The sequence below is a fragment of the Ammospiza caudacuta genome, chromosome 14 (assembly GCF_027887145.1).
Source record: "Ammospiza caudacuta isolate bAmmCau1 chromosome 14, bAmmCau1.pri, whole genome shotgun sequence".
In the NCBI taxonomy this organism is placed as follows: domain Eukaryota; kingdom Metazoa; phylum Chordata; class Aves; order Passeriformes; family Passerellidae; genus Ammospiza; species Ammospiza caudacuta.
The window spans coordinates 11,523,526-11,585,700 of record NC_080606.1 but is presented as its reverse complement, the minus strand read 5'-3'; the positions used below and the strand labels follow the sequence as shown (position 1 = coordinate 11,585,700).

General features: G+C 42.6%; 1 protein-coding gene and 1 long non-coding RNA gene across 2 annotated transcripts; one reads left to right on the top strand and one right to left on the bottom strand.

The window, feature by feature from the left end:
• Nucleotides 1-1,671: 1,671 nt before the first annotated feature.
• LOC131564064 (uncharacterized) lies at nt 1,672-35,287 on the bottom strand. Its single transcript, XR_009275349.1, has 5 exons — nt 35,237-35,287; nt 3,052-3,503; nt 2,626-2,733; nt 2,413-2,524; nt 1,672-2,015 (listed from the first exon to the last, which is right to left on the bottom strand). It is a non-coding gene; the product is annotated as an uncharacterized LOC131564064 (long non-coding RNA).
• Nucleotides 35,288-53,525: 18,238 nt separating this feature from the next.
• Nucleotides 53,526-60,942, top strand: ESX1 (ESX homeobox 1). The gene is made up of 5 exons (XM_058814360.1): nt 53,526-53,724; nt 53,831-54,044; nt 54,123-54,168; nt 58,660-58,946; nt 59,835-60,942. The coding sequence occupies exons 1-5, from the start codon at nt 53,625-53,627 to the stop codon at nt 60,058-60,060; spliced, it is 873 nt and encodes a 290-aa protein (XP_058670343.1). The 5' UTR covers nt 53,526-53,624; the 3' UTR covers nt 60,061-60,942.
• The last annotated feature ends 1,233 nt before the right edge of the window (nt 60,943-62,175 follow it).

Here is a 62,175-nt window from a genome sequence, read left to right as displayed (position 1 = left end):
AATAATGTCACTGCGCTTGACTGAAGTTGCACACATAGAGTATAAAGCAGCAGTAAATGCCAAGATTTCAAAATTCATTTTGCATCTGACATTCTCCTGGGATATTTCAAGTGAAAGATAAATGCAGTATCTTCCAAGGAGTAATCTTATTTGATACCAACAACATACACAAGTAGTTCAGTTTGGAATAGGGTAACTTTCTCACTTTTATGTTTGAAAGCTGAAGATAAAATTATTAAGCATTTTGCGTGTAGAGAGTGTAAGAAGAGTAACTGTTCTGCATAGGTATATGGATAGGAAAATAAGAATTTCCTTCCCCAAAGAAAAACACGACAGCTTTACAGCACAGGTAACTTCTTCCTGCAGTAGTCATTATATTTCTGTAGAACAGCAAAAGGAGATAACATATTGACTATTTACCCGTTTCTCTTGAGTGGTCAACAGCAGAAAGGGAATCCCTGTTTGGGATTAATTAAAATCAGACACAAATCCTAATTTTGCCTTAATCCAGCAAACAGCTTGCTAGGGAAACTGCTCAAATAAGGAGCCTTTTTTCATGTGCAGAATAGTTTGTGGAGCAGAGATGTAAAATCCACTGATAGATAGTGGAACTAATCTTCTATTTGCCGTTGGGAATTTCTCAGGCACAACTAAGACAAATGCTGCCTTTGCCTGTTTATTTCACATTTTGGTGGGAGAACCAATAACCAACTAAAATAAACATGGGGAGGAGTAAAAGCACACACAAACTCTTGTACTGGTGATTTCTGTCCTCTGCATGGGATGCAGCTATACAATGAATTCAGCAGCTCTGAGAATTCTGGTGAGCACCAACAACATCCTAAAGCACATCAGCACCCAGTAATATAAAAGTCCTCCATCAGCTCCTTGCTTCTCCTCCCTTCATCCCCTTTTCATGGTGCTGATCTGCCAGCACAACTGTGGTTGGCAGTGGCAGAGCTACAGAGACACAATGCAAGTTGTGCTTCTCCTAACCTCTTGTGGGATTGAGCGAAACTAATCGATGTTGCATTCAGTGATATTCCAGGCATCATTTTTGTTTGTATCTAATCATAATTGCAGAAATCCCACTGCAATACAGAGTTTGGCCAACACATCTTGGAACAGCGCATTTGGTGCAAACTTAGAATATCTTTTAACTTCAGTTATGAGAAATTACTGAGACAATGACAAGCATGGTTGATTTTACATGCCACAAACTGAGGAAAAAGAGATAAGTTACCTAAAATGATCTCATCGCATTTTGTTCTCATAAAATGCAAATTTCTGCATGTGAATGGATTGAAAATCCTAGTTTAAAAACCAAAAGAAAATAAAACCTAGAAATCGACAAATACTGATGTTGATTTACGTTTTTCTGTTACAGAATTCTTTTCCCCTCTTCATTTTGCTTCTAGAAAAGAGGAAATTAGTACAGCACTTCTTTTTTTTTTTACTTTTTTTGTGTTTGTAGCACAAAACAGAAGTTTTAAATCTGGTTGTAAAAATTATCTTATTTTGCATTTCTGTTCTGCCCAGATTATCATATTTCAGGCTGCAGAACAGAGCAAATCATAAGTATGAAAGGAAAAGTACCAGAAATGGTCAAACTCTGGACTGATGGCACAAAAGCCTAAATTACTTTTCTGGACAGAAGTTACATATATTTGGAATAGATTATATTTGGTTGAATAATGGATTTTCCAGGTCATGTGACAAAAGGAGAAGAAAAATGTTGTTTCAGATGAAAATGAAATGGAGTTTCAGGGCAGGGGAGGTATGTGGAAAAAATAATAATGATCAGCTTTAAGTGTTGTTTTACATCCCTGTTCACAGACAGATAAATTGTGTATTAAACCTGCATACCCCAATCCCATATTGAACAGGTGTCTCTTTCTGAAGCTGACCAGCTCCATTACTAAAATGTAAAGCTCAAGGTTAAATTCTGCAGTCTGATTCTTTCACTTCCCAAGAAGACAACTGGGTTTGGACTCAAGCAGAAGCACCAGGCTGGCCTGTCACGTAGAAAAGGAGAATTTCCTGTTGCCATTATGCCTCACAAGGGTCCTCCCTGGCCCTGCACACCCACAGGGGCTGCCAGGGGTGCCAGGCAGGTGAAATGAGCCCTGCTGGGCCCTGGCACAGCTCCTGCCAAGCTCCAGGTGTGCAGGGCTGGGGCCAGAACTGCAGGAGCCTGGATGGCTCCTCTGAGGCCATGGCAAAGGGGCTCATGTGCCAAGACCCCTCCTCAAGCCCTCACTTCACCATGAGGGTGAAGATCCTTGAGCTTTTATGCAGCAGAGTGTTTGGCAGAAGGGGCATTGCTTTGTTTTTCTAGGGGTGCACACGAGAATTATGTTTGGCAGGACCAAGGCGCTCTGCACTTGCACACCTGCACATCCACCCACTCACCTGGCAGGCTGCTCCAGCATCTCCTGTTCAAGTGGTCCTCCAGTTCAGCCCATCAGTAATTCAGTTCTGGTGTCAGTGTTTCCATGTCTCTTTAAGCACCAGTGAGCATGTCCTATAAACAGGATTTTTTTAAAAGTAAAAAAAGAAGTCCAATATACTGGTAGGAGTCAAATACAAATTTGGCAGCTAAAATATATTTTTTTACAGCCTTACCTGTTTTAATGCCTGATAATAAACTCCTTTCAGGACATTTGTTTCAGGCTTTGTCATCATCAGCTGTCCATACATTTCAAGGCACTGAATTACCCTCTCCCAGTACATCTGTGAAGAGAAACATTTCTGGAAATAAAGGGATATGATTTAATTTCAGACTCAAAGACTAAACAGTGGTGTTGTGGTTTTTCTCACTATGCCTGAGCCAGTCCTGCTCTCCAAACTGTCAGTGAGTTCATTTCCTCAAAAACAACATGTTATCAAAGAGAAAAAACTAAAACAAGTGAATGAAACTGGAGCTAATGGCTTTAAAAACACCTTTGATTGCCAATGCTTTTGGCTTGAGATAACATGGTAATATTCCAAAATTGGCTTGAGTTTCTGCAAGAAGCTGTCAAGTGTATTTCAGACTTGAATATTTCTTACCTATGTAAAAATGCCAGTACTTGGAAATACAGAGCACATTACAGCTGTACCCTGTCTTAAAGGAAACAAAACATACTTGCTGAAACTACTTGCTTAATTTCTGTTTGGAGTATTAATATTCCCTGTCAAAAACAGGTGGAAGAGAAGTACACAGGCATCTCCTCTCCACGCAGGCACACTGCTCGTGCTCTCCAGCCTTCATCTCCATCAAACCTCCTGAACTGCCCAGGGCCAGGGCACCTCTTGTACTTCCAGGTGAAGAGGGAATACAATTCTTAAGCAATCCTGAATTTACAGAGGTGACTTTTCCACTTCTGCTCTGACAGAGTTTAACATTGCTTCTTCTGCCATATTTTCTCCACAAAGCTGGTGCAGCTAAGGCAGTCAAGTAATCCACTAAGGGTCAGGAATGCAGTATATGATGCCTTCAAAACGTTCTTAAATCAAGGTTTCTGAAAAATAAAAGTTATAGAGCAAGAATCAGCGTTCAAGGGCAGTCAATCAGGCGTCTGAATTATGTCCTGCCTTTAAAATATACAGCAGATAACAGTTTTTAAATAGTCACTGTAAAAGCTTCTATGTGTACTGTACCTTGACATTTAGTCCTCACTGAAGTACTTACCTTCAGGATTCTCCCCATTTATTGGTCTTTTTTTCTGCTTTAAAATAATCAGAGCAGCTGCTCCAGAATGTAAAAAGAAAAAAAAAACTCAAAAGCAGACAAATGATTTACTGCCAGACTCCAAGTGAGGAAAAGGGCACACACCCATCACTGCAGGCAAGCAACAAGCAAAGAAAAATGACTGAGCAAAAGAGGGGAGGCAAGAGGGAAAAGGTGTGGGCTGGGCAGGGAGTTACTACCTGATAAGTCATTAATGTGTGTACAAGGCCAGTCTGACATCAGGGAGGCTCTTAGAGGATTGTGCTGGAATTATGGCATGGATATACAGGCAAAAGAGGCCATTAGCTTCAAAGAAGCACTTATTCATCCTTTTGAGTACAAACCAGCAAACCCTGAGCTCACAAAGCACATAGGAAAATGTTGTCAATCCATAACAAAGTGTCAGAAGAACCTCAAAAATCAGCAATAAGTTGCTTTTAGCTCCAAAGATTTTCCCTGGTGATTGCCTCTGGATTTACATTAGAGCTTTGTTTTTACTGACCCATTCCTCTGTGGAATTCTCCATGGACCTGCCATTCTGCACACCCAGAACTGAGGCTACTCCCTCTCCTCTTAATGGTCATTTGTGGGCAGGCTGAAAATAGTTTGCCATTGCCTGTTACATGAAGATCAATTTCTTCCCAAGAACTTCACTCTTGCCAAATTCTCCAGTTCTGGGCTAAACCTGACAGCTGATCAGTAGCCTGTTATGAATATGTGAGCACTGCAGAGCTGGGCCATTTCTAAACAAAATTTTATGAGAACCACTGAGATGCCCCAACAAATAGCAGCAGCTTTAGGTCTTAGCTGTGCTGCCATGGGTCAGGCTATGGGGTGAACCTTGGTTATTTATAAAAGTGAAGTTTTGAGCCGCTGGGTCAGCAGTGGGAAAAAGGAAATTTGGGTACAGGAAAGTATCCAGGAGCCACATGAGCACTGCTGTGAGCCCAGGTCAGGCAGGAGGTGAAATTCCTGGGGCACCAATTCACTGTGCCCAGGGCCAAGGCTGCAGCTCCCCCGGTCCTTGGACGTGAACACCTGTCCTGCAGCAAACCCATGGTCCAGGGAGGCTCAGCCTCATCCCCAGGGAGGGCAGAGGTCTCTCACATCCCACCCAGAGCCACCTGCTCCCCCTCCACTCCCTGTCCAGCCCAGACTGCCAACACTGCTGTGTCCTGCTCTGGAATCTGCTCCAACTGCACCAGCAGTGCCGCCTGGTGAGGAAACGCAGACTTGGTCCCTTAGCCTGTCACCTCTGGTTTTGCAGGAGGAAATTTAGATTCCACATATCTAATTAATGGAAAACATAGATAAACAAAAACAGATTGGTTACTTCAATTATGCGCACAGTGCCTGCAGGGCTACAATTAAAAAATGCAAAGAAAGAGAACAGTCAAATTGGGTAAAAATATGCAGCAGAAATACAATCTGCAGCTTACCTTAATGACAATTAAAAACACCTCTCCACCAGCTGTGAAATGAGGGAGGTTATTCTTGGCAAATGAGTGTAATACAAAGTTTTTTAGCCATCTGTAAATAACATTTACCTGGTGCAGCTTTACATAATTAACTAACTTCCTTGTGAGTATTGCACAGACCCATCTTCACAGAGAGGGAATAAAATAAAGACAGAGAAGGAAGGAGAGCAGAAGCTCCCTATTAATTTATTTAAATTTCTCCCAGAGGCAATTTCTCCAAATTTCATGAAGTCAAGCATCTGTTTTGCTTGCAGCTTAACTTACTGAAAGAAGCATTACCTGCACAAATAATCTTCTCTCTAAGCAGCTTAACAAGTTTGTGCAAATGTTTGAGCTGCTATAAAGAGGCAAGAAAGTAATTTCATATCCTATTCAGAAAGGTAAACAATTTTCTTGTTATTTTGAGTCCTTCCACTATTTGCACTACCAGATGGATTAGATGAATACTCTGTGATGGCTTTTCTGGGTGACATGACTCGTGTGTAGCAAAAGGTTCACAACTGTGAGTGAAAACTGGTATCTAATTCAGTGTCTTTAATAATTAGGTGCAAACCCAAGTCCTTTGAATGACTTAATTTGTATTTAGTAAGAATGTTAGTGAGGCCAATTATCAAAATTCAGTGTTCAGCTGCATTTGAAAATGTCCAGAAATGCCAGCACATTGAACTCCTTGGCTCCTCCCCTGTGTAAACTAGCTGTTTGTAAAACAAACACCAGAGTTATTCCTTTTGTATTGAATAGATCCCCATGTTTGGTACTGAAAAGGATTGGTTGAGGTATCTGACATTTTACCTTCCTCTTCTTGATCTGGTCCTTTTCTTCTCCTAAACACCTATGGCACTATTTCCCCCTTTAAAAAAAGAAAGTAAAAAGCTTAAAAAAAAAAAGCTTTCTATTCACAGGTTTCTCTGAGACTGAAGACATTTCATTGAGAAAAATTTCTCTCTATAATAGCTTTAGAAGTAGGCACTCCACTAGTATTGCATTTAGACTCTTCACTCAAAATAAGCCAGAGGACACATTCTTTACTGGTTTAAACATGGATTTCTGTAACTGCATCAGAAATCTCCAGAGACAGAAAAGATTCTGTTTTATTGCATCCATCCAAAACCTGTCTGAGAAGACAAACTTTTTGCCTTATCAAGTGCCCAATTCAGGGATCATCACCTCAGATTTAATTGTATTATGGGATGAAATTAGATAAACTGCTAGATTACAGTGAGTATCACTGGATCATTATTTGCATTTTGTCAGCCACAAAGACATTGTGTGACTGGAAATAATTTTGTACCAAACACTCCAGAAAAAAAATTCACCAGGTGTGTTAATGGTTTTGACCCCCAGAATAAAGACTTAGGAACAAGGTTTAGTTAGGCACAACCTCCTCTGATAAAATGAGTTAAAATGTTGCTATACCATAACAAAACAGGGAGCTTGCTTTCTCAAGCTGATTCCACAGAAAGTACAAAAAAATCAATTGTGAATTCAGTATTTCTAAGCTTGCAGAGTCACTTCAGAAAACATGGTTCAACAGGGCTCACCCTCCTTTACCCTACCTAGCACCTCTTAGCAGAAATAAGGGTAAGATATGTAGTTCTGAACATTAAATGTTGTTCTTGATACAGTCTTCAGTTCACGTTTTATAAGACTTTTTGAAGCAAATTGCTTGCTCCTGAAACAGCCACCTCTGATTTCTAGCTAAAAGATGAAGATCAATTCCTTTTAAATGAACTGAATAGCTCTACTAAGAGTGGTGGGTAAAAAACTCACCCGTTCTGTATTTAAGGGTATCTCATAACAACACAATATCTTGTGGAATTGCAATTTACAGATGAAGTTTTGCACTGCATAAAAATAACTCATTTATCTGTTTCAAGCCTGTCACCTTTAAGTTTCCGTGGGCATTCCTTTCATACACTGCTAACACACAGTGAGGAATAGCCCTGCTGACCTTCTCTGTGCCATTCAATATTATACATCCTTCCCTCATACTTTTGTTTATTAGCCTGAGAATTAGTTTATTATTACTTTCGTTCATAACTCTGAGAATTAAATGGGTTTTATCTTGCCTAATATTGTCTCAAATCAAAGCCCCCTTATGCCTGTAATTATTTCAGTTGCCCTTTTTGGCCCCCTTGCACTTTCAGCTCAGCCTTATTTATAAGATGATTTTGCATCCATTTCTCCAGCCATAGATGATCAGTAAGAAGGCTGTAAACAGGAATATAGTAAGCAGGGAGGCTGTCTTGTTATTAATATTTATTTCATATTTATATCTAGAGGCATCAGCTGAGAGTCCTATTGTGATAAGCTACAGAGACTTGTAGTACAAGACAGTCCCTGCCCAAAGGATTGCATCGTGGGGGATGCAGGATCTTAGAGAGGGAGAATTCCTACTGCAAGTTTACTTGTCTAATGCAAACCCACCACCTTTTGATGTCCCAGCAGATGCAGCCTGCACTCAGTGAGAGCATGGTGTGTGTTTGATAACAAGAGCACTTTCATTTCATCCTCTACAAAGGGAGATGGTCCCTGCTGTCACAGATCCCTGTAAAACATTTGCCACAAAGCTACAAACAAACCCTTCACAGCATCTGCACGTGGTCAAAAATTAGGCCATCATATAGCAGAGAGCTGCACTGCTGGCAGTAGGAGGGGTAGAAAATCTCAGTACTCCAAGGACCAGCCATGGAGAACACAAGCACAGACCCCCTGTCACATGTAGCCATCATTTTAAAGCATGAAGCATTTCACTGACCAAAATCACTCCAATCCAGGCCCTGGGGAGAAGGTATTGGCTATAAAATGGCCTGTTTCCAGAAAATTTAAGTGCTTATATCAGCAATGTCATCAAGGAGAGAACATTTCAAAAGCATCAAGCAGATAAATAAAAGATCTGAATCTCAATTATAATGTAAAAATTGAAACACCTCATTGACTTGGACACCAAACCTGATGCTCACAACCTCTGCTGCTTTCTGCTGTCCCCAGCTGTGGCTGCCAGCACAAGCCATGTCAGTGCCTGAGCTCATCCCTCTCCTCCCTGGCAGAGGTTCCTGCTTTGCATCTTCCCACCCTGCTCCTCCTGAACCAGCCCTTTTGCCCTGTGCCTCCTGCTCACCCCCTGCTCTGTGCTGTACACCCTGCAAGAGCCCCTGGAAAGGACAGGCACGTTTGTTTGCCTGCATTTTCCTGCCAGGGAGTGTGTGAAATGGCCCTGCTGCCACAGGAACAGGCAGGATGTTGTTAAACAGCCATGAAGGTGGCTCTACAACAGCTCTGCTCATTGTGTGTATGTTCTTTTTAGCAGGGAAAACAGGAAAATGTCAAAAAGGAGCATGTAAAAGTGGACAAACATCTTCAACAAGCACCAGTCCCACAAGCACTCTTGCCCTTGGAGTACACTTAGGGACAAGAGCAGGCAGAGGAAAAGAGCAGAAACACAGCTGGGAGAGCTCCTTGAGGCATTAAAGGGATCTTGTAGTGAACCAAGGTAGTCAGACCTTGATTATTTGTCTTTGGTTAAAGGCATAATGTTAACTAGTCACTTACCCAAGGTGCAGGCAAGAATGAGGAATTTTTACCAGTTCCAACAAGCTCACACGTTACACCAAATTTTCTTTGATGATTAAGGAAAAGGTTTTACTTTGCTTCCTAAATAGGTCAGCATCCACAATTATTTAAATTATGACGGTGCCCAGGTTATTCAAGGATGTTTCTCTTACCCCATGCCCAGCCCTTTCTAACTGCTTTTCTGATTTTGGGCATGTCAGTCTCCTTCACCCGCCTGTTTTATACCACAGGCATATTTTTAATTATGAAATAGCAGGTGGGTTTGAACACACAGTGTGAAATGAAACACAGGTGACTGCAAAACTACAGGTAACAATAATTCCTGCAGTGTTTCAAGATGAACAGGGCTTAATATGGTTTTAACACAATTACCCCATCACAAATTTGTCAGATTCTTCGTCTTGTACTTGCATTTCCCACAACACAACTAAGTCTACCATACACATCATCAAAAGCAGGAGTAAGGGATATATTTATCAGTCATTCCAAAATGGATGATAAGCTTTAAAAATCCCAGCTTCCTGTAGACTTTGGGAGATAGAAAAGATAGAGAAACAGCTAAACAGAAGCAGTGTTTGAGCTGTGAAAAAGACATGGCACTGCAGTTAATTCTGGTTTAGAACAAATGCATTAAAATTTATTTCACCAAATGTTAGTTTAAAACAGTCATTAAAATCAGTTTTCTCTCTGTCCACTGGAGATCAAGTTGATGAAGCTTCCCTAATTTCAACATTATTCTATGCTCACATAACAGATGTCATTATATTTTAGCTTCATATAATAATGTTGCTCAATCCATTTCTCACACTTTCTGTCTCTTGTTGCAAACCTTTATACTGATCACAAACATTTAATTTTAAAGTGAGTCTCCTAATGACCCTTTTCTGGAAAAAAATGTACAGCCTGCACAAAGAGAAAAACTCAGTTTAGAGCAATATGCACAGATTGATTATTTCTGAGCCAAAGCATCTCTGCTCTTTTCATTTTCTTCAGACTTTAACTAGTCAATTCATCACAGCATTTTTGCACTTCATTATTTCCAAGCTTTTCACTTCCCCTCCCAGACGAGGGTGAGGATGTGGGCCCACATTTTCCCATATCTCTTTTATCCCCAAAGAATAACCCCAGGGATGGCTGAGGCTGATCCAGGGGGCCAGGTTGGTTGGTGCCCTGCTGCCTCTCCAGCACAGACATCCTGGGAGACACTGTCTGCCACTGCCAGCACTGCACTGCCTGCAGGACAGCAGGGATGATAGCTTAGTTACTATCTGCTGAAAAGGGCAACTGAAGGCTTTACCTTTTGAAATATAGTAATTTACATTAACCAGCACACAGATCTTATCAGATTAGGACTAAGAAAATTGCTGCCATCTGCTGCTGGAAAGAAATATGTGAAAACTGCAAGTGTCTTCCAAAAATAAGTTAGGACCTGCCAATACCTTAAAGAAGTTCATTTCAAGTGGCAGATTAGCTCTGAAAAGGGGGGTTGTCACACACAGGCAAGGGAAATGTGACCCTGTGGTTTGGTGGCCAGGGAGTCAGGCTGTTTTGACACACAGACATTTCCCATCAATAGAATAAAGGCTTAAACCCTGGGAAGATACTTTATTTTGGATTCGCCATTTGCTTGAAATTTAGTAGATATATTTTTCCCTCCTCCAAGTTCAATTTTATTCATTTACAACTACCCAAATGTGATGGAGTTCATATATGCCACTGCTGGCTGGGGGAGGACAATCAAGTAAAGATGTCAGAGATTCATAGACAAACTTTATACTGTCTGCAGGGAGGTATTTCTAGTGAGAAAGTCAGAGAGAGGGGCCAGCTCTTAGAAGGGGGAGAACTTCAGAGTCTGGAAGAAGTTTATACTCATTCTAAGTTTTGGGGATAGAGCAAGAGTTGACAAATAGGAATTCCAATGTCCTTTTCCCAGTCCCTCTGCCCATCAGGCATCCTTGTGCTACCTCTTTACCTCATGGTCACTCTGAAAACCAAACTAATGTTTTGCACCAACAGTGTATTTTCCCTCAAAAGCATTTGCTTCAACAGCCTCAGCCCCTGCAGCACCAGTGCCTCTGGGGGTTTTATTTTGTGGTAATCTCAGGAAAGCAACATGAGTCCATCAACCTTCCTCACTCTCCCTAGTGTGCTGCTTCTTTAAAGGCTAATTTTTCCACTTAATTTTCAGGTGTATAAATTGTCTTCACTGTATGTGCTCAGCAGCTCAGGAATCCTGCTGGCTCTGCTCAGCCAAATGCCCTCTGATTGTGCATGCTCCATCTCTGCTCGTGGTTCAGCCCAAAGATCACCATTCCAGCACTTCCTCCTCCTCTCTGAATCAACTAACAAAAAATTGTTTGAGAGCACAGAGAAATCTGTTCCTTACATGAGGGCCCAATTCTGTTAAACAAGCAGCTTTGTCTGCTTTTCCAGGAAACTGCCCAGCTAGTGGGGGTGTTACCTTTGCCCTAGGCGAGCTCCAGGGGCTTCAGCGTTTGCCCAATTCCATCACACTGAAGAGAGCAAGCAGCAAGTTCTACCCTTCCTCTGGGACAGCCACAGCTCTGCTGAGCACCAGGATCAGACTGCAGCACCTTTGACTGCAGCTTTCACAAAGTCACACCCAAGATTTTGTAGAGATCGATGTCAAGTTTGGTGAGTCCAGCTGTGCAGCCATCTCCCAGAGCAGCCCCTGCTGTTCAGCTCTGCTGGGAGCACAGAGATGCCACCCCCATCTGCAGGAGGGGACAGACTGACAGAAAGGGATGAGGCTGAATTAGACCTATTGAGCTACAAATCATTTTCCATTTCCTCTTAATTCTCAGAGTCATATTACTCTGTCTTGGACATAAAGCAGCTGAGAAACAGCACTTAGACATCAGCCTAGACCTCAGAGCAGCAGTAATTAAGAGGGTGAAAAGCAATAATTTTCCAGAGTGTGTCATTCTCTGACTCCTGTACACACATCATGCACCACACATTGATTCATGCCAGCAGTGAAGGTCTACTCTATTCTCAAACATTTCCCTCAATAGCTGATAGTCAAAAGTATCTGAAATGCTAGAAACGTTCCCCAGAATCACTGGCAATAAATGGAAGAATCAAAAAAGCAAAAAAAACCACCCTCGCTCCTTCTAAAATATATTTCTATAAATTTAGACAAAACCAGGCCTTGAGACAAGTGTCAGAGACAGCAGCCACCATGCACAGGCACACTGCCCTGGACCAACACACTTTTCTGGGCCCCCCTTTGGCTGACTGCCGTGGGTACCTCAAGTATCCTTCATGTTTAGTGTTCTTTCACTGGCTGTACTCAATGATCTTTAAGGTCTTTCCCAGCCTAAACAGCTCTGTGATTCTATGTTTCAGTCAGATAACTTGCCTTGATTCAATGCAAGACAGCTGTTTCCAGGATAAAGTCCATCCAGCCAAGCCAGCTGGAAGTGCTGCCAGTGTCAGAGAGTAAATCATTCCTTTCAACTTCACTCCTAAGCTTGTACTTGCAGCACTTAAGGACCTGGTTAGGTGAGCAATCCTTGATGAGCAGGCAAGAATCTGTCCCTGTAAATACAGATTTAATCATGTATTTAACAGCTTTTCTGATCCAAGGTTCTGATGCATTTAAAAGAAAAAAAAAAACAGGGGTGGTTTTTATTTGTATTTTCCTGACAGAACCAGGGAAAATGTTTTCCCAGTAGGAAGAAACCATAGAAAGCTCTTTTTCCTCCTAGGAAAAGAGTCAACAGTCTTTCAGTGACACAGAAATCGGCCTAACAGAAGCATTTATGTCAGGTAATCCTACAAGGAGCTTTTCAGCTGTATTATCCAGAGAAAAACATTTGTGCAGTATTTGCCTGCCAGGAAAAAAGTCTCTATTGCATTTTCCCAAAAGAAAAATTTTATAACCTTTTGCTGACAAGGAAGTAATAATTATCCACACAGGAGCATACCATTAGAGCTCCCTTGACAATGACTGATTGGTTTACTTATAAATATTTGCCATGGAAGGGGAAAAAAAGTGATGAACAAAAGGCTGGTATGTTTCTTGTGCTAGCAGAGCTACAGGGAAAGGGAAAAAAAACCCCAAACCACAAGTTTCAGTGCTATTAAAGCACCTGAAAGAACAAATACACAGCAAAGCAAAGAGCCACAGGAGCACAGAGGTGCTGCCAGGGACTGGGCACAAGGACATGCCCAACTGCAGCTCTGGGGTGAGCACCTCACCCCACCCAGGCTGGCATTGCCTCAAGTTTAACAATTCATGTTTAACACAATGCTGTGCCTGCTCTGCCAGCCAGGGCTCTTCGGGGAGTGTGAGAAGGCTGAAGGAGAGAGGAAACAAGAAAGACTTCCAAAGTTATTTTCTAGTCACTGCCATGGCATCCTTCCCACTGATCTCCCTTTCAAGTGATCCTAAAGAGCTGACATGGTGCCCAGAAATTGTATACAAAACACCGTTTTACATACTCATTACTCTGAGAACAAGAGAATGCCACAGCTAATCACAAGGCTACCACAAGGCTGTTGTGAGATGAAAACACTGATTTTCTTTAGATGCTGAGGGGTTTTTGTGTTTCTTGTCTAGTTATTGTCATACAAGTCCTGTTATGTGAATCCAGACCTCTAGTTCTGTAGCTCTTTTATAAAAAGACAGTGTTGCAGTTTTATAGGTTCCTCTAGGATGAATATCACTCTTCATTTTTTCATTTTCCCAATGGATGTCCATTTCTCCCAGCTTTTGTCAGTTCGGTTTAGATGTGCTCAATAACCAGGGGTTGTCTGGATGGGAGAATAATTTACATTACTCTGCTGTCTTTATGGGCTTCACACAAAATTTTGGAAACCAGCAATTTCCAAAACCCCGGGTAGAGAAGCAACAAGAGGAACTCCTCTCCATGTACACAAATAGTGTCTTCCTGCCTTTGCAGTGTTCTGTGCTTTCATTGTCAGTGCCCAGCAGGATAACTCACTAATTTTGTTGGTGCAGTGACAGTGATTGATATCCCTCTGGTAATGGAGTGGGGAATGAGCCATGGCAGATAACTCCACTGCTGCTGCCCCAACAGGCAACAAAGCAAACCCAGGGTATGTCAGAGTCCCCCCCATGATTTATCCAAGGCCACGGATAACCCATTGGCATTTGTGCTGATCTTGGTGCCTAGCTCCTTTTCAGAAACTCTTTTCAGAGAAAGTAATCCTCACCACAATCACGAGTCTTTGTAGGACCCCTTGGTTTGGGGTCTCCTTCAGGTACTCAGCTGGAAGAAGCAAGAGATGGTTTCAGTCTGTGTTTCAAGAACCATTCAGATATTGCTCACAAAATAGTCAACAATGCAAAAGCCTTGGGCCAGGGCACACAACTGCCCTGTCCTGGGGCACCAAGCTTTGGGACAATAATCTCTTCCTCTTGGACTCAGTGAGTGCTGAATTCTTCTGCACAGAACTGCAGCTTGGGGCTGTGCCAGCCCCTCCTGAGGGCTGGAGACCACAGGAGCTTTTGCTAATGACACAGGAGGTGTCTGTTCATTGCTGCAAAGGAAGGAAGGGAGATGGAAGCTGAGTCCCTTCTCACATCCCTGCCCATGAGCCAGGTGTAAGCTGACATTTCCCAGCCTGTGAGGCAGCCAAGCACTGCAAAGTGCAAATGCAGGTGCCCACATATACTACAATTAATTCACTGAAGCAAAACAAACTCCAAGAACAGGATAAAAGAGATCTGTGTCCAGATCTTGGAGATAACAGGAAAGGACATCTGACTGCTGAGACTTTAATCCTGTGGGGAAGGCCAGGCTATGGAGGTCCTTGCTGTTGTACTGTCCTGAGTCCTGATCCTGGCACCTTCACTGAGCACTACCCTATTCACAACAGCAGCACCTGATGGGAGCACTGCTTAAATAAGTATGGTAGAATCAGCCCTGAAATTTCCATGAGAATATGATCACAATATTCAGCAGAATAATGTCTCATAGCTCCACTAGATTATTTATATCTTTGATTTCTGCTAACAGTCTTGTCAAATAGGGAGAGAGATTTATTATTTTAATTATCTCAAGCTTGTAGAGATTTAAACATCAGTTATAGGTGTTCAATAAGTATTAGAACAGCAATCAATTTTTTTCTTAAACAGGGGAGTGATTCATGGTGTTCTGTGAATAGATAAACTCTCCATGGTCAGTATCAGACAGATATACTGTAAGAAAGCAGAAGGCTTTTTAAATTAGCTTCTAGTTAACTCTATTTAAGTTGTCTAGATGGAACATAACATTTAGGAACACTAAGAATCATTTAATTACAGGATTTGGTATGTTCTTCTCAGATCTTTCATGGCCAAAGCAGCAGTGCTTTCTGTTCTGTTTCCCAGCAGGACAGTGTTTATGGATTATCTGTACAAATTTCATTGAACATCCTCTGTCCCACAGGGCTTTCCTGCTTATGTAACAGATTCATCATTTAGCAGTGATAGCCCATCGGAAGAATTCAGCCCAGAGCTTTTCTTGATGTGATTTACATCCCCCTTGGGCATGACTTAACATCAATAAAGATCAGAAAGGTGGAGACTGCCAGGCTTGACTTGGCACAAAGGGCTCAGTTAAAACAGCACATCTTAGAGAGCACAGACAGACCTTGGAGTCTGAGCCTTTGTGTCCAGCATCTGTTCTGAGGGGAAAGTTCAGTCCTAGAGTAACATCTTCCTGTGCAAAGCCATGGAACTCTGAGCGACTGTGCCACAGGCCCCAGGAGGATGAGAGGATGGCAAATCCCTGCCTCTGCTCCTCTCCTCCTAGGTAACCTTACTTCCATCATCTCCTGCAGCATCTCAGGCCAGCCCAGGTGTTTGCACCTCCACAGTGCCTTTTAATGCATCCCCCATTCCCAATTCTCCCACACAGTAACATTCCCGTCCTTGGGCCTTCTCTGTTGAGGATCTAGTCCAAAATAAAAGAAAAAAAGGAAATTAAAGGCAGAGCTAAGACAAAGATTGCTATTACTTTCTTAATGTCTTTCTTAGGGCAGTCCTAAAATAATTTTCATGTGAGATTTAAGGTAAGAAGGAGTAGAATTGGAAGATAAGGATGTGTCCCATGAATAGGAGACAGCAGGAAAATGAGACATGGGGCTGTTTATGACAGAAATGGATGAATGGAGTACTGAAACTCATCAAGTTAATGGGACAAAGACAGATGTCTAAACAGAGAAGACTTTAAACAGGATATCTGAAAGATGCAGTGAGCAAAAATAACTACCATAAATCTGATTGCTGCCCCCCAACAGAACGCAGAAAACTTTTAGCACAAATTATCCCCCAAAGCAATGATAGGAATATCATTTTTTCCTCTATAACAGATTTTATCAATTGCCAACTTTTAAAGTCAATCTTTTCTGCAATCAACAGACAAAGCCAATATTTTTAGGAATTAGAATACAGGTGCAAAAACAAAGGCCAGCTACAAATCTTAATAAATTCACCATCAGTTCCAAGAAAGCCTTTGACTATGTTCTGAATAGATAAAAATTAATACACTGGGTTTGTCAATCAGTAGAAATTTAATTCTGATGTAAACTTGCTCATTGCTCAGAGTTACTGATGCAGTGCAGGTGCTGGTTTCACACTCCCTATCAGTGACATTCTGTGGGCTCCAGGGACCTTGGATGAAACTAGACCTACTGCAGCACTTTAGAAAGAATGAGGAAAAAGCTCCTGAGATTCACTCCACAGCTTTCACCAGTGCTCAGTGTGTTTCTAATTTTTCCTAATTACATATGATGTTTTGCAGGAGCACAGGTCCTTCATTACTTTAAAAGTCAGACTGACTTTACAGTATTAGCAGTTTTGAAAAATATTACAAGACTGAGCAAATATGACAGTTTATTTAAGAAAAAAAGAATAATTTTGTTATTGTATTTTTTTTTTCAAGAACTGCATACAATTAGGTTTGGGGTGGGGGTTTTGGGTTGTTGTTTGGTTTTTTGTTCAACTGAATCTAATTCTTCTAATTCAGAGTCATAAACTCTAGTGGGGAAAAATATTTTTAAATTACCAAATGCAAGACACAAACTTTATATTTAGCTGTATTGGTTATAGCAATTTTCATAGTAATTATCTTATGCACATTATCTAACAACTTGTCTAGAGTAAATTCTCTACTTCATTTTAGTACAAACCTAGGAACATGTATTTAAGATGTTATAAGAAGAAAACAATTGCCTTGGGGAGTCACTTGCCATGTGCTCTAACTTTTAAAACAATACTTCTAAGAGAGTAGATGTTACTTTATGAGCAACATTATTAATTGAGAATAGGAAACAAAACATGAAATTTTTTACTGGTCTCATCTCTTAGGCAGAGGCAGGCACTCTTTGCGACAATGTGGAGCCTGACAACATTCTGCTTTCCCAACTCCTTCCACTGCAACAGGGATGGCACCAACTGCTATGCTGTGACCCTATGGAATATTACAAAGATTGACTCATCCCCAAATCAAAGTGACACAAGGGTGGCACTTCTTCAGCATCAGATGCCATTACTGAACTTCAGGAATCTTATATGAGGAAGCAAATCCCCACTGTGTCAGGGGAGGGGGCAGCATCTGTAGGGGGAAGTCAGCAGTCTGAGCAGAAGAAGCAGCCAAGGTTCTGAGCAGAAAGCACAGCACAAGGGTGAGCAATGTCCTCAGGGCTGCAGGAGAGAGGCTGGGTGCAGAACCAGGTGTCCTGGCTCCCAGCTCTGCTTACAGCACCACATCCCTGTGCCAGACACACAGATGCTGCAGTCTGAAGCCTATCAGTCTTCATGTCAGGTGTTACCTCAATTTATATGAGGTAAAGGTGTCATTGTAATTCCTCCCGAATTTCTGTAATTTTTTTTGACCTTGCCAGTTGTGTTAGAAAGCAGTTCACAAACACTACTCATTGGGATCTTTCTATTTGTGCCTTTTCTCAGAACTTTTGCATTGTTTTGTTTTCCTGCATGTAAATAAACACCAACCACTTACAAGTGAATAGAAAACCATAGACACATAACAGTTTTGGGTAGTGTTACATCTCTTCTATAACTCACAGCACCAGACTATCCATCAAGGATCATGCTAGATTGTTTCACACTCAGATAATCTAATTTAGTTCAAAAGAGTCCTCACAGCAAAATATGACTTTGAAAAATCAGTCAGCAGACTGTTGTCAGGAAGCTTATCCCAGCTAACTTCTACTTCCAAGCTGATTCCAAAGTGTCCCTTGTCTCTGACAGCTGGCTGTGCAAAAGAGGAAAGCAGCATACAGACAACGTGGCTAAAATCAGAGAGGAAGGCTTAGAGGAAAATCAGCAGGGAAAAAAAAAAATCACAGTCTAACATCCTAGTCTTCAAAGGCTCTGCTGAGTTACAGGAAGTCTATAAATGCTCTTAGATGCTCTGAGAGAGCAGGTCGCTGAGAGGTTAGGGAGAGGAAGAAAACCTGATGAAAGATCAGCAAAACGAAGGACGGCTGTAATTTCACCTAAAAGGACAGCTCTGAATTTGATGGAGCTGCTGGAGCAGACACTACCACCCAGTAGAACTTCTCCTCTTCCCTGTGGAGAATAAGCAGATTTGTGAAAACTCCACAATCTTCAAAGATTGTCTCATAATAAGGCACAACAATACCTGTAGCACAGCTAGAAAGCCAGAGGTAAGATTGCCACAATATCCTCCTTCTGAAATGTTATGGCAGGGGTTTTTCGCAGGAGCTTGAAACAGGAAAGGGACCAAATCACACAGATAAAAAGCAGCAGGAACTGAGTGTCTCCCAGCTTTCTTTGAGGGAGGAATGCATGGTATTAGTCTATGAAAAGTCCCAACAAATTATGTCTTGGCCTAAATCCTGCAGGGACTCTGCTGATGGTGGGTGCTCTGAAAACCCACAGGCATTTTTCTGCTGCCCCAGAGTTCACAAGTCATAGTGAAAAGCAAAAGCACAGTCCCTACAGTATGGACACAGCCCAAACTCTCAAGTGAGGTATGCCATAGGGCCACAACTGAAGGAATCCTATAATTCTTCAGTACTTTAGGTTTCTAGAAAGACTATAATTATTTTATGACAATGCTCAGTCTTATTCCTCTTTCCTGACTGCAATATGGTTGACCCTTCAGGCAGGATCCTAATGAACTACAGAAACCAATTCCATCCCTCTTTCTCTAGAAATTCACTGTACAATAAGTGGAAATTGATTTTAATTAAACTCTTCTTCCCTCTCCACTATTTCTTCTCTTTTCTCTCTCACTTTTTTAGAAGGTGAAAATGCAACGCAGACCCCTACATGCTCCATATACTCCCAGGCTGAGACCTTCAGAGCACAAACTCTCTCCCCACTGAACTTCTGTGGATGATGTGCCACACATGAGTTCTCCTTACCAGAGGAGATTTCTGACTGGCCAAATTAAGCCTAATGCCTGATGTCCACAGAAGTGCAAACAGCCAAAAACTTAACCTTGCACATAATTTTTCATACTTATCCCTTAGTCTGGGTATCAATCTGCATGCAGAAACTCAGACAAGAGGTAAAGGGTTTATTTCATGCGGATTCAGTGGTCTGTGAAAACCTTGTTCCTTACTGCCCCATGGGCCCCCAGGAGCTCCCACCATCACACAACACTTTGCAACAGGCAAGAGGAAGGAAAAACTCCGGGAAATGTGGAAACAACATGCAAGATCAGGACTGAAGCAGCGACAATAGAAGCTAAATGAGATGAACGTGGCAGTGCAAAGAATGTTTGCTTTAATCCAAGGCCACAGTTCAGAACCACAGCGCTGCCTTAAGCTATTGTAGCCAGTGTTAAAGAGAATCCAAATACAAATTTTTTTCTGTTGAAATACTATTACCACACTACTAAAAAAAGATCCAACAGTACATCCCCCAACCTCTCCATGACTCAAGGGGTCACAGTACAGATGAGGGTTTATGATGAAGTCCCACATATCTACATAGGCACCATAGTTTGAAGAGGCAATTGTCTGTTCTAATAGTCCAACAAATGTTCTTCCTCTAAAGTGCAGGAAAGACACATGGTAAGAAACTTGTGTAGAACATATGGTGCTGAAATAGCAAGCTGATAGGTCTTTAACAGCTTTTGACAGTGGTAAAAGATCAATTATTGCACTATAAATGTTAAAAAGTTCCTCCAGCCATTTGCTGGAATGAATGTATATTTTAAAATCAGTGTTTCCCTTTAATGGCAGCCAAATTGCCTCTGAATCACAAAGTTATGCAGCCCCACAAAGTTAAATTAAATTATCGATTGCTGTGTGTTTACATCTCCAGCTGCTGAAGAACCAGCCCAGTGACTGAAGCACAAACTCCTGAAGGCACTGAAGGTGCAGGCACTCTGGAAATGGCCCTTGATCTTTTGTTGAAACTGAATGTAAAATAGAATTGCCATTCCCTTCCTTACCCTTCCCTGCAATTTCATGAGTTTGCAACAGAAATAACCAAATATGGTTCTGAAAAGTATTGGGGAAGACAGGCTGATTTCCCAGCTTGACTGCTGCACCAGCTGACATGAATACAATTTTCTATGCATTTCTTGACCCATGAGATTTCTGCCTTGGACCAATATCCATGTGTATATAAATGTGTGTGTGCATACACAGACTCACACTACTACAAGCATTTGTTTGAATCATGAAGAAAGCTGACAGCTCTGTTTCAACAGTTCTCTGTGCAAAGTCCCCAAGTTACCAGAATGACATAGGTGTGCTACTCAGATCAATGCTATATGTGACATTGTTTGTGAAGATCTTATGCCAGAACCACATATAATGACCCCAGGCTCAAGTTCAAAGCACAAATACAGAGCTAAAATGTTGTATTGTGGTTCTGAAATAATTCATATGGATCCACTTCTATTCCTCAAGGGCAGCCTACTCCAGAAGCATATCAACTTCTTGCTCCAAAAAGCTTCCCATCCAAGGGAAGGTATCTTCTCATGTTTTGAGTTTTAAAAAGTGCCTGTCTTTGCTGACTACTGTAGGTAGGGCTGTTATAAACCATATACATTATTCATACCAGTGGGATCACACAGTGAAGGTCATGGCTTTGTTGTACATCAATGAACACTCCCTTGCCATGTGAACAGACAAAACAGGGAGACAGGCAGAATGACAAAGTGTAATGAACTCCTGAGCTCCAGCACAGCACTGATGAAAAGCAGAGGGGAGTTTCCTTGCTTCCAGGCCAGTGCATCACCTGCCAGGCCAAATCACTGCCCAAATTTGACCCTCTGTGATCCAGATTCCCAACGTGCCCTGAGGGCATGGCTAGCCTTACATACAGCAAAATATCCCGTCAACAGATATTGTTTCAGGATGTTTTCTGGCTCCTCCTATTGGTTTGGGGTTTGATTTTGGTTTGGATTTTTCTTTTCTTTTTTGATAGCTGGGCAAGCATGTTCAGGAAAGTAAGGCAGTAATCTCTCTGCCTTGAGCCAATGGAAGTGAAGTGCAGCACCTGCCTGTCAGATATTTTAGTCTCAGTTGCAGGGCTACAGTTCCCAACTTTCTTCCCTTTAGCACCAGCTGCAATGGGCCAGACTGCACAATACAAATGGGCATAAATGGAGATTATAAAGCCATGGAAATCAGATTCTGCAGGTCACGAGCATGGTCAAGACAATCATGTACCTACATTAATGAAAACAACTAAGTGTTCCACAACCCTTCTACTCTTGAGAGAGCCTAAAATGTCAGTGGAAATGTGTGAATGAATAATAGAAGATGAGGCTGAGAGGAGATGGGATTTCAAGGAACAAGGTCCATGGGAAAGAAAGTTTCCCAAAAGTAGGGTAGGTTTGAAAGCAATACTGATCTAATACAACTCCTAGAAATGGCACACCATGTAGACAGAAACATTCTGTAGGAAAAAAATTCACCTAAAATACTCTCCATCAATGAAAATATACCTTTTGCAAATCAGGCTTGATTGACTTCAAACAATCTCAAGAAAAGGTCCAGTGGTGAAACCTAGGCTGCGATGAAGTGCAAAGGTACTTGCTCAGTGCAGACTGGCCAGAGACACCAAGGACCATTGCAAGTCAAGGTGACACTGAGGGTGCATGCAGAGGATGGGCCTACAGTCAGCAACCCAGGAGCCCTTACCTCAAAAAAGGGCCCTGAATGGCAAACAGGCAAAGACCAGAGCCAGCAAAAGCAGCAAAGTGAGGAAACAAGGGAAGCTCAGGAGATTGAGCAGGCTCAGCCAGCAGTGGCACTGCCTTGGCACCTGCCCGGCTGATAGCCAGGAGCCTGCCATGGCCCACAGCACATTCTGTGGAACAAACACTGCATCATCAGCCCCCCAGCTGCTCCTGCCTGTTTCACAGCTTGTGTCAGCAGGGCCAATGCTGAGAAAGAGAAACACATTTTGCCCAAAAGGAGTGCGGGCCAAGGGGAGTAAATTTACAATGACGTCTTGCAGCATTTACAGAATGATATCCAGTTCATAGGAAGTGTCAAAATATTTATTAGCAGTCTGATTCAAACTGACACAAAATAAAATTTAAAAAAAGTTGTAAAACAACATGGGAAGTCTGCCTTTTGGCCAGCTCCAACTGATAGCCCCGTGTCAACACAAAGAACTTGGCACATGTTTCTTCCTTCTCTATTTCCTTGTTGCACTACACAACTGTAAGAACAAGGAGGTAACTGGCCTGTTACAATTCATAGGCTGATGTGGATCTGATCCCATTTTCAATCAGCAGAATTAGCAGTCAATTAGTCAAGTTATTTTCTAACATCACTGCAGGACATTCAAATGGTTGGCTTTTTTTTTACAGCAGCTAGGCTACTTTTAGAGATTTATGTCTTGCTTTCATGCCTTACAGCACTCCTTGAAACATTAGTAATATCATCTAGGCAGGAGCAATAAAATGCCAGAACCCCTAACCACATGCAACACTGCCTGGCACCAAATCAAGTTTCTCAAGTGAAATATAGATTGAAGAAAGAAGAGGTATAAGGAGCAGAATTAAATTCATCTCAGTTATGCGCATGTCACTGATGTCAATATATCCTTACCATGCTAAACCAAGAGTTTCTTCTGAAAGATTTTGAACTGGAAACAAAACTGACACCGGGGTCTGTGTCTATTTTTAACATTACATAGTGTTATACTTTGTAACTCTGAATTACTCTTTTTTACTACAAAAAATTCTATTCTTTCTGCTCAAAGCCATCTAAAAGATTTAATAAGGCTGTAGGAAAGAGAGAGGAGGAGTAACAGACTGATTTTAATCTTGCTATTAGTCAATGAAAAGATTGTAGATGAAAGGCTGCAGATTAGTCTTTTCAGTCTCTGTCTCCGATTCCCCGGATCTGGTGGGAGAATTAAATGTGAATTACAGCCACAGTTGAATGATCACACTAGATATTTATTTTCCAGACACTGTTGAAAAGAAACATTTATTTCAGCAGACTTTATTTCTGTGGAATCCTGAACACCAAATTGGTCCCAAGAAAAGACCTTCTCCTCACTCAACTTAAGATATTTCATGTTATTCTGACAGTACTAGGAGCACTTAATATGATCATGCCTTGTAGCCTCTGACATGCTGTCAAAGAAGGGGAAAATACTTTAGTGCAATTGAGAATTGAATTCAGAGTACATTAAAACAAACAAGAATGAAATCAAAATGCCATCAAAAGAATGACTTGTGTGGAATCCACCCAGGGGTTCTGAGGGAGCTGGCAGCTGAGCTGTCCTAGCCACTTCCCTTCAATTAAAGAGGCCACCTGGAACAGAGGCCAGACAGTGTTAGAGGAATGAAACAGGGATTTAATAAAAGGCCTTTAAAGGATACACCTTGGGCAGTGCAAGAGACTGGCCATGGCTCTACCCAGGACAGACCCAAGACGGGCAACCAGTCACAAGTTTTCACTCTTTTATAAATTGGTGGTTTTATAACCACCAATTATAACACTTTCATAAGTTGGTCCATTTACATACTGGGGTTAATTGTCCAATTACAGCTCCAGGTTATGAAGTCCCACTCTTCCAGATTACTCTCATCAATTCTCTGTTTGCACTTCTTGGGCCTGAAGCTGCAATGATGTTCTTGGTTTTCAGGCTGGAAAAGGATTGTTTTGTCTAACTAAACTGTGAAGAGAACTTGCTAACACTTTATATAAGAGTCACACGCTAAGGCAGTACAGAATCTGAAATATATAAAAGCTCAAACTTAAGGCATCACAATTACCAGCAACCCTGGCTAACCAAGGAGGCCCCAGCTGAGTAGAGGCTGGCAAATGTTATATCCATTTCCAAGAAGGGCTGGAAAGAGGATCTGGTGAACAAAGGACCAGGCTGGCGACCATCCCAAGTGCTGGGCACTGGGGAGGCCCCACCTCAGATCCTGTGTTCAACATTGGGCTCTTCACTACAAGAAAGACACTGAAGGGCTGGAGCTGTCCAGAGAAGGCCAACAGAGCTGGGGAAGAGGCTGGAGCACAGATTTTACAAGGAGAGACTGAAAGAGCTGGGAGTGTTCTGCCTGGCAAAAGGAGACCCAGGGGGACTTTATTTCTCTCTAAAACTCCCTGACAAAAGGGCACAGACAGGTGGGACTCAGTCTCTCTTCCCAGGTAACAAGAAATAAGACAACACAAGCCAAGTAGCAAAAAGAGGAGGTTTAGATTGGATATTAGGAAAAAATCCAGCACTGAAACAGGTGGCCCAAAGCAGTGATTGAGTCACCATCCCTGGAAGTATTGAAGGGATGTGTAGATGTGGCACCTGCAGACGTGGTTTGGTGGTGGGCTTGGCAGTGCTGTGCTTTTCCTACTTAAAAAAAAAATCAATTCTCCTCTGATTTCATAAAATGTCTAAGGGACAGAACTCAAACATTACTCACAGTGTTTGAATGCCATTACATAAATGCCAATTTCCATCCTTCAGGACAGGCCAGCAGCCAGATATTCATATATTGTCCCTCTTGAAGATTTCTGCTTGTTCCTAAGCAGAATTTTAAGGCTTTTGCCTGTCATGCTGCCCTTGTCAGCTGTCAAATAGGATCTAATTCATGCCAATAAGGCTGTCAAAAAAGACACACTGGTCAAAGCATTTTGTCCTTAGCTCACACTGCCATTTACTGCTTAGTGCTGCCCAGTTACTTGCTCTTGTAAACCCTTCTTCATACTCAAATTTAAATTGCTTCTTCCTCATAACATGCAGAAGTCCAGGGAGACCAGACCTCAGTATGCCTCCAAAGAAAAACACTTATTAAGACATTCATTAACACACAGGTTGAAAATTACTGGTTGCTTATAGCCAAAAATCTCACAGAAATGAAGCCCTGGCCTTCCAGGAATGGTGCCCTCCAATAATGATATAGTGACTTTATAAAGCAGAATGAGGTCTGAAGCACAAAACCTCCTGCCTGTGAGGGGCTGTGCTGCAGGGCTGATGAACAGACCCACGGTGCGCGTGAGGCCAGCCCCGAGTGCCTGACTCCAGGGGTTGTATTTCAGTTTTCAGCAGGGCTCACAACTGCACCTTCTCCCCCAGGCCAGAACACACAACCAAGAGCCTCTCTCGTGTCCCACTGATCAGTGACGATGCCATCAGTGCTCGGCCATCACTGGGGCACGCTGCAGGTGGGCTGTGGTGTGCCCATCCCTGCACGGGCAGCATCCCCACACTGCAGCATTCGCAGGGAGCTGTGCAGGAGCACCAACCCCTCTGTGTGATTCCCACCACAGCACAGCTCCCCCTGATCCCACTGGCTGCCTTAGCGCCCAGCCCTTCTGCAGGCTGAGAAATTTCCCAAAACTGAGCAGATTGGTGCCTTTGGTCTAAGGCTGACCATACAGACTGCTCCCAGGCAGCTTCACTTTGAACCCACACATATCCAGAACTTATCTTTTGCCTGGCTCTGTCTGCAGAGAGCATTGAAAGAGCACAGTGAGCATGCATTGCTTTTTAGAGATCATGACTGACAATGATTTATGCTTAATTAGCAAATTCCCTATGATTACTTGATAGTGCAGATTAAACCCTAAAAAATGTGTTTCCTGCAGGTTTAAGTGACTAACTCTATGATCTATTAGACTTGTCTCAATTTTTCTTGGTAACTGGAAATTTCAAAAGAACTGGCAGCATCTGTGCCTGGAGTATAAAAGAAATCTATTTTTATTTGATGAATTAATTCCAATCCTGTATATAAAATGCTAAGCTTTGTATTATCTCTGCATATTTATTAGAAAAATTCAGAACAAATCTCTACAATCAGTAAAAAAATTAAACTGTTAGATATTCCTCAAACATTATAACGAATCTTCTCAAGCTGCAGTTTCATATTTCATTTCCTAGTTGTTTTATCTCTCTCAGTTACACATTTACAGCACATAATATATTCATAATATATTCTGTGTTATTCCTCCCCATTCCTAGCACTTTTATGTGTTGATCACTATGGGGAAGTTTTAACATGCAGCTTCTTTTGGTTAACATCTGTCAGAAACCCAAGAAATTAATGTCCGGTGCTGAGCAGCAGGTCCAAACTTCACAAACCTCCATTAGTATTTTGATCACTCTGGAGGAAAGGGGTATTTAAGAATCTCTCTGAATGCTAGAGGGAGGGAAATAATCACTTTGAATGAAAAATCCAAATTCACACAACTGGTAATGAAATTGCATGGAATATTGATTCAGGGTTCTAATGAGCTAACAATTTCAAAGCAAGCACTGGAAGGCAAACATTCCTTCCTCTTCCTTTAGAGAAGTCTTCATTTGTACCACAAAGTAAGATTTCACTTTGTTCTAAATATACAAGATTATAAGAGTTCTGAAAGCAGTCCTGCAATAACACTCCCTGCCCTCCCCTTTCTCTATCTCCCTCATTTGTACACCAAAAATTTTAACATCAACTAAATTCCAAGCCAGAGAAAGCAATTTAAAGTGATTTACAGCTAAATTAATAGTTTTCTGTCTCCCTTTGGTTTTCAGAAATTATAGAATTGCCTTTTTTTTTTAACTAAACTAGAGTACTCTGAAATTAATGTTCAGCTAAAGCTCATCCTTCATTCCTCCCAGCTATGCCAGAGACACTAATGACAATGTTAGGAGTTAGTTTTGCAGAGGATTCCAGTCACCACAGCACAGAAGGAGAGTTGCAAACAGTAGAAAGGGAGCTCTTCAATTTATTTTTTTTTTACATCAGTTACCAACTTTTCTTTTCCCAGCAGATGGTGGGACAGGCTGCACAAAGAAAGGGAAGGAAGAAAGGGTATTTTTGAGAGTTTGTCTGATTAAGGATGTGCACATATGACACTCATCAGAGGAGGGTTTCCAGGGGTTGGCCTTCCAGGCTGTAACTCACAAAGGATGAGAGGCCAAGGGCTCTATGTTAATGCTGAAGAGTTCCTGGCAGCAGCAGGAGCCTGCCCTCACCTGCTCAGGAAGCTGAGGATTGCTGTGGGCAGCCTGGCATTCCAGAGAGTCCCAGGGAGGATTGGCTGCCCCCAGAACTGAGCTGGCCACTGCTTAGCAGTGCTGCCAGTGGGGCAGGCAGCAATCCTGACTGTGCTGATGACCAAGCAAAGCCCCTTCCTGTTCAATGCTTTCATCCTCTACCTGCAAAGCAGGAATGAAATCCACCACAAAGCATTATGGAAGCACTGGGCACACTGTCATGCTCCCTGGGGCTCTGTACCATTCTCAGAATGGACCAGCTATGATGGGAGTGAGTGTCACCTTCCCTGATCATACACACAGTTTGTCTCAGAATGAGACCCCAGAAATGCCTTCTCAAAATATGCTAGGTCATTTAGAGGACAGTTTAAGCTTTTGCTCCCATACTGTTCTTACTCTGATGTAAGATTTCTATGTGCTATCATTTTCCCATTATTCTCTGGATAAAGAGGGCTGTCTCTTCCTTTCCACCAACTTTTTCTATAAGAACTTAACAGATTCCAGCACTCAAAAGTCCATCAATAGCAAAGTCTCTGCTATTTGCTTCTAAGAGCTGGCACTTTTGACAAACATCTGTTTGCACTCTGCCTAGCTGTAGCAGGACTGTGAGGTTTCATGGTCACTAAGCAGTGTTGTGTGTCTGGTAGGCACTTTGGCTAATAAACTGTGTGCTTCAAAAAAGTATTGAACTTGGAATAAAATCCAACTATTTCTTACTAGACCACAATCAGCACAAAGATCATCAAGACATTGCTAAGGATGCTCTGTCCCAAATAGAACTGGGGATTTTGCTTTGCCAATATTTGTGACTCTGGGCTGGAGAGAGGAAAGCACTTTGTCTCCATGGCATCCTTACTGTCTGAGAAGCCCTAGAGCTGACATGCACGTCCCACTCCTGCTACCTTCTGTCCCCTCCTGGTAAGTCACCATGTTTCACACTGAGCCTTCAAAGAGCCTCTGGTGAAGCAATGCAGTCACACCTTTACATTCAGGAAGTGTCAGGCTTGGCTCTAGCTGCCAGCATCTCCCTCTCTGCACAGCATGACACAGCTTGCACACCAGCACACAGCCCCCATATGTCTGTTGTTATAAATCACAGCCCCTTGTGCATCAAGGATGTCATGGGATAGGGCAGGTGAGGAGAATAAACTGCTTAATTACCACTTACATCATGCACTGAAAGGATATTAATTATAGTAAAGACACTGGAGTATAGGATTAAAAGGGACAGTTGGATTATGGTGACCCATTCCCTGCTGTTATCAGTACCTTATCAGATCTCTCTTTGTCTGAACAAGCTCTATTTGAAGATAAACAGACCCTGGGAGGGCCGAGATATTTTTGGGGTTCATTGGCCCAAATACACCAATACTGCACAGCAAACTGACAACTATGGATGAGCCTTGTGCCTGGTAAACAGCAAGGCACCCAGCATGCTGCCAACTGCATTTGCTATCTCCATACAGATCAATATAGTCATTGGGAAAAAATACCTGCCAGATCCCTGGATGCAACATGAATGTCAGGGTGAAAATGAAAGGGAAGCACAAGCCACACAAACCGTCCAGAAACATCCCCCAACATGTCTGCTAATAGAGGAGAAAAGATCTCTTACTGCAAGGCCTAGCATAAGTTAAACCTTGGACTGTATTTTCAAGAGTTAGGTATTATATGGATAAACACAGAGCTGGCTTTGTAATGTCTCTTCACTCTTTCTCACAGTCTAGCTAGCTTCAGGATGCAGCCTCAGGCTTCAACTTCACAATTAGCAACTTCCACTCTGAGTATTCTAGTAAACATTATGGTACATGGAGCTGAGAGAAGAAAGAGGCATATGTGATCAGAACACAGAAACCAAACAATCCTGAAAAAACCTCAGCTTCTGTTACTTCTCAGATTTTCTTTCACTATGTTTATCTGTTATATAAAATGAGGGGTGGAGGAATAAATTTATACAAAGCTCAGGGTATGGGATAACTGGTATTGATGATCAGCAACATCTGGTTTTTGAAGTACAGTAGCTCTACCTTATCAGTTTGCAAAGGCCTGATGGAAAGAACACTATGTGAAACAAAACCTAAGGCATGGTGTAACAGTTGGGCACAGGAGGCAGAGCTGTGTATCTTTGCCATAGCAGGGGTTTAATTTTAACTTCTTGAACATTTCATTCTTTGTTACTCCCTTGCTTGAGAAAACCACTTTCCTCAGTGTTTGTCCATCTGCAATTCTGCAGAGAAAGAAAAGCTATAGACAGCTTTTCTTTCATCACCTACTTGCATGAAACTTACTTCTCTGAATTCTCATAGCACATAAAATGTCCCTGCTGCTGCAGGATAAAATGTGTCACTGCTCCATCTGCTACTCATTTGCTGATGATTCTGTGTGGCAACATGCTGCTGAGCAGAATATTCCAAAAAAGAAGAAACTGCGCAGCCCAACAGATCTGGTTTTGACAGAGGTAAGGCTTGGTCTCATTAATCGTTTCCCTGTGCTCCCCAAAGTACCTGGTGGAGTATTAAGACTGCCTCCCCAATTCAATATTTCATGGTACCATCACACACTTCTTGGAGAACTCTTCTTTTGGGACAGGAACGTCAAAAGAGAGGCAGCAGGAAATTCTCAGTGCTAAACAATTTCTTATTTTCGTGTGGCTCTGAAATTCGCAGGCACAAACCTTTGTTTGGGGGCAAGAAATGATGGCAATCCAGGTACAGAATGTACTCAGCTTCCTCTGTAATGTGCTAAAGCTGTATCAGAAGATGCCCAAGTTTAAGACACACATTAGTGAGGCATTGCCAGGTACCATGGATCCCTGCCCACTAAGCAGAAATTTTACCTCTGTTTTGGATAAACAAATTGCCCCTCAGCATCTGCCAGTGGGCAAAATTCAGAGGAGCACAGCAAGTGCAACTTTTGGCCACTCTCAGGGAGGCTGCTCACCATCAGCACAGATTGTACAGGAGACTGAGGAAACCCTTTTTAGAGGACAGGTTGGAGAAGAAATATAAATAAAGTTTCCATTCCAGTCACTCAATGGTTCCACTGTACATAGAGTTGCTGCAGGAAAAACAAAGGAATCTCCATTTTTATCCAGAATCAGGATCACAAGCCTGTTGTGCAGGGCCATAGATGGGAGTTTAGCTCTACCCTCCAGTGCATACTAATGCCATAAAGTCAGTCTCCTTGTCCTAGATCTTGTGACAGCCTCACCACACTGCTTCCAACTCTTCTTCAGTAAAACTGTGATTTAACAGGCTTCTTCAAACACTCCAAGGCAGCAAAACTCTTGCAGCAACTACCTGAACACTTCAAGACTCCATAAGAAGGCACAAGATGAGGTTAACTCTGATACAGCGCACAAATCAGCACAAACAAAAAAAGCTGCTATGAAAGTCTTTATTGCTCATTACCAAGATGCAAAGGAGAGGACATTTGGATGGCTGTAAGCAGAAATCTCCCATTAATATTCTTTCAAGCCATCACCCTCAGCCTTCCACATGGTCAGCAGTTACCACACCAGCCTCACTCCCCTAGGCACTCATATACCAACCATACTTCTTTAAAACTGTAAATGCTGAAAATTTTGTTGGCATGCCACTTGGCGGTTTTTTACAACAAAGGTGTAGTTTGTAAAAGGAAGTCTTTCAAAAGTATGAGAAATTAAGGGTATTTATAAAAATAACCAGAATCCTTCCCCGAGGCATTCTGAATAAGACATTCCTAACTGCCTAAAGGTCCAATGTCAGCAATGTGAGGCTTGATGAAGCATTGAAAAGGCACATCTCTTTCCATAATTAAAGGGTAACTTCATTTCTGATGGCTTCAGTGGAGTGACAGTGAGTACGTGATTAACTCAATATCCAGAGAGCTAAACACACTTGCATCCCCCAGAAGAATTCAGCATTGACAAGGTGGAATAAATGCCCTGCTTTAGTTAACAGATTTTTTTAAAAAACCACGTGCAAAATACAGTAACGTCAGCACACATCTGAGGCCAACTGCCTAGGTTACTTTTTGTATCAGGACTGCTTCACTGATTTTATCAGGAGCCAGGCAAAAATTTAGGAGACGTCTCTAAAAGGTTACCAGTGAAGGTTACCAGTTACTGTTGTTTTCACGCTGAAATTTAGTCATGACCTTTATTTATACTCAACTGATGAGCAGTCCCACCCAAGAACTTCCCCTAGAAAATGTAACTTTCATAGTAAAAGTTTCATTCTCTCTGATCTTAAGAGCCCAAAACTGAGAACTCATGTCCATGGAACCTAAGAATACACCTTGCCTGAGAGTGCTTAGGATCATATTTACTTGCCTGCAAAAAGGGCACATCAATATCCCAACCAGACATGGGCTCAGGAAAATCATTTCATGGAAAATGGACCCAACCAGCTCTATGACCATGTCCTTTCAGGCCCTCCTACTTTAGAGGTTAAAAAAAATCTGTCTCCTACAGGCAGTAATACACCCACAAAAACCTTGTCTTTCCCCCAAGTCTTTCAAAAAGTTCAAATTCTCACCTAGTCATCAATCAGTGCTGTAAAGGCTTTAACAACCCAAGAGAAACTTTTGCTGCTACACCTAATAAGTTGGCTCCCATACCTCACAACCTCACTCACAAGTCTATTTGTTCCTCATCCTCCCAAGCTGGGATACACTGATCTGCAATTCTTTCACCTTGCAGCAGCCAAGGTTAAAGCCATGTACTTTCCCCCCATTTATCATGTTTTCTTTGCTTAGGCCACAGCTTAAACTTGCTTTCTTGTTTCCTTCCTCCCCTGCCCCTTGGGTCCTTGACCCATCCTACAGGGATTAGCGTAATAAATTTATTAGCTTGGGTCTTTGACCCATCGTACAGGGATTAGCTTAATAAATTTAGAGCAAAAGAATTCTCTTCTGGCATGTTTTGCTGTGTCTCCCTTGTTTCACAAAGACCTTCCTGAAAACCTGTACTCAGTGGAAATTCCAGTCATGAGATTAAGCTTCAGCTAAAATCAACAACAGCCACTTGAATTCATAACACACTCTCATCCAGAACATCACACACCTTTTCAACAGGAATAGTTATAGCTTATGTCTGGATTTCAGCTCCTCAAAGACCTCCACCCCACCCCTCAGACATCTACATGTCCCTCCAAAAGACCCTGGGCCATGTGCTAAGCTGTGCATAGCACACTGAAGCCCTGCCTTTAGGGAAGCCTCCACTCACCCTCAAGGTGACCAAATGTCTGAACATCCACTGACAGCTCAAACACCTCTGTGCCTGCCCCACATTAAATGTCTAATTACTCTGTTCTCACATGTCACTAAGTCTGTCAGGCCTCAAATTTTGCCCTCTGTGCCCGCAGAGGATCTCTGTTAAAGAGAAGCCCTTCCTCCTGGGGCTAAGTGACAAGGCCACGTGTGCTGCAGCACAGACCATGGGCTCTGGGATCTGCTCAGGATGGGCTGGTACCCATCAGGAGCCTGGAGCAGAGGAGCGGGCAGGAGGGTCACAGGCTGCTCCCCTCTCTCCCTGCCCAGGGAACGGCATCAGCAGCCCCCTTCCAGGTCTGGTCTCCTTCCTCCTTCCCCACACACTTGTGAAGAAGTAAAATCTCAGCTGTCAGGGGCTGGCGAGAGGAGCAGGGTTTCTAGGTGAGAAGAACAGGCCAAATGCTCTCTTTCTATCACTCTCCAATGTGCCAGCTTCAAAAACCTGCTGACAGTCCTTGAGAGCTGATGACATTTTTTCAAAACACTGACAAAAATAGAGAAGCACTTTCCCCCACCATTGAAAAAAACTACTTCCTCAAAGTCCTTCTGCTCTCCACTCTCTTTGACCACCTTTACAGACAGCTCTTATCTATCAAAGCATTTACAAAGACTCACCCTGTTCCAGAGAAAAATGTCCAGTCTTCTAGGGAGAGCTGACACCCCAGTCCCCTAAGAGATTCTCAAATTTTAACAGCACTACCATACATTGTAAATTCTGTTTCTCTCCCCTTTAACAGAGGGAAGCAACTCCACAAAACAGATTTGCTTGAGGGAGACTTTAATGTAATGATTTCTCAAAATGTAAATGAACTCTGACTAACCTCTAACTAAAGCTGGGGAAAACAGTTAATGCTCATTGATCTCATAACTTCAAATTAAAAATTTATTTCTGTAACCTGAGTACATACCTTGTTATATAATACACAGTGTCCTTAGACATTATGCACTAAATTGACCTAAGTGTTTTAAAGACATATTTATACCTGTACCTTTTGTACTGATCTTTTAAAATTTGTAATTAAGCCTCTGTTGCAAAGGAAATGTACCAAGATAAATATTCTAAAGGGTCAATACAAATACTTTACAAAACAGGGATTAATAGGCCCATTAAATCACATGGAAATTAAAGTAAAATGGGAAGCATTTCAGCTCTTATTGTACTTAATACTTATATTTTGCATATGCCTGCATCCCTGTAGAAAAAGGAAGTTGTTTTTCACCAGATTAGGGGCACAAAGAACCAAACTCTCACAAGAAAACTATGCTGTTATGACAAGTACTGTGATATGTGTGAATAATCAGGTATCACATGCAGAGTAAAACCACACAGTTCTACTAGAGATGAAAAGCCAAAGCAATTGCGATTGAAATCTTACAGAGACCAGATCTATTTATGAAATACAGATGTTTTCTTTGAGCTCATTAGAAGTTAGTTTTGCTGTGTGTCGCTCTGATTTCGAAGAATTTCTCCAGTTTCTTGTGCCATTCCATATCAAAGGAACTCTTAGGCACTGCCCAGCCTTCTCCAACAAGTCGAAGAACATGCCTAAATTACTGGCAGCTCTATTTGTCTTTAAAATTAAAGGTCACAAATAAAAGCTGTTTGTGTTGCAAGCTCACAAATCTGAATGCAACATTTCACAAATCTGAAGACAACATCTTCGTTACAGTATGAAAGCTAGTAATCTCCAACCTTTCTTTTTTCATTTCTTATTTTTAACCATAACTTTCTGTAAGAGAGTCAGTGAAAAATCCTCCAAAAGCCACAGCAGGTATTACTCATTACATACTTAGAAGTTTTTAATTATCAAAATTCTATATTCAAAAACATCTCCAGCCTTATAGCTTAACCACAGTACAGATGTTATTGACTCCCCAAAGGCAGCTTAATGTTTATATACAAATGCTGACTTTTCAATAAAATATCCTTCTTCCTCAGAACTAACTCACAAAACACCAGTCTCTCCTATGTAAATCAAACATATTTTCAAGTTTTGTCTTAAGCGACATCAAATAATGACTTATTTGCTGGCATAACACTAAGCTGTATCCTGATCCTACACACTCCAAGCTCCAATATTTCTATACTTATGCTTGCTAGAAAATTTTCTCTCTGGCTGAATAACTTAACAAGTTCCTATTATGTACATAACCTAGGTAATAAAGAGATGACAAACTCCATATGTACATTGAGGTAGTCACATATCCCATAAGCTTTTTTTGGCAATGATCAATGAAGCATTATTGTCAAGCAGAAAAAGATGCTGTAGCAAGTAATTTAGCTCAATTCCCATCATTGCTTATATTTATTGAGGAAAGATGAAGATCCATGGAGCACAAATTATCCATAATTAAGTTGCTTACATGAGGTTAGAAAGCCCACATTAACACAAAGCAAGCCACGTAATCAGAAGAAAAACTATCAGCATGTCTGTTCTTGCACTGCAATGTTTTCAAAAGCAATGAAATTTATAATTGAAATCTCAACTCATCCAAAAAAAAAGCTCTAACTCACCCCATCATGAAATATTTTTTGCAACTGTTCGAGCAAGATGTTACAATAGGGCCAGTCAATAAAAGCTGCTGGGAAAACAAATGTCTGAACCTGTTCAGAAAGTTTCAGCAGCTCTTTAGACATTTTCATCAATTTTGTTTCATTACTAAATATGTCACTTTTCCCCTACTGACAAACATGGCCTGTTCATGCTGCCAATCTGCACTGGGCAATGTTGTCATTATACTGCAAAGATTCCATATTGTTGTTTGCTTATTGCAAGAGCTCCATACCTCCTTGGTGTTTCTAATAAGCAGCTCCTCCAAGCACTGACTCTTCCTTCTTCTCACAGCAGCCAACTGATTCCAGTTCCCCCTCACCCAGCCACCCCACTCTTTTATAGCATCTTCTTCTCATTGGCTACAGCTGTGGCCTGCTAAAGTCAGGCCTCCTCCTAGTCTTAAATAATTAGCCCAGCTGCAACTCTTTAGGGGTAAGATTACTTTCTACACTATCTTTATTTTCTTACATTCTATCCCCCTACAGGGCAAGACACTCCCACCTCCACACAAATGTGGGGCAAAGGAAGCTGGAGTAAACACTCATAAAACCAGCAGTAATTTACAGGGGTCAGCCTGGCACAGAGGCATGAGTGGTTGTGCACCCAATTTTCTCATAGCCCCTGTTTTTCTGCTCTACTTTGCCTCACATAACTATGCATTAAACACAGTCCTTGAATAAACACTTCTCATGTAGGCCAAGTGGTCTGACTTTGTATACTAGGTTTTTGTATTATTTTCCTCATTATTCCTCATTTCAGAATGACTTTTGTCTTTTTCTTAGTGCTCTTGGATCTGTACAGTCCCTGTGTGATGCTACAGCAGCCAGGAATGATCTGTTTGGCCACCCTCAAACTCTTAACTTTGAGAAAGTCAGATCCATGTGCTGCATGGGCCAAACACTGTATTTATGAAATCTACATTTAAAAAATGTATGGAAATCCCATTACATTGGATAGATCAGAGTACTGCAACATATTCTGTGCCAAATGCTCATAGAACAAAGAACAAGCACATATTGGCCTAAATCTTGTCTTGCTGAAAGCCAAGATCTCCACATCCATCCTGAGCATATGACAGTCTGGATCTGCCTAGTGAGGAACAGCTCAGAAATGAGTCTATGAATTCAAGTCTTTTGTCCTGTCACAGTCAGGCATATTCAGGCATTGTATTTCACTCTGCACAAACAAGCTCTTCCTTTTTCATACAGAAGGTTGAAAGGGACCTTTCCTATGCTGGGTATCTCAGTCTATCTGACTAAAGCAGAATCTCAGGGTTCAGATAAGCAGGAATCTTCTGTATTGGCTCTTTCTTTCCAGTTCCTTCTTGATTTATGATGTGAATAACACAGAGTTTTCATTGTTCACACTATTTTTTTCCTTCAAAATTGCAAGTATCAATGAAAGCTGCAACAAAAGAAAGGAAGTTTCCACTGAATTCTGAATCCAATTTTTAGCCCATTCTATATCCTACCGAAACATATTGTAAGAAAATAACTGGAAAATGTTATGTGCTCTCTGCTGAGAAAATCTCAGAAAATTCTTCCATAACAGCAAATCTTTGTGTAGCAGATAGATTTATCTTGCCTTGCCTGTGAGTGTGCAAGCACCATAACTTCTCCCAGCCCATTAAGAGACAAGGTAGGAAATCAGAGAGAGGCAGGAGAGAGCTCTAATGAGTGGCTACCTTCTTCATACCACTTGTCAAAGTCTTCAAACACTGTGTTACACCACAGACAAACTGTTTGTTGAAGGCTGCTAATAGAGGCTCTAATGCATGGCCTTGGGCAGTTGCGTTAAGAGCTAAGGATGTATCCAGAGCACTAGTGCACGTTAAAACTGCAACACCTGAATTCTCACTAGAATTTACCTTGGGCTAACAGTGTTAACCTTGAGTTTCCCTCAGAACAGCAAAGCTGTGAGGACTAGTACCCTCATAAAGGTTGTTCACAATGATGTTTCAGGGAAGGAAGTACTTAGAAAGGGAGAATTAGAAAGCAGCTGCTCCTTTAAATGTAAGACATGGAATCAAGACCACTGTAACCATGGCTGAGGAAGCAATACTGGAGGGGGGAGTGATCCCAGCTCCTGTGGGTACCTCCCAGCCAAGAACCCTATTGCTATGCTAGGCTGGTGGGCCAGAGCACCCTGTGCTCTTCACAGCTCTTTGATGCTCACTGCCTGGGGACAGAACAGCCTCTGCTCCTCCTGGAAACAGAGCCTAAAATCCTCTGAGCATAACTGGGACAGGGAGAGCTCACTTGTTTTCTGCAGGCAAGGAGGAGAACCAGGCTGGTGCTGGCCCTACTCTCATCAGCTACCTTACAATATAAATAGTCACATCCCAGAAAGATGCCCATAGTTGCTGAATCTGGATAGCAGCTAATTTAAGTCCATAGCAGAGCTTTTAAAACAGAAATTCTTTGTCAGCACAGCCCTTTCTTGCTGGAGGGTAACATCTCTTTCACCTGAAACAAAGACTTACATAATTCTGTCTCTCTGGTGACACTAATGAGTCGCTGCTCTGGGGAAAGCTCACTCAGATCCCTCTAAGTGATTTCCTTTAAGCTGTCCTAGCTGCTGGCTGCACCACAGTTCCATACTGTGGAAATAAGGCCTCCAGGGTAGCACATTTGCTGTTTGCTTTGTTTCTTTCATCTGTTTCCCCTCTCCTAAGACCTTACCTTTATTCTCTAAACTTAGACCCACCACAGGTCAGGGCATGAAGCGTCAGAATGAGCCTTAAATGTGAATTCATTCTCTTCCTCCCACATGAACCTCACCTGCCATCACCTCCCCCAGTATAGTTACCTTTCACTCTGCCTTCTCAATCCTTTACTCACACTTTGGTCTTTTACAGGTTTAGGGTTCTACTTTGAAATGTGACGTGAAACCTTGCACTGGATTCTATGCTCATTGTTTTTGAGTGACTCCAGATTGGACATGTTCAGTTCAGAAGAGGAGTGGGGGCAAGAGAACCAAATGCAGCAAAGTTTCCAACAGCTAAGGAGTTTGGCTGCCATTCTCCCTTCCTCAAAATGTTCTGCAGGATGAAGAGAGCATTTTGAACAGAAAGGTACCACTGTTCTCAACCTTGTTCACAGGAACAGCAGGGCCAAAATCCAATCCAAAATGAGGGCATCACTAAAGCCCTCAGACCTGGTTCCATAGGCACAGGGAACAGATGCAAATAGCAGTAATACATTCACAAAAGCCATCATGCTGTAAATTCACTGAATCTAAACCTTCTGTTTCACCTGGTGATTCTCTAATCCTAAAACTCATCCTAACCACATCTGTCTTCTTCCCTTTCAGAGATGTTACCAAACCCAGTGGTGCTGTTAGAAGCTCTATAGACAAACTGCTCTCTGGCTTCCATATCTGATACCTACCAGGACCTCAGCCTCCTTCCTCTCCTCTTCCTTATCTCTTGCATGTCATCTTCCATCAGTGGAGGCCACTGTTTTCACAGTACTGCCCACCCCACTGTCTTCCAAGTCATTAAATAAAGCTGTGGGAAAGCAGAAAATCTACAAAGTTTTCGTGGATCTTCATGGGAAAATTTTGCTCTTTTTCCTTTTGAGGAATTTCAAAACTTGGACCAGGCATTTTTGCAATGCTAAGGGGTCGGTGGGATATTCTAAACAAGAGATCATGATTTCCTGGGACTCCATATCTTCATATTGCTAAGATGAAAAGACTTCCAAGCCACAGAGCACTGAACAAATTGCATGGAAATAAGACTCTCAGGGCAGGAGAGAAAAGTGACTTGCAGGCTCTGTGGTGTGCAAGGACTGTTTTGGGCTCAATATTAAGGACAGGATTCACTGTGATCTGTCCTTGGGCATATTGGGAAAGACAATATAGACTGATACAAAGCTATAAAAAGTTCTAGAGGCATATGGACACTAAAACATCAGATGCTGTTGACTAGCAAGTTTAAAGCCTATCAGATGCAAACAAATGAGAGGAAAAGCAAAGGGGTAAAATAAATGAAAGATAATGTAAGATAGTCAGACAAATAAAGAAAAAAAATCAAGTCCAGAAGGCACATGGGGTGCTAGTAGTGAAGCAGCCAGAATGGCTCGGAGGGACACAGCAGCCAGGGAAATTCATCGAGATGGCAAAATGACGTTCTCTAAAACAAGATAAATTAATTATTTGCCTCAGCGCCCCAGAAGGAGAAAAGAAGCTGACAGAAAATGACATGTCATATAATTCTCAAGGTGACAAGGAGGGGAACTAACAGAGATGCAAGGGTTGAGGCACATATATCCCTGCGGTGCTTCTTGGCTGCCCAGGGCAAAGCCTTCAGTGGGTGAATGCAGAGAACATACCATGGCAGGCCAGCTGTGCTCTGTGATAGGGAAAGGCTCTGTCTGATCATTTTCATAAAGCTGAAGATTTCTAGGTCTGACTCTCCTTTGCCGCAGCCCTTATATCTTCATTTCTGCTTGCATAAAATAACTGTGAAATTCTTCCAAAGAAGAATTCTCCTTTTTCCTCAGTGGTAGCTCAACACTCCCAGTTCACAGGTATAAATGTTTAGACAAGGTGCCAAGAAAAAAATCAGATATTAACACTGCTATTTACAAAAAAAAAAAAAAAAAACAGGTCAGAAGCCTTTTCCAAAGTCATGTGAAATTAACAGTGGAGAGTTTTGACCTTTCACAAGTAAGGTGCAGCCCCCTGTGCTCTTGTTTTTCTGCAAAGTGAAGGCATTGCTGACTTCCTGATCCTGAATGGACCTCAGTAAGTCCTCTGAGGAGGACTTACATAATTATAACCAGTTTACAAGAGCTAAAATTGGGGTGAAAACTCATTTTGATTAATAGAGAGGGACATGTTAACTTATGAAAAGCAGAATGCAAAATTCTTTGTCACACTTTTCGAGATTTTAAGAACTACAAGAGTGATCAGAACTTGAGATAAAGACCATTAAAACAAGACCTGATATACATTTGGCATTATTGTTGATTAACTTCCCATAACCATAGAAAGTCTTTTAGCTACTATGACACATAGGTATAAAAAGATTGCATGGTGTAATATTATTTAGGATCATTAAAAGTGGCCTTACAGGCAAGCCTTATCAACTGCTGTTTAACCACACAGGGAGATAAATTTTGAAGAAGAGATAACACACTTGCAGTAAACTAGGAAAATTGCAGTAAACGTGGAAACTAACCTGTTAAATTTTATGTAGACTTCACCTCTAGATTCTACCAAACCATTTATTTTTGACTTTTTCCTCCTTTAACTTTCTGTAGAAACTGTACAGCATAGTTTTCATAAAGACTGAGCAACAAGAAGTTTATTTAAGGAAGGACACAGCAGCTCCCTTCTTGCCCTGTGTCCATTTGCTTTTAGTTTTTTTCTTAATTATTACACTATTTGATGCCCACAACAAGATCATTTCAGCTGCTTTCCTGGAACGCTGCAGCAAAGTTTTCTGACACAATTAAAACAAAGATTTTGTGATCCTGCGATCACAGCAGCAGCGATGGAGTTTTTAAAGCTGCCAGAACATGAACGCACAGGGGGAGCACCGAGAGCTGGGGAGCCCCGGGGGCTCGATGGGAGCCGGGCTGGGCAGCAGCGGCCGGCGGCGACACCGCGCGGTGCCCAGAGCCAGCGACAGTGCCGGGACAGCGCGGCCACCGCCGGGACACGGACACAGGGACACCGCGACAGGGACACCGCGACAGGGACACAGGGACAGGGCACAGGGACAGGGACACAGCGACAGGGACAGCGCGGCCACCGCCGGGACACAGGGACAGGGACAGCGCGACAGGGACACCGCGACAGGGACACAGGGACAGGGACACAGGGACACCGCGACAGGGACACCGCGACAGGGACACCGTGACAGGGACATAGCAACAGGGACACCGCGACAGGGACACCGTGACAGGGACACAGGGACAGGGACACCGCGGCCACTGGCCGGGACACCGAGACAGGGACACCGCGGCTGGGACACCGGGGCCACTGGCCAGGACACCGCAACCGGAACACTGCAACAGGGACACCGTGACCGGGATACTGCAGCCACCGCCGGGACACCGAGACAGGGACACCGCAGCCGGAACACTGCAACAGGGACACCGTGGCCGGGACAGTGCAGCCACCAGCCCCTCAAAGGCAGCGGGCAGCGCTCGGGCTCTCCTAGCTCTCCATCGCCAGCGAACAGCACAGGGACAGGTCGCACAACGGGACTCAATCACAGAATGGTTGGGGTTCAAGGGATCTCAGAGATGGGCAGGGACTCCTTGCACAAGGGGAGAAGAGAGAAGGCAAACGAAGCTGGAGTGCAGGCTCTGTGTGAATGAGCTGGCTGCTCAAATGCTGTGGCTGTGTTAAGGAAAAACTGCACTGAAAAGTCAAGTCCATCCTGAAAATAAAAGAAGAGAGCTGCTGGAGTATAAGTCCAATTGCTGAACTTCAAAGCAAGGGGATTTTCATCTTGTTTTAAGTGAAAAGTTCAATAGACCAAATCCATTCACTTCCATAAACCAACCACGGATTAAACCATCTCAGTGCTGGATAAAGCTGGCTTCTAATGGATTGCTGCCCACACATCCACTGTCTCCCACCTTTGAACCCACTCTAAACACCCAATGCCGCACTGAAGCCCACACCAATGAATCTCAGACAGTAAACCAAAATGAGACCATTTAAACACATCTATTTTTATCAGCCAGAAGTTCACCAAAATTTCTTCAGTGACATTTAGAAATCTTCATCATCCCATCAGGGGCTGCAAAAAAGTGCTGACACCAGCCTCTGTGTGCTCATCTTGCAGCCCAGGTGGGTGGAGTGGATCTGCTGCCTGGCTGCCTCTATTGAGCCTTGTTCCTCCAATTCCTCCACTCCAGATGCTTGACAGAGACTCATAGCTGTCTGCCATCCTTTGCCAGCTGAGAGACCACTGAGATTTATGTGGCATAAACTAAACCACCTCAAAGTAAAAATACTTCCTGACAGCCAGCCCTGCCCTGGATATATAGCAGAGGAGACTGAAACTCCTTCCTCCAAGGAGAGGTCACTGAAAACAGTGTGTTTTCCTTGTTCCCTGATGCTTCCTCAGTACATATGCACAGGGCAGCAGCCAGGCCAGGATAGAGCTGGTCCTTGCCTTGCAGAAATAGTGTAGGAACCCCAAGAAGAGCTAAATGTTCCCTGTTTGAGTGCTGGCACATGCCTCAGTGTCCAGGGAATTATATGCTATTGCACTTTTTGATGCACATTTGATGGATGTTGCCAAAACAGTCAGCCTTTTCACAATAAAGGTTGCTTCTAGAAATAGGTAAATATCCTTCACCCAAGAGCTGGGATCCCAGCTTCACCAGAATAAAGAGACCTTTCCTGCACCTACTAACAGCTGAAGCATTTCCTGGGCACAACAGATTCCATCAGTGCCAAAGAAAAAAGGTCACTGAAGAAAGAGAATGTCAGAACAGTAATGGGTACTACCAGCAGCCAGCTTTACTACAGGGGTAAAATGACACCTTCTTGAGAGAATCCCTCTAATTCCACCAAGTCTGGGATGAGTTTTAATTCAGAATTAGGGAACAATGCTTGTTAAACCATCACAGCATTGAAATTAACATAGTTATTCCTACATTCAGATTTTTAGAACATGAACAGTAAACAGTGTCTTATATAGAGAGAATTTCAAAAGAGGCAGGTAATTTTATTTTGTTGTTTGTCCCTCTGTTGTTATCTGGCCCTCATATCTCAGCACTACTTTTGCATTCATCAGCAAGGCCAGTTAAATATTGCCTGAACTGCCGTTTGACCAAGTGCTTATCTGCACAACTGCACAACCCATACCATCAGTTAGGAAAAACAATTTTCCCTGGCTACTCGAGACAGCCTAATTACCCAATCTGACAGGTTATTAATGGTCCAAGTCAACAAAAAGTATAATGGATGCTGATAAGCACGAGCTGCCTGAACATTTGGCACGTACAACCCAGCCAGAAATCTTTGCTGTGAAAAGCTGCCACTGGCCACAGGACTGAACTGTCTGACTTCTCAGGGTTTCATTAAACAGGTCTATCAACATGATAAAGAGACAAACTAGCAAGTTTAATCCATTAATGAGGACTGTGAATCAGCCGAACAGTATAAAAGATATTTATGTAGCAGGTTAATGTAAAAATAAATCTCCACTTCGTTTCTCAATAATTGTAACACCCTCGCCTCCATCCTAGGAAGGAGGGCAGCACATGTCCGTGTTCACCAGGAAATGGGCAGCATGAATTATAACAGAGCCCTTGTTTAAAGCACTGTCAGCTCTCCCATAACTCACCACAAGTGCTGCACTATTTCATGGGTCTGTTTTAAAGATCCAATTACGAGACTCACATGATCCCATCAGAAGCTCAGGTTTTCATTTTAAAGAGGAAAAAAAAAGATATATTACTTGCAGGTACTGGGGGCACTGGACAAAGGTGTTTCCTGAACAGCTCAAAGACAGAAAGTATTGAAACAGGAGCTCATGACACCAGTTATTTTTTTTAACCTCAGGGTTCTACAGGCCACTCATTTAATCATTTGGCTCCTTCTCAATGAGGTATAAATGCCTGGGGATGGCATCAGTGAGGCATTTAGGGATGAAAAGAAAGAAACAGATTTGACTGGTGGCATGGAGCAGGAAGAGGAAGGCCAGATATTTCTCCTTAAGTATTTTCTGATTGTGTCTTCCTCAAAAGTTAACCAGTCCATGATTCCACTGGCTTCATGTTTTTATTTAATGTCAGTTGTGAAGTTTTCAAGAGTAAAATCTAAGAGAGCATTTTCTAGCTTTCCTAGCAGAACACATTTCAAAATGTGACTGTGCAAAAAAATTAGGCTTTACACCAGAGAAAAAAGACATGTTCTCCACTTAAAAAAAATTAATTTATCAAATTTACTATTATAAAATTATCAGTTTTTAATGGGCAGGTAATGTAACAAGACGGATTGTGTAAAGATGATTGATGTGAGGCTGTCTGTCTGTCTGTCTGTGTGAGTCCTTTCTGTGGTATCTGGAGTTTTGGAAGTCAGAGACACAAATCATGCAGATGCTCACAGTCTGGCAGTGGCACTCTGCCTGCAGGGCCAATTGTCACCCAGCCCTCCAAAGCAATCAGGGATGTGCTCTGCAATTAGGCCCCCGGTGTAGCTGACAGTAATGAGCACTGGCTCTGTTCCTGGAGCACTGTGAGTGTAAAATAATAGGTAAGTTCCTCATGATGAGTAAATTGATGCTGTGGGCAGCAATGAAGGATTGTAGCCCCTCCATGAAATCCATTCTGTCCAGTCTGGTTCCTTCTAGATCTACATTTATTTACATCTGTGGCAAGGACACAGATTTCTTCCTTCTAGAAATTTAAGGGCCAAACTAGCAAGACATTTAAATATGTCTGAAATAAATGAGATGTAGCATAGCATAGGAATCCTTTAGATATATTTTGTGGCAATGCTAGGTGATAATTTATAGTGTGTCCTGAAGAACCTTCCATAGGGTAATTCCCTTCCACAGCCCTGCTCAGTGAACCAGGCACAGCAGCCACCTGAAATCCCAGCAAAACAGCTTCAGTCAAGCACTGAGCACAAGCTCTGTGAGCTTTTCAAGGCAAACCCTTCAGTCTTGGTACTGTCCAACCCACACTCAGCTAACAGAACCCTCTAGCCTCTTGTTTTCTGGGAGTTAATGGCTTTCAGTATGACTGCTAATTAGCAGGTCACAGCATTGCTAATAGTTTCCACTGGTTTCCATGCCACGACTTTGGCTTTCACGTGTGAAGGTTTCTGTCTCAAGTCAGCAGTGGTGAGCCCTGGGTGGTTTGAAATCCTGTGGTGAGTGGCCTGGTATCAATGAGCACTGTGTGGTGATACCCACATGTGCATAAACTGGGCTGCAAGCATGGCTGAGGCTGAATGGTTTGTTCAGTGAAGAAGAAAAAAGGAGAGAAGTCTGAAGAGCCCTAGAGATTCTCCTTTGCCTAGCTATGGTGCTGCAGCACCTGCTTTGGTTTCCAAGATTCCCACCTCAAGGTGTTTTAGCCTGGATCAAAGCTGGTGGCTGTCACAGGAGCCCTTTGAAACTTGTTCTGCTACAGGAAATGAAGAAGAAAGGAGCAGGCAGTGCCTTGGCAGGGCTGAGCACGAGGTGCTGGCTTTCCACCAGCAATACTGGTTCTGCTTCTTAGTGTGACAACAACCTGCTCAGCCTAGCAGGGCTGGAGCCTTGTCCTCTCTCAGGCAATTCCTGGGGGCAGGATTTTCAGCCAACCTGCACCCCAGTGCTCAGTGGGGGTATCGAGGCTGTGTAACTTGTGTGAAAAGAGGCTGTGACAAGTCCTGTCATGGCATTACTTCAGCTGCACAAATGTGGCTGCTGAGTGCGTGGGGAGTGGATGGAGGTGGGGGGCTTCCATCTGAAGTTTCATTTAAATACTGACATTTGCCAGTTATTACTGTACTGTGGCATCTGAGCAAACTCGAATATTTTGCCTTTCCACACTTGAAAAAATAACTGCTGTAGTTCAGACCTCAGGGTACTAAGTGTTGTCTGCTACTTATTTTTCAGTGGTAGTTCCTTATCTGCTTAAAAGGGCTGCCATGAACCTCAATTAGTCAGTGCTTATACAGTGCTTTGAAATGATAAGACACTATCTACCTTTTAAGTATCATAATGTTTCTACAACATATTCTAACAAGTACATGCTTCAGTGCATAGCTGCACACTCAGTGGTAGGCCAGAAATGCCTCCTAAGGGAAATCATCCAGGAGTTTCTGTCCCCATGGCACAAGGAAATCTTCATCAGTTTTAAATTTATAATGAGTGTACCTTCAAAGCATGGAAAAGCAGACTAGGAATAGCTGCCAAAAAACCCCAATATTTGGTGTAGTGCAAAACCTCTGCACAATCTGATCACAGAGTAGAGCAGGGCTGGAGGCAGATGGAGCAGGTATAGCACCATTGATTTCCAGTTATTTCCTCCAATATCCAGCCCAGGAGCTGCTGGTTGCTAAGAGTGTGCTGTGCACACTACAGATGTTCTTTTATTTTGATGCATTGAAGACAAGGATAAATCTGACTTCCTCATTTTGCTCTTCAGCCAGTGCTGCCAGTGGTGAATTAATTGCCTTGCTAAATTAATAAGTCATCATGCTTTTGTGCTGGGGCCAGGGAGCTGTCAGTGTGTGCTCTACACGTGAGCATGGCAGACAGGTTATCCTGGGGATACAGTGACAGCTCCAAGGGCTGCAGTGAAATCAAATCTGGATGGGACATGGGGCAGCCAGCCAGGCCATCTGTGGGAAGGGGCACCCAAAAAGGTGACTGGCTCAAAAACTCAAAGCACCCAGCCTGATTGTATGTAGCAGCTTCCATCTGGCAAATTTGAGAGTTGTGAGTGTGGCACTGAAGTTTTACAGTGATCTCAAGTTGTTAGGAATACAGATATTTAGTATTTTAATATCCATTATTGCATAACAATATCTAATAATTTTATTAAATATTAGTAATGTTTAATAATATTAACTATTATTAATATTAAGTATTAATATTTAATTAAATAGTAAACATTAAAATTAATATTTAAATGTAATAATAAAATAAAATTTTTAAAAGGGCTGGGACAGGGGTCTGGTCAGTGACACCCCTGCCAGGCTCTTGCCTTGCTTCAGCTGCAATCCCACACTCACTCGTGCCACCGGCCCCTGTCCAGACTTCACCCTGGCTGGGCTATCCATGGCTCTCACCTCAGCTCCCAGCACCATCCCAGGGACAGCGAGGATGGATGGGGAACCCCTCCCTGGAGCACGGGCTCACAGAGCTGCAGAGAGGCCATGTGCAGCCACAGAGGGTCTGCACAGCAGCAGACCATCTTTTAGGAGTTCAAAATAGCTTTAAAAGAACAAACATGTCTCAGAACTAAATGCTGGGTGCCACCTGCAGAAATAAAAGGAGAACTACTCATGCCTGCTTGCTGCTTTTCTGACAAACAGCTCCAGAGAGAAGTGGTACAAGCACAGAGCTGTCCTCTACATTCAGATTTCATCCTGCTTTCATGGGACTATTTTCCTTAAAAGCCTCTCATTCAGTACAGCCCCTCAGAAATCATCCACTTGAACACACTGCAGAGTTGACCACTAGAAATGAACTAAGATGCAGCTTGGCATTTGCAGGGGCAAAATAATTCTCTGTCTGTCCTGTATTTATTAAAGCAGCTGTTATATTCCAGCTGTTATACTCCAGCCTCCCCCTCCTCGTTGCACGGTTTGTGTGCGCGGATGTGGCTGTGCGGACGAATCGTGACACAAAGTAGTCCCACTCTGTGCTAGGAGTGTGGAAGGCGAATATGCGGAGGCACACCAGGTGTCGGTTCTGTATAATTGATTCAGATCTGTTTCTGTTTTTCTGTAACTGTGTAACACCAGTTACATCTTTAACAGCTACATGACTACTCTCCTCTCTGATATTCCTCACTTGCCTCTCAGTAACTTCAAGATCGGACTTTGCACCAGTTCACAGCTGCAGGGTACCTGGAGCTCTGGGCACACCCAAGTGTGTCTGCAGTAACACTGCAGCCCATGGCAAAGATATAAAGCTAAATACTGAAGTCTCCTTCAAACCAGGGTCCTCATCCTGCAGATGACTTTCCACAATGCTTCACTATAAAGTTTTAAAAAATTCTTCCCTGAGGGCATCAATATTTCCAGAAAAACACATTACCACAAGTGGCATTATGGACTCCAAGAAAATGCAGCATCTTTACAGAGTTAGAGCAACCTGCAGTAATCTGGGGTGTAGTACTCTCTGTTGCTATTCCTCTTCTCATCTCTAGAGTGCACATAATTTCCACATTTGCACATCTAATGTAAATGCTGTGTAAAATCTAGGGCCAAGCAGGCTAATGGATCACAAAATGAATGAATTTCTGCTGTTGGATCACAAACCTGAGGAAGAAGTAAGGGAAAGGGGAAAATACACCAAATACACCAAAGAAGTAGTAGAAAGGGGAAGTTACACCAAATGGCACAAAGATTTGCAGGAAGTGGCATAAAAAATTAACTACGGTAAGGTAAATATTCCTAAGATGTTCCTTCATGTGTATATGTAAAAATCAATCCACAGAGCGTATACCTAACTGTATTTCACAATTCTGCATTCCTTGACTATTGGAAAGCTGTGATAAAATCCAGCATTTAGCCTTGCTTTAGAAAGTTATTTGCTTCAGGTCTGTCTTTTGACCTAAGAAAACCTTTTATTTCACACCACTTCGGGTAACATCAGAAATCTGACTTTATTCTGTCACAAGATGCTAAGTAAAACGAACATATTCAGCTTCCCTCACTGTCACGGGCAGTTTCCCCCCAAACTTTCTTCACATTTCTACATGTGCCACAAGAGGGAGCGCAGAGTTCACCTTCCTGAAGCTCTGCCGAAGAAGAGATGAACTGTTCAATGTAGTCGCAAAGTGTGACCCAAGTCAGGCGTTGAGAGTGGTTTTGTACAGCACATTTTACAATTGTAAATGGATAAACATCAACTGTGTTTATTCTAAATATTATTCTAAACAGACCCAGCTTTCCCAGAGATAATTTAGTAGCAAAGAGTGTGTGACCATTCCAATTTCACATATGAATAAATGATGCATGTAGAAGTGGTGATTTGTTGTCAAGGACCAGCAAAGGAAGACGGAATGTGGTCCTCCAAGTCTAGTCCAACATTGATAGTCAGCCTCTAAAAAAAGTAATTTGAAAAAAAAGTAATTTTGACTCTAGGAATATGCAAACATGATAGAGGACTGACACCGCTAGGAAATAGTAAAGTATGAACCCTTAAACAGAGATAAAAAATGGGGGTTTAGTCTATTATCTAGCACTTTCTGAGAAAAAAAAATTAATATTGCATCCTTTTTGCTTATTCTTGGTCTTCTGGGGCCCTAGGTGTTACCAGTTTTTGCTCCATAAATGCAGAGTCTAGAAACTTTGAGATGTTAAAACATACTTTTTTTTTTTTTAACCTTTTAGAAGAGATGAGAGCCTCATTTAATTGTGACCCCAAAGGAGTGTTTTTGGCAGATCCAGTAAATATTAATTTATTATAACAGCATTGCTAGAGATACCTGTGCACCAAGGAGCTCTTCACTTTTTACCTGAAGGGTTTGAGAAATAACTACAGCAACTGCTGGGAGAACACCCAGTGCAGTATGTTTAGGTCATTCCAGGTATCTTGCAACACTTTCATGTCACTTCAACAGGAACCTCTTACATACCAGCCTTTCAAGAACTATCTATCTATCTATCTATCTATCTATCTATCTATCTATCTATCTATCTATCTGTCTCCTTCAAGAACAACTGCACAAAGGGAAGACTGAGGCTCTCCACTTGTCTGCATAAAATCAAAGGTCTGCAGAGGGGGAAGGAAGAGATCTGGAAGTGAGACTGCCAAAAGATTAGGATGAGGACACAAGAGAGGGGCATCTGCTCCAGGTGGGTTGGTCAGAATAAGCACAGTGACAGCAGCAGCTGCCATCTCAACACAATGCCTTCTCCACAGTCAGCAACATTCCAATCCTTATCTTATTCTTCTTTCAACTAATATTTTATTGTGCTTTTGAATATGCAGCACAGAAAGGGAAGCTGAATTGCCATGTACTGCACACACATTCTTTTCCAAGCAGTCACGTATGCCTCATCAGCAAAAAGCACTTACATTATTTTCACAAGTTATTAACTGAAATGGGAAACCAGCTTACTGTGATTCCATTACAAAAGAGTTACTGCACTCTGGTGCAGTTGGTATACTAAGTATCAATTGGCTTGAGAGAAACCAAGTAAGGCTGTACCACAATATTCAGTCTTGCATTTCCCCAGTATTTACAGGATTGCCACACACAACCTAGATCTAATCCCATAAAATGAAGGAGAGGTGCTGATCTCCAATTCATGCAGATCTTCAGGCCTCTGTGTAAAACAGAAATAGAATGAGAAACAAGTTGAGTTAATAAGAATATGAACAATCCAAAGATGTATACAGGCATTAAAGGTTTTCAGCACTTTTCATCTGCTTCCTTGGACATCAAGCACAGTCAATGCAGAGCTCTCATCAGAATCATTTCTGCTTTATCCAAGTCTTGCACTTAATTCTCAAGTTGGTAGCTATTTTCCTGCTTCAAGCCAATAAAGATCCATGCTGAGCTATCAAACCAACTCCTTGGACACACTCAAGAAATTTTTCCTGTTAACTTCATCATTTATTTAATCTCAGAACTTTTTTTAAATGTAGATATGGACAGGATTGTTTTCTAAACCTAAATATTAAACTTCATTAACATACATTTATATATTTAGGGCAGTATAAAGAATGCTGAAATACATTACCAACATGCCAAGAGACATTTCAAGCACAGCAAACACCGGTGCCCCTCATGCAGCTGGAGCTCTGCTGTCATCCACAAACACATGCATATTCTTCCCTTCATCTTTCCAACACTCCATGGACAAGGTGAGCTTTATGATTCATCTCTCACATTTTACTTTGCATGGGAGCCACAGAAAACCAAGAAAGCAGTAGCAACAAGGTTGGTTGAACACAAAGCAATGAAAATGTATTTAAATCACATTCTTTTAGGGCATTTTTCAATGCCATTATGCAGCAACTATAACATAGGTGGCTCAGCTCATGACAAGACACAATACAAATCCAAAATAACAACTCAAACATCAGTCAGCAGTGTAAATGTGGCCTGCCTGAGGACATCTGAAAAATACAAATGTATTGTGGGTTGGCTTTGGCTAAACACAAGTTGCCTACCAAGCTGCTGTCTCCCCTCTTTATCAAAGAGGGGAGAAAATGGGATAAAAATAATAATGGGCTAAAATAAACACAGTTTAATAATGCAAAAGCAGAGGCCAGACACAGAAGCAAAGGAAGAAAAAAGATATATTCTCTATTTCCCATCAGCAGACCATGTCCAGCCACTTTTGGGGAAGTAGGATTTCAGCCCATGCAGCAGCTGTTCTAGAAGACAAACTTCATATTAATAAGTGCCCTACACCCTTTTCCTTTAGCCTTTATTGCTGAGCAGACATCAAATGCTCTGGGATACCCCTTTGATCAGGAGGGGACAGCTGTCCTGGCTCCTCTCCAGTATGGGTCTCTTCCTCCACAGGCTGCAGTCCTTCAGGAACAGACTGTTCCTGAGTAGGTCCCCCATGGAGTCACAGCTTGTGCCAGCAAACCAACTCCTGCACTGGCCCCCACAGGATCATGAACTCCTTTGGGTACATCCACCTGCTCCAGCTTGGGGTTCTTCCTGGGCTGCAGGTGGATCTCTGCTCCACCATGGAACCCCACAGGCGCCAGGGCACACCTGCCTCACCTCAGCTTTGCACCACAGGCTGCAGGGGGATCTCTGCTCTGGCACCTGGAGAACCTCCTGCCATTCTTCTTCACTGACCTGGGTGTCTGCTGAGCTGTTCTTCTCATATTCTCACTCCTCCCTCTGGTTGCAGTTGCTGTTGTGCAGGTTTTTTCCTCTTCTTAATCCTGCTGTCCCAGAGGTGCTACCAGCATTGCTGATGAACTCAGCTTTGGCTAGCAGTGAGTCCATCCTGGAGCCAGCTGGCATTGGCTTGTGAATGTGCAGGAAGCTTCTCACAGAAGCCACCCCCAGCTCCTCACAGAAGCTTTATCTGCTGTTGTTCATGGATTTGGTTTGTATGGAAGACAGAAGTAACAAAAATTAGTCACTTCTAGCTCTTGGAAGATCCCATTGGAATTCCTGGGCATGCTCTCCAAGATGCAGGGGCTTCTCTTTGACCATAGACACATGTGCAACTGTAACACATTTGTAACTATAAAACAAACATATCACTGGCTACTTCATATCCAGGATATTCCTTATGAAGTTCTGACAGTTTCTTTAGTCAGAGGAAATTAGATGGCTCAAATCTTGTTTCCTGGAGTTGACAGCATTTGGTCCATAGGATGCATAGAATCATTGTTTTTCCCAACACAAATGAGTCCCTAGGCCTTTGAACACAATTAAGGGTGAATGTGGCAGTCTGAGATGTAGAACTTAGGATCAGGATATGAATAGGACAATAAACTAGGCAATATCAAGAAAACACTATGTCAAAAAAAACCCACTTTCTGTAGATGTTACCAGAGTCATCTTTCATACAAGCACCTTACTTTTTCAAGAGTTAGCATCACAGAGTGCTGTCCCAAACCTTCTCATAGAGAATGCCACACGAATAGGTTCACAAGGTATTGCCCCAGGCCAAACCAAATGGTAGTGAAAGGAATGAAGTCAGGGTCTGAGTCAAAGAAGAGCCCTGCAGCAGAACAGAGAGACAGCAAGAAGTTCTGTCAGTACAAAGATAGAAGCACTAAAGCAGTCACACAGCCCCAGTGAGGTGAGAGGAGAGAAGGAAAAAAACTGAAAAAAAAATTGCCTGTGGGCTGCAATGCCAGGAGTAACCAAAAGATTTTTGACAGGACACAGAGTCAGGAAGCATTTCTGCACTGACAGCCTCTATGTCTTCAGCTAGAATGTAAACTAATCCAGACTTGATATGAAGACAGAGAAAACAGAACTCCACCATTCTTGTTTCAAAATTTAGATATAAACACACAGATTTTAAAATCTTTGTCTTATTTCTAATCTAAATTTTTCTGGCTTCAGCTTTCAGCCATTATTTCTGGGGTTTCGGTGTTCTTAGCCCTTTTGTGCTGTACTCTCTGTAAGACTCTCTAGAAAGTAGTATCTCATTCTCATCCCCCAAAATCAAGATCTCATTTTGACATTTTGTCATCTCATTTATGACAGTCTCTATCAGTACACTACAGTAAGATCACCAAACTGCTGGAAGTCTCCCTGTGCAGGAAATCGTTTCCAGGCCTCCTGTTGAGGAACCATTGCTGTAACAGCGCCGACAGCATCATTACAGCAGGAGTGGAATTAGAGATCTCCAGGAAAAAGGACTCGGACTTGGACAGATTCGTGCATTTTCCCTTCACCTGCTGGCACACGGTACTTTGCAAGGTCAGCCTTAAAAAGCTGAATTCAACAAGTGTTAGGTCATGAGGAGCAACAAAGGTGAACACTAGTGGTGACTCTTCTCCCTCACTGCTGGGTCTGAGCCGGCTCGCTCAGCCCTCACTGCGGACCCATCGTCACCTCTTGAGGAGCACTAAAGGTGAACACTGGTGACTCTTTTCCTTCACTCCTGGGTCTCAGCCGGGTCCTCCAGCCCTCACTGCGGACCCATCCTCACCTCTCGAGGAGCCGGGCACGGCTCTCCTGCACCGCGGCGGGCACCGGCACAACTTCACCGCGGCCGCTCCGCGGCCCCGAACGAGGCTTCAGAAAGTTACGGCCGGCCTGCGGGAGCGGAGGGAGCGGGCGGTAGGGCCCCAGGGCAGTGAACGGCTCTGCGCCCGCCCGGGGGAGGCGGCCCGGCTCCTGCGCGGCGAGCGGGGCACGGCGCGTCCCACCCCCGGGCCTTGACGCCACGCGTTAATGAAATGCTAATGCCGGGGCGCGGAGCCGGGCGCTGCCCGCGCCCATAAAACGCAGCGCGGCGCGGGGGCCCTGCCCGCAGCCATGCAGAGCGCGGCCCCCGCCGCCCCGCCGGCCCTGCACCTCCTCACCTCCTACTTCATCGACAGCATCCTGGGCCGGGGCCCCGCCGCGGGCCGGCACGGTGAGGGGCGGCGGGGAGGGCGGCACGGTCAGAGGTGGCCCGGCGAGGGGCGGCGGGGTCGCTGCACGCCCGCCCGCCCCGGTAACTCCGCGGTTGTGTCCCTCAGGCGCGGAACGCGCGGAGACGCCGCGGCCCGGCCGAGCGCGCAGCCCCGCGGAGGAGCCGCAGGCGGAGGAGCGCGAGGAGCGCCCGCCCGGCTCCGAGGCGCCGGGCCCGGTGAAGAGGAAGCAGCGGCGGTACCGCACCACGTTCAGCACTTTCCAGCTGGAGGAGCTGGAGCGCGCCTTCTGCAAGTCCCACTACCCCGACGTGTTCACCAGGTAGCGGCGGGAGGGGCGGGCGCGGCCGGGCCGGGGCGGCGGGCGAGCTCCGGCTCTAACTGAGTGCTCTTCCCGCAGAGAGGAGCTGGCCCTGCGCCTTGACCTGACGGAAGCCCGGGTGCAGGTGAGTGCCGGAGGGGACGAGGGGCAGGAGAGGGTTGAACACAGCGCGTTTTTCCTCTGGTTCCGCCGGGCGAGAGCGGAGCAGCGGCGGCGCCGGGAACGCGTCCTGTCCGCGGCGAGTGGTGCTGAAGGGACGGAGGACGGGGCGCGGCACAGCCCGGGCGGGGAAGCGGCGGCTCAGGGACATTCCCCGGCTGCGCTTCACTCCCGCTTGTGCTGCCGCCCTCATGGGTCGAAAAGCAGGAATAAAAAAGCATAAATTAGGCTGTTCACAGAAAATGAGGGTCCTGTGGGGCATTCAAAGTTATTTACTGAGACTTCAGAATTAACATCCTTCTCTTGGTCTCACTTAGCTCAATAAAAATAAAAACGCTTCTAAATGACCGGTTAAAACAAATGAAAGATGAATTTGACATTCATATATGACAGTCAGGTCCTGTCCAGGAGAATTTTATGCCCAGCTGGGCTGTGATTGCAGCAATGCCTGTAGAACTTCAGCCTGCTTAGACAGACATTAATCCCCTGTAGGCTGCAGTTTGCTTAAACTACAAACTACTCTTAGTAACTTTTCCTGACTCTATGCACTCCTGCTTAACAATATCCCTTAAAAACCCTTTTCTTTAGATTCATCTCTTCATAACCTAGAAATCCCCTTTTTATACAGATATTATAGCCTAAAAAAAATTGTTCCAAAAGGTATGATGGCTTTCAAGTATTTATAAGCTGCAAATGACAATTGTACTAAATTTGGCTTGTGCTGTAGATTAGATATTGACTGTTCCAGCACAATTCTGGGTGTGTGCCTACTTGTGAAAGACTGAGAATTGGTGCAGCTGCTCAGTGTGACAGTCCTGCTTACTACTGAAAAGCTTTGATACTGTTAATGCCAGATCCTAGTTTGTATACTTTGTCATTACTCCAGTCACTGGATCTGCAATGGTTCACACCACAGTTACAGTCTGTAAAACTGTAACTTTTTTAGCTTTATATGCACCATCTAATATGTACCATCTTCAAAAAAGGCATTAGACGTATGAATGATACTTTATAATTGACTCAAAGAATACTTAGATGAGTTTTCAGCTCTCTTTTGTGGACTTGGGGGAAATTATGTATCCTTCACTCTTTCTAACACCAACAATGACTAAAACCTCCAGTCACTGACATGCCCCAATCTCTGACAATTGCACATGGCATCTAACAGTGAAAAAGACATGGGTGAAAAGTTGTTACTTTAAATGTTACTGTCAAATTCACTTTGTGGGGTACATATTCTGTAGACCCTGTGAAGGAATGATGCAATGGCACATGGCAAAGAGGAACTCATCTCCTAATGACTAATCTAGACACAAACAAACAAACAAAGAAAACATTTGTGTTTGATGTAGCCAAAAAGGAATTTACAAGAAAATTAACAAGAGTTGATGCATCCCCAGGGGATGGAAGGAGCAGCAAAGAGCTGTTCCTGGTAAGTCTTTGACTCCTTAATCTGTTAGGTCTTAACACAAGTGTCCTGAGCATGGAGCACAGAGTCAGCACAGTTGTTTAGTGTGAGTTTGCAGTGCACAGGGCCAAGCCCCAGTTCCTGTCCTGTGGGAAACTGGGCTCAGCCTGGAGGGAAGGGGATGTGTAGGAATAACAATGAGGTACTGCACTTCAACTACCATAATTACCAAATACTTGCCCATGCTCATTGTTGCTCTGTAAGGCATTCTGTGGGAAATGAAGACTTGCAACCCTCTCCCATGGTACCTGGCTAAATCAGCTGATATGGAAAGTGGCATCTCTTTACTTAGTCAAGTGTAAGCTCAAGAAATTAATCTTACCCAATGCAGTCAGACCATTTCTTGACCTCAATGTGTTTTACAAATGGAAGTTTGCTTCTCTGGGGAAAAACCAGCTGAAATGGGTACCAGCCACTGCATTCCTCCTCCTTTTGAGTCTTACATGAAAATGAACAAATAAGAAAAAAAATGGCATGAATAAATGTTCATTCCATCATCATTTCAAAGAGATCTCCCTCATCCAACACCCCCCTTACTTACTTTTATAGAATAAGGGAGAATTCCTTCCCAATAAGATTCCTCACCTTGGGAAAGATGCAGTCAGAGAGTCTGCAAAACCTTTTCATAACCTGGAGCCACTTTGGGATTGTTCTTCAATAGCATTTGCATCTGTTGTTGCCACTCATGCTTCTCATTATTCATACTGTTAGGATGGCAAGAAAATAAGAAAAAGTTAAAGGAATCTTTTGTCTCGTTCAACGTGAGGGGTAAAAGGTTTCAGGGTTATTTCACTGCCATAAACTGCATCAGTTTTAAAACACTGACTTACAGATATAACTGATCAAGAAATCCTTGTCATATTTTCTCATTACAGTCCTCTTATTCACTTACAGCAGAAACATGATACAGTTATGCACATCTATGTATCTTTCTAGCATCATTAGGTATTACATCAATTAAATAGGATACATTTTTACAGAAAATTACAGCAAGAAAGCAATCAAATTTTACCTGCTCACATTTTCCTTTGTAAAAGATCTGAATCTCTTGTCAGATATGCATGATGCTACTAATTGCAAGTATAACCTGGGTAATATTTAGCATGCAATTCAAAACTTAATGGTTTAAAAATCATTATTGAGTATTAAGTAATACTTTTTCTAGAGTATTTTGCCATTGATATTACAGTCATAAAAATCTTAAGACTGGTATAGCAGTTTCTGTTATGGTTAGTTTGTCACCTCAGAAGTGTCTGAAAATAGAATAAAAGCAAGTTAAGGCTTTTACTGGAAGCAAAGAAAAACTGCTTAACAAATGGTTCAAGATGACTTATCTGAACGTTAATGACTATAATATGTGCAGTAAATTTTGTCAAAAAGCTGTTTGTCGTGTCAGTCTAAGGTAAGAGGCATTGATCTGCTCCTGTTACCACTTGAACTGATGGGTTTGTACCAATAAGGAATGGAAAGCCAGCTTTTTTCTAACAGTATTTATTAGATATATATGCTGGTATTTCCTTCCAGTTTGAGAAATACAAAATCTGAGAGACAATTACATTTTGGAGTTAAGCCCAAAATCTGAACAATAAAAAAAAATACTTTGTAGTCAAAGTGCATGTCTGAGTGATCAAATGGATTTGCTTTAGTATGGAGAAAGCAGAAAAGCAGACATTTACTTTTGTGTTAGGCTTCTTTATGAAGAACAGATTGAAGAACAGTGCTACCATTTAGTAAGGACATGAACACCTTTACAGCCTTTATCCTTTTCAGGAAAGGCTGTATCTGCATATCTCAGTGTGAGACAGTTATTGCCTTTTCAACTGGATATTTTTCATAGAAAACACTAAAACCTTTGAGTTGGTGGTCTTCTCCTGTGAGATCTTAGGCAAGCTCCACTTACAAATATTTGGGATTACTGGTTAACAGGGATTTAAATTAATCTGTTCCCAGTAATTTAGTTTTCCTTACCAGACCCCTGTCTTGGACTGATACTGATGAAGTATCTAGGCATAGCTGCCTGGCATTTCACAGGTTCAGACATCCCTTTGTAAGACATCTGACTATTGAAAGCTGATGGTTGCTGGAGGAAAAACCAAAGAATGAGTCTTGCCACTCAAGAATCTCAAGTACAACTTCAAAATTTTGATGTTCCGATTTTCTGCTGAGTGCACTTCCCTCTGCTGACTGCCTGTGAGTGAGACACTTCTGGGTTACACACTCAGTCTGAGGGGTGCAAATCCCTGTGCCAGGAGAACAGCAGCTTTCCAGTGTAAATATTCTGCATGCAATGGAAGGACTGGCACAGTATTTCTTCAGCTGGATCCTGAGAACCCAGAGCAAGTGCTTTGAAAGAGTCAATTGTGTCTCTGTCAATTGACAGAGAGAAACAACATCAGGCTCAGGACAGCAAGGCTGGGCGTGCTGCAGCCTTGTTTGGGGATCAGCGCCCTGGTGTGTGCAGGGCTTTTCTCCCAAACACAGTTCATGACATTCAAGCACCTGAAGGTAAGTTACACTGCTGGAAATGGTCATAGGGCACGGCTGAGGTAAAGCAAGCTGGTTTTTAACCTCAGAAACCTGGTTTTTAAATACTGTAGGTGCTATTTAAAACTTTTGGAAAACAATTTTTGTACTGTATTATAATTGCCATCTCTTGAATGGCCTTGTTGAAATTTAACTTTCAATAAATAGGTTATGAAAGGAAGAATGATCATTTTTAATAATTGCTCTTGCATTTCAGTTTAACTTATGACAATGGCTTTAAAACCTTCATGACTCTTCAGTCAAAGAGTAGTCAAATTTACAGTATTGAAAAGTGATTTATTTTGTAATAAACCCACTAAGGACTTTATGAAAAGATCTTTTATATTAAAGAAGTGGGGTTTGGTTTAACAGTAATTATTTTGCCATATCAATACGTGCTGTAGTATCTGGTAAGACAAACTGCAGAGTAAGTTCAGCTAATGCCTTTATAATTTCTTGTTGAAGGTCTGGTTCCAAAACAGAAGGGCAAAGTGGAGGAAACGTGAAAAAAATGAAATTCTGGGGACTGTTCCAGGAATCTCCTTAACGCACCCACTTGGTCTGTTTTTGGATGTTCCACTGAGCCACTCTCCCCTCCTGGATCACACATGGAGGTCAATGCCTCTTTCCACATTAGCTGTGCCATCCATGTCCCCAGCTTTTAATCCTTCAACCTTAGGGCCATTTGGCCTCAGCAGTCTCACCTGGACTTCTCTCTTCAGAAATCCTATATTAAATCCACATTTTGGAAGGTATAGAATAATTTTCTTTTTTCTAAATCTCAAAACTGTTAAAAATGCTGCTTTTATATTATTTTGCTACTCGCATGTTCTCAATAAACTTACTAAAATGTAAGTAAATGTTCCTGTGTAGGATCACTTGATTAGGAACAGCTAGATTTGGGTTTAAGTCATGCTAATAGCATCTTAATATGTAATTGCTTCTTGAAGACAAATAGTGCATACTTACTGCAGTTTTGGTCTCACTGAACTCTAGTCTTCATACAGACTGCTGTGACCTGTGTGGCTGCAGCTCCATCCTTCTCTCTTACTCTCTCTCAAGCATAAATGCATTATATATAAAATACATAAATACATTATATATTATATGTAAGTGTATATATACATACATAAAAATATAAGACAGCACCCTTGCTGAAATTAGAGCTTGTATCTTAGTACTACATTAACAGACAAACAAATGCTTTTCACATGAAACCAATTGATCTGAACAAATTGTCTGCATAAACAGCTATATAAATTGGCCTTTTTATGAGGTGGTTTATTGCTTTCACAGAACAGGCTGATCTACAGCATCCAAGGTTTGTTTAGAAAGGATTTAGCATGAGGGGTTCAGCAAATGGTTGCTGGTTTAGATATCTGCATGCCATGTCTGATCATCTCTTGCTAATTTTATTTAAAAGTGGTTCGGTTTTTTATTTAGGGTGGGATTTTCTGCTTTTTTTTTTTTTAAGGGCAAGACACTATACTGCAAAATAAAGCTAAAAAATGTACATTTGGAAAAAATTGGAAATTTTGGAACTTTTTTCCCTAATGCTTTGTTGGGGGGAAGCTGCAATTCAGTATTTGTTCTCCAAAACAATTCTTAATTTGGGTAATATTGACTTCTTTCAAATACAGGTTTCTCAATGCTTTAAATCCTCTCGTGACAACAGCTTCAGTACTAATGAAAGCTCCTGGACCCCCGTCAGACCCTGTTCTCACTGCCTTCACTGATCCAGCAGCAGTTGAAAGGAAAACGTCAAGCATTGCAGCACTAAGACTCAAAGCGAAAGAACATTCAGCACAAATCCCTCAATTAAACCTCATCTCCAGTCTTACAAACACTAACAAAGAACTTTGTTAGGAGCTCTCCCACAGACTACAGCCACGGAGGGGAAAGTGAATGCCTTCTCCAATAAGTAGCTCTCATTAGAGAAACACATTTAAAAAAAGAAAACACACACACACACAGAGCTGTATTTCCTGCAGCTTCAGTAACAGACTGAAAGGAAATAAACCTGCTAAATATTGTTTTCCTTCATTACAACATGAAATCAGGTAGTAAATTGGCTTGTATAATTTCTTGCACTGCAGAAACAGAAGCAGGAACTATCTCATCTGTGTAAATCAGGCTAACATGTATCTGAAGCTTTGAAATCAGCGAACTCACCAGAAGCTACTCCAAAGGTTCAAAATTCTTTGTAGGAATAACCACTTTTCTAAGCAATTCTTAACTTCTCAGGAGGAACTCTTATATGCAGTACTTAAGAATCAGTACACAGTTATTAACTTGGAGACCATGCTTCATGTTGAAGTGCAAATGCCAGTGAAATATTGCATTCTAGACAGACTTAGCAGGGACGAGATGGGGACTATTTTCAGTATGGGCTTTTGATTCAGAATTAGGTTTGTGTAAAGAGTACCTTGTTTCAAATTTTAAAAACGTTTGCTTTATGTTCAGGGTGTCAATGTCTTAACTAAGAAAGTTTAACCTCTGTACATGAACTGTATTCTGTGAAAGTAGGCTAGCAGTGTGCAGTAAACTGTCTGTAGGTCTCTGTGTATGTATATACATGTCAATCAGTAGCTTATAGCTGTAAATATGAGGTTGCTGAATACTTTTAGCAAGATTTCTGGCACACCTTACCAGACCAGTAAGTTAACAGATTACTTGTATATTTTGAGACATTTCATGCCTTGAGTAGTTTCAGAATGTAAATGAGTACTCAATGTGTTCAATTCTTCCTTGGACCAATGTTGAAATGAGTGAACAGAGGCCTTACTGAGCGGGAGTCTGCAGTTCATCACAATCCCGGACTCCATGACATTTTAAAGTCTTTGCTGAACTTCCTCATCCAGGACATGGGACTGAGAACAACTTTCCACAGGTCTGATGCTTTAGTGTAAAGTGAGGATATGTACTATCCTCCTGGTGCTGTAGTGAAAAGCAAGGACAGGTCATCCTATGCTCCTTTGGCAGCTCACTCGCCTACCTCACAGGGCTGTTGTGAGGGCTCATTAAACAAACACGCTGTGCAAATGGCAGAGTGATATAAGTGCTAATTTTTGCTTCACAGCAACAAAAGAAAGGCCAATAGTTGGCTGCACATGGAGATCACCTTTCCTACACCTGTAGCAGAGGTCCAAGCAAAATCTGTTCCTGTGGTTGATGGGACAGCATGGAACTGCTCCACTGATGCTGCCTGTTTTCTCAAAACTGTCCTCAAACACATTTACACTGAAAAGATTTTGTGTATTTCAGAACTTCTTTCTCATGGCAGCTCTAGGCCTACCCTTAAGACTGCACAGTTGAGTTCTCAGCTAGAGTTTGAGGTGTAGAGCTCCAGCTACATCACTGCTGCCTCTGGAGACTGCACCAAGCTTGTACTTCGCTCCAGGACACAGAAGGAAGTTTGCTGGGTCAAAGACAAATACTCATCACTTTCCACTAGAGTGGAAGTATTTCTGTTGGGTTCATAGACCTCACTGGGAGCACAGGCAGGAGGAGATGGTGGTATCTCAGCTGCTGGGAAAAGCCAGCTCCCTGCTGGAGTTAGAGCAGGGCTGCACTGTGTGTCAAGCAGCAGGAGGCTGCGGAAGTGAAGCGAGCAGGACCTCTCACACAAAGTTTGAGTGTGTTTCTCCCACAAGAGCTATTTGCTTCCACCAGTCCACTCTCATGGCCCAGGCTGCCAACTGGCAGCACAACACTCAAGTGTTGAGTTGGTTCCAAATAAGCCTTTTAAGTAGGTTAAAGGCTTGAAAACTGTCATTACACAACTCCTGTTCTGTACAAGCTTCTGTGGTATCGTTCCTTGCCACAAGTGTCTCTCTCTTGCAATGCAGAGGTTCTGCAGGAAAGGAGACTCACTGTTTCAATTAAAGTAGCAGAAACTGTCCTGCCTTTGCCATAAGTCAATAAGAAAAGAACTCTGTAATAAAAATAAAACCTGGGTATTTTTGCCCAACTTATATTCGT

Coding starts and splice junctions, on each gene's coding strand:
- ESX1 (XM_058814360.1), top strand. CDS start 53,625: ATGCAGAGCGCGGCCCCCGCCGCCCCGCCGGCCCTGCACCTCCTCACC. Junction 54,169..58,659: donor TGACGGAAGCCCGGGTGCAG/GTGAGTGCCGGA, acceptor TTCTTGTTGAAG/GTCTGGTTCCAAAACAGAAG. Junction 58,947..59,834: donor TTAAATCCACATTTTGGAAG/GTATAGAATAAT, acceptor TTTCAAATACAG/GTTTCTCAATGCTTTAAATC.